The sequence below is a fragment of the Patagioenas fasciata genome, chromosome 16 (assembly GCF_037038585.1).
Source record: "Patagioenas fasciata isolate bPatFas1 chromosome 16, bPatFas1.hap1, whole genome shotgun sequence".
Lineage (NCBI taxonomy): Eukaryota > Metazoa > Chordata > Aves > Columbiformes > Columbidae > Patagioenas > Patagioenas fasciata.
This window is the reverse complement of record NC_092535.1, coordinates 3,697,996-3,770,084: the sequence shown is the minus strand read 5'-3', so window position 1 is coordinate 3,770,084 and position 72,089 is coordinate 3,697,996. Positions and strand designations below refer to the sequence as shown.

The following is a 72,089-nucleotide window of genomic DNA, read 5'->3' as shown; positions in this document are numbered from 1 at the left end:
CTCATTTCAGGTAACAACACGGAAACATATTGAAAGGACAAAAGGAACATTCAAACATAATAAGCACGGCTAGGTAGTAAAGATTCAAGCAGATATTCTCAGCTCTCTATAAGACACTCACAGAATTGTCCCCCCTAAAAGCCAGAGTTTCTCATGGCAGAGCATAAAGTTATTTGGGAAAAACACACAAGTGAAGGATCAGACATTTCTGCTAGCAGGCAGCTAGCTGAACACTCATTTCTCTCCCCAGAGAATGTTTCAATGGAAAATCTGACTGATCTGGCAGAGACTGATCCAAGGCAGTGATACTGAGTCATAAAGCAAAGTCTTAGCTACCATAGAGCCTGGTCCAATGCCCCTGAAGTCAATAGGAAGGCTCTGGAACAGGCCCATACAAATTAAATCAAAGTTTGCAGCATGGCTGTTATTGGCTCAGACCCACTGGAGGAGCTGGCGATGAAGAGCTGCTTCTGTTTCCATGAAGATTCTTCTCCGACTGTTATTGGTGTCATTTCTGTCCAAGGATGTTCTGCAAACTGAGACAGGCATCGAACTGAGGAGTGTTCGTTGGACTTGGTTGTTTTAAGAAAGGGGAAAAAAAACAGTTTCACAGCTGTAGGTTGAGCACGAAAAATGCGGCAGGTGACAGAAAGAGGGTCACCACACTGTGAGAGCGCCCCTGACAGCGTACGGGATAGATTTTCTGTTACGTGGTGTGAATTTAGTGCTGGTAAACAGTGGGAAAAAATGCTAGTGTATTTAAATTCTTGGATGAGAAGGAGCAGCAGCCATCACTTATTAGGAAAAAAATATTCTCCTTCACATGAAGATGGGAACAAAATTCTGTGTAAAGGACAAGCAGCAACAGAAATCGGACATGGAAGCTCAAGTCAGAATATAAGAAAAAAGAAGCCCCAGAAGGGGCACTGAATAAACTTAATTGATCTCCCAACGTAAGGCACATCCCTCAAAGTCAGACATCTCTTTCAAGAGGGGATAGCGACCAAAAAACCTCAAAGTAAACAATCTGCCTGTTCAGGAGGACAGAGAAGAAACATGATTATATGTTATAGGACAAAAAAAAAAGCCAGAAAGGGAGCCCTTGACCTTCGTATCTCAGCTCTGAGTTTATATGCAAGACAGGAACAGCAGAGGCAGTAGCAGCTTCTTGTCTTGTCATGCTCAGCCTGGAAGGACCCCAAGGAGATGAGGAGAGCACCCAACCCTCATCTACAAACAGCAGCACCAGTAAACCCTGCCCTTGATGAATTGCCAGTGGAGACTACAGTCAGGAAGGCACTGAATACAAAGACAGAATGGGAAGAAGAAATTATTTAATTAACTATACACCGATGCCAAATTAGTCATTTATGAGCATTAATTTGACCTAGCTGCTATTGCTGAACCTCGTAGAATGATTTGCATGGCTGAATGTTTAAATCAATGGTTGTAATCTACTTACACAGGGCCCAAGTCTTTGAAGAAAACAAGCGGAAAAGATGGTTTTACCTATAACTAAGTCACCAACAATTTAAAAAAAAAGGAAAAAGCTATCCTGAATGCTTCCTATTTGATGACCGTAATAAAGCAACAAGATGGCAGGTTAGTTGACATCCTCTGCCATCATGCTAGAAAGAAGGGTGACTAATACAAAAACTGGTTGTCTATGAGGTGTAGGATGAAAAGATACTCTATTAACCTCAAGGTGAGAGATGGATGCTAACTCCCCTTAGAATTACTGTAAACCAGGCGGCTGACAAGTCGCCAGGCTGTGGAAAACCTCTCCGGCTTCCTCTTTACAAACAGAGGAAATTATCACCCAGCAAACATCAATAACATAACTACATTTAACTATGAATTGATCACAGTCGTTACAAGCAACAAAATCAAACTATCTAAACCAGTAATCCATGAAAAGTTTTCAGCTCTGTGAAAGTTATGGGCGATTCAGTTGAGGGAAGAAGTCTCACTGACCAAACATGACTGGGAATTGTCTAGGAATGACCTTCTAAAAGCCCCAGATGCCACAAGCAAATAGCCAAGAGATGAGATGATACTGGTCAAACAACTAATCTACGTTAACAAATTGCAGAAACCTAATAAAAACAAAGAAAATTATACAGGCAGTAGGATAAAAAATAAAACAGGCTATATCTGAAGTTTCTAAGGAATCTTAAAATGGAACTTGTGCTTAGAGCTAACACTGAAATGCAAAGTACTACTACCAGAGGAAGACATTTAAGACAATACATCTAAGCAATTCCCATCTAAGAGTTCTCAAACAGGGAAGCAAATATTTTCAACATGCTTGGAAAGAAGGAAGATTCTAGAAAATAAACCTGATGTTCTGCCAGTGTCTGAAGGCACAATGAACAGACATATTAATCTGATACTGAGACTGATGAAAACAAACTAACCAAAGAATAATGTGAACCTCTAAGCCATCAATATGAGTTTATGGAAACAACAGCCAGAATCACTGGTGTTAGGAGGTCTTCCAGAAAGCAAAACAAAAGCTTTTTTGTAATGATACACACACTTCTTTGCTGAAAATAGTGGAGAGCAAGAAGTGGTAATCCTCATCCACTGACCTTCTAGCACGCATGGTGTGCAATGACCTTGACCTTATTTTTAACCTCTTACATACCATGCCCTGATGCCAGCCCTGCAGGGTTATGCCAGTTAAAGCTTCAGTGACTATTTCGAAGTGACAGATGGAGTGTCAAAGCAAACAGCATCTGTCCAAAGGGCCCCAGCAGGTGATTCTTCACAGAGTATCTCCTGAACATCAGCAATAATTAAATGCTTAAGCTGAACAAAATTTAATTTTGCAGGCTGTGTTGAATCAGATCTAGTTCGCTGCACAGGGACCCTCGATCTGCTCTGTGCTCTCAGAAAATAGTGTTGCTTCTCCCTAAGCCTCCTTTGCCCTGAACTTAAAAACTGCGACAGCTTGTTTGTTCAAAACAAATAGGTATTTAGCAGCTAAATACCCAGTTTGTCATCCAATGAAGTTGTTTCCCATGTCTGAAAGGAGATCGCAATCAGAATTTGAAAGCGTGCATCTATTCTCAACTCGTTTATGGAAGGGATAGCTTATTTTACTGGAGTGGAAGGCGTTTTGGTTTTGTCTGCTTTTTGCAGAACTCAGTAATGGTATCTCAATAAGCTTGAGTTCTCTGTGAATCCCAGACAAGCTGAAAAACATCAAGAGGTGTTGTTACTCAAGAGATGCTACCGATGGGAAGCACGAAGAAAGTGGGAAAGGACAGAAACTTACCAAAGTGGGAGACATTTGAGTTTGATAGTCAGCAATCTTAAAAAGCGTCGTGCATGGATTTAATACGCTCCCTTCCCATGGTAGGAAGGCAAAGCTCAGCATGTCCGTACCAAAGACACAACAGAGACCATTTAATTTGCTCACACCAGGGATAGGATCCACCATTCACTCCTTCCTACTGGTGGCATTCCCAGCAGCTTCAAGTGACATTCCCTGTAGTTCACTTGACACTCTCATTTTAAAAGTACACTGAATATCTCATTTGAGAGAAGACTGATGAGGACGTTAGCAACTTGAAGAAGCGTCTGTGACCAGTACAAGCCAAAAAAGCAGCCACAGAGTCAAGCCAAACAGTCAGGAGGCAGACAGGCCTTCAGAGAGAAGATACCACTTCTTAAAACAGATGATTGCTGTCAGGCTGATATATCAAGCCTCACCATAATAGTCACAGACCTTATTGTAGCCACAGTTTCCTGGCTACATTAAAAAACCCACACTGATATGTCCTTTCCAAGGCAGAAAGGGGCAAGGAAACTAAAACCCTTTGTGCTGCATGGTGGGGAAATGTTATTACAGAGGGACAATTTTCTCAGAGTCCCAAATATCTGATAACCCTGATCATTCTGAACAGGGAACAGGTCATAAGATAAATGTTCAGCCTTCGGCACTTATTACTCGGAGTGCAAGGTTCTCATATGGAGGTTACCATATAATATTGGATTATGGTAATATATTACATTGCACTGCTGATAGGGTTTTTTCATAGGTTTTCACGTTCATTGCTTAACTTTCCATAGTTTATATTATTTTCTTCTATCTATCTAGTCTATCCTATCTCCCGGGCACCTGTCACTTTGGGATCCTTTTCCTATATGCAGCAATATATTTCTTACACACTGGACACTTGGTTTCACCAGTTACCTGCCAGCATTGGTTCCTTCCCTCTCATTCTGTTGAGGAACTCAAAAAAGATGCACTGTTGATTTCATCCTTTGCCAAAAGCTGAGGTTGTTGCTCTGAGAACTGCACATATTAGGAAATCCATTTGTGCTCCTCTTCTTACTCAACGGCTTTTCCTTACCCAGACACTGAGCAAAAGTCGGCAGGTCACACCAGGAGAGGATAATTCATTATCTTTTGGTTGACAAAATTGAGAGCAGGTAGGAAAAGAGCTGAAACAACGGAAATGATGATCTCATTCTAAATCATGAATTACATTTAATTATCTACTGGTGTTTGTTCATTGCTCATTAAACCCAAACTGTTCATACATCTAGTGGGGCAAGTCCAGAGCCAAAATAGTCAGCAGGGGCCCTAACTAGAGAACAGGCAGAAAATGAACTAATAGTTGGAATCAAGGCTGGTGAATGCCCAAAGTCACATTCAGATACAAGACCTTCAAAAGTCTCCTTGCAAAAGTGTGATCACATTTCAAAACACCCAGCTAATTTACTTTCCTAGGTCTGAGCTCTGACTTACTGGCACCTGCAATGTCAAGGCCAGCTAAAGTTTGTCCTGTCTCTGAAATTAAAAGGTTGTGATTCTGGACACAGTTTGTGTAAATCTGTATTTTAAAAAAATCAAGGTAGATTTCTCCATGTGACAAACCCTGGACTTGCTATAGAGTGCCCAAGTCTCTGATCAGGGTAAATCCTGTGCCAAGTACCACTTTGGACAGCCAGAAAACCTCAGGAAGGAAGGAAAGAGGCTGTGAGAAGGAAGGGAAAATTACAACACACCTAATATGTGAATGGGGGATGGGAAAAGAGATCAAATAAAGGCCACGTTGAACGACTCTGCTTTCCCCTCTGTTTCATTTGGAAAGAAGATTAGGTTACTACAGTTCAACAGGACTCGGTTTGCTTATTGCTTTGGGCATTAAGAACTTAATGCAAAAGTAATGAAGTTAAACCTGTGGCATAGATAATGGTCATTAGCAGTCTTATTTCCCTGTCATAAACCTGACCCTTGTTAACTCCCGTTTTATCTTTCTGTGCAGATGATTCTGAGTGGGGCAGGAAGTATTCTCTATTCTGTCCCATTTGGGGAAAAAGTCAGCTAGTGAGTGTGCGCTGATATTTCCCAAACTGAAGCCCCTCTCCCCACATTACAGCCCAAGCTGCATCACAAACCAGAGGGAAACCTGGGAAGAAAGAGCAGAACAGGAGCCCTTGACATAAAAAACCATCACTTGTATCAGGAATGAGAGCTCCATGAGTCAGCTGGGGTTGAAATCTCCCAAGACGAGGATGCTGGGGACAAGGTGAGGATTAAAAAGTTTTAGCACGAAACAAAGCCTACTTACTGCTTAACCCCTTTCATTTCTGTCCTCCGCTTCCCAGATAACAGAGTTCTTTCACTATTCATTAATTAAGTTCTTTTAGAGTTTATTGACTGAGGGCAAAATTGCCCCTGCAAACAGATCCTCGAGTGTTGTTGCATTTCTGTGCCACTGCTCTGACAAAGGGAATCCTGATACCCAGCTCTATCAAGGAACATCTCCCCTGGATGAATATTTGATATTTGAATAGATCGCTACAGCCAAATATCCTAATTCTTCAGTAGTTACCCAAAACTCAAATTTTCTTTCAGCAGAGACCCGAAAGGCACAGAAGTCTCACCAAAAGGAACCCATTTTTCATGACTGCGTGAGGAAAACTCTTCCTCATAATCATCAATGTCTGAAAAGATGTTCTAGTTCATCTTCTTTAGAAGCAAGGTGACAATTCCTAACTTTTTAATACGTTTGCCTAATAATAATGGTCAGGCTTTTTTTTTTTTTCCTGGGAATTATGGGGTGGCACGAAGAAACTTAAATTAAGGTTAGAAATGGAGGTGGCCATGCCATTGTGTATCTACAAATGAAATTATATAGCAACATTGACCTTAAATATAATTTAATAATTTCAAGGTTTCATTGCCAAGTGAATCCAAATATACCTAAAAGGCAGCGTTAGAGTCCCCAAACCAATTGCAAAATGGCATTACCTTCAAAGGGAGGATGATCTGGCCCTCAAAGTGAAAAAGGTTCATAATAATTTCAGTCATCACGAGAGTTATTTGAGTAACAGGGAGTGGGTTAGTCATCACCTGATGAGCAAACAAAAAGTTAATTTTTGGATTATAGTCCCAGAGAATTATCTGCTTTCCTGTAAATTCACTAAAAGGGAGGAAAACCACAGACTAAAATCTCAGCTTGGGGTAATTTCATGCTGAAAAGGGGTCTGAACAGGACATTGCTGAATAGACAGATAAACCAGTCGAATTTTAAGGTGTAGAAGCCAATATGACTGCTTGAATCATCTCCCAATCTCCTGTTCAGCTTCTCATCTACTTTATTTACACAGACATATGTGATTTTGTTGCCAGCTGGTGATTTGGCAATAAAATGAAATCTGAGCCTAATGTGCCTAGAAGATTTGTTTGGAAAAAAATAAACCCAAGATAAAAAAAACCAAACTAAGTAGTACTTGTTTATAGAAACATTACGGTACCTTTGATCCTTTCTTCTGTTCTACTTCAATATGCTTGAGTAAAAAGAAAATACGCTGTAAATTTCAGAGAGCAGCATGGGGGCTCCTATGTTTGTGTTGCAAAGACAGACTGAAGCCTTTAATCAAGACAAACTCCTGTAGGGCAAATTTCCCAATCCGGCATTAGCGCGGTGGTGTTGCTAGGTGGATCCCCATCCAACAATTCCACAGTTCTTGTAACTTGTCTGACCCATTTCTGTGGCAGGGGAGCCCTGTAAAATCATTTGGACCTGAGAGAAAGAGGACAGACAAGAAGGTGACACATAAGGAATAAGAATGTAAGCTAATAAGACCATAAATACATGTAAAATGATGTAGGACAATTAAGAATAGCTGAGACCCTGGACTAGAAATACCAAAGCAGAGATATAAGTATTATCAAAAATATAGCATCCATATGACTAGCGTTTCACATACCCATGACCCTGAATGAAAACACTAACAGAGAGTCCCTTGACCTTTTCTATACATACACATGCCAGACAAATACGTACATGCTGCTCTTTAAAATCTGCTATTTATTATACCTCACATCAAAGCCTAACTGCACATGGACAGATTCTCATAGAATTTGAGCCTACAATAAGCACAGGGGAGGAAAACAAAAGGCATTAAAGCTGCCTGTCTTAAAGAAGTCCCAGTCAGGTAATAATACCTAAAAACAGTGGATAGATTTGTATATTAAGTTGTCATAATAATTACACTAAAAGAAAATCAGATCTGCAAATGCACCCTTAAGGTCTATTAGGACACCACCTTCATAATCTAGAATTCTTCACTGAGATTCCGAATTAGCGTCTCCATAGGAAAACTGATGGTTTTTGAAATGCTTGTCCAAAATGCACAAGGTACGTAGCATGACGCTGTGCTACAAACTGAAGTGTGTTGGGAAGTAAAATACAGTATTCAAACAAAAATACATCTTAAAATACACTATTTCCTTTAAAAAAACCTGGTTTCAAGCAATGTAATGTATTCCTTTCAGACTAAAATCTGAGAACACCTGTGAATATACTCAGTTGATTCTGAATTCTCCGTGATCAGATAAATACTTACAGCGATAAACTCTTTAAAAAAAGAACTCCAGAACGGCCAAGGGAAGGCATCATCTTGCCCCTGCACTGATCCTGCGCATGACTGAACAACAGTAAATTAATTTTTAAAATACAAGTTAGAAATCATTACCAGAGCCCTGAGTGGTGGGAAATAAAGAGCTGTACTGTAACCCAGCACCCAGCGTACCCAGGAGCCACGGAAGAACACATGGAGAAATGAATACCGTTTGGGCTACTACACCAAGAAAGGGTTTAATTTAGCTGCCTCCTCACACCCATGTGCTGGAGATGGTGTGGAGGCTCTGGCAGAGCACGTCAGGAAATCCCACAGTGACAACACGATGGTAACTGCGTGGATATTTCCAAAGTCTTCTCCACAGTTCCACCTTCCTGCTAGGTCAAGCCTTTGAACGCCGATGGCGCTCCATGGATAGGTGAACTGATCATGTTCTCCCACTCAAGAGGACACGGCATAGAAATGTCTGATTGCTATCAGATTAGAGGGAGCAGGAATCTGGGCCTTCTCCAGCTTCCTAATGACAAGTGGAAGCCGTATACAATTTCCTTCAGCCATCCAAAGAGAGCAGGAGCTGAAAGGTGACTTCCCCACCCATGCGGAGGGGTTTAAAGGCTGCTGAGAACTTCCCTCTGCCAAATGATCAGGCTCCCTGTGCTGTAGTGATATCTGCAGCCTTCTCCGTCTTTGAAAGATGAGCAAGTTATTGTTGGCATACAAAGAAGCTGGCAAAGTGACATCCCATGATTCAGCACATCGAGAAGCGAGGCAGCATAATGAATCATTGTGCAAAAAAAGGCTGCGCAACATGGACTCAAACAGTCCATATAAAAGCACTGTTGTATTGGAATGGAAATGGCTTTTCCATGGAAGATACTCGTCTGCCAAAAAAAACGTTGTAGAACTAATGTTTTATGGGAGAAGATCCAGAGGCAGAAAGAGGCACTGATGCTAGGACCTTGCCTACTGTGACACAGAAGAGAAGATGCTTTGGTTTGCCAGGACTTGTTTACGATTGTAACATCTGGTACAGAAGGTTTTGAAAAAGTTTCATGGATTTGGAAGAGGAGAAAAGAAGCCCTGCATCTGATTTTAAACTGCTGTGAACTGGAGATAATCCATTGGAGTCAATGGGGATAACCTGGCACAAAACCATCCAAAGTGCAAGGAGAACCAGAGCATCAATGTACTGAGCATTTCTGCATTTCCTTACCCAGCCTACAGGAAAATCTGCAGTACCTCAAGCTAACTTCAGCTATTATTATTAATATTTCCAACATGCAACTGTCTTCTCACCACTACAGCATTGCTCAGGAGCCCCCATCCCCATTAATCCCTCCCCAAGTGACAGGGTCAGACACTGGCAAACCCGGGGATGCCACCCCACACGGGACCATGGCTTCTCTGTGCTCCCACCCCTCCATCTGCCTTGGGACACAGCTCTAGGGTTTGCTAACTGGTGAAGCTGAGCTGGTCTCCAACAGCAGAGCAGCCTCAGCCTTTCTGGCAAAAAGAGAGCATCGTTCCCAGATGAAATCTCCAAAAGACTTATTTTAAAATGTAAATAAACCACCCAGCCTTTAAAAAGACAAATCAATAAGGTGTGTTTTGTTGTGTTTTTTTTTTTTTCTTCAAATAACCTTCTATTTCACAGTTTTTCAGCTTGTTTTAGATTCATGGACTGCTACTAAGAAACCGGGCTAGCGTGACTAAGAAAAGCAAGTTCACATGTCCCATAAGGCTCTTAATTAGGGTGACACTGGTAAAGGGGGGCAGCACTGCCGCCGGAAAAAACTTCAAAGCCACACATCACAAAAAATTGAAAGGCACTGGGATTTCTTGGTAACTGTTACTTGTGAACCGATATTGCACAACCAGCTGCACACCAACATGGACTGGGAACAGCAACTGGTTTTGCTGAAAAGCCACCCAGGTGATGAGGACTGACCCTGGCCAGGCTTGCTGTGATAACCCAAGAGAAAAAGCTCTGCAAATCATTAGCCCTATCCCTCTGCATCCTTCAGGCATCCAGTCCCCATCCTCTACTACTTTTAATTTAGATAATTGGTTTCAATGTCCTGTTCAATGTGTGTTTTCCCTGCCTGTGTTCCCTCTTTGCTTCAGTTTCCTCCCTGCTGGTTCCCAGCTTCCTTGCCCAAAGAGCTTTGTCACCATTTTTCATACTTTATGTCCCTTTTATATCTGTTGACTAGCTCAGATGCTATTAATTCTATTTAATAAAGATGGGGAGAAACAGGTAGCGAGGGAGAGAGGGAGGGCACACTGTTAGAAATAATGTAAATAGATAAAACTTCCACCCTACATACCTCAAATTATGGGAACCTCAACGTAAGGCAGCAGTTAAGGGCCTCAGCCACTTATACTGGCAAACCCGTCTTTCATAAGCATGTAATTTAGATTTAATAATATGCTTAATGAATGGTAATTAAAAACAAATTGCAATTAAAACACTATTTAATGAGGTTTAACAGTGATGTGATAGATGTGTATCTATCACCAAGCTCAATTTCAATAAATATTTTCTTAATAACAAACTGGCATTTAATTAGTATGGGAAAAATGTTGCAGTTAAATCTAAATTAAATTAAAATATACTTAGGGCACTTACCCACTTAATAGTATGTGTTAATGAAAAATATTTAAAAGGCTTTTTCCTATTTTTCTTTTTAAAGGGTAATGGTTACAAGAATTAAATAAAAGGAATTTAATTGATTACAGTATATGAAGCCATAATCCAGCCCTACACATAAACACCTCATTGATCTAAGAGTTTCCTAACACACAATAACTACACTATGACACATGTAAACGAACAAACACCCTGGTTAGAATGCGAAGATTTAACAAACGCAGCAGTTTACAAAGTCATACTCCAAATTCTCACTGCACCTGTCCCACTAACCTTTCCGTGTCATTATATGATCCTGCTGTCATAAATACCTGAGCACCTGCCAAAAGTTTTAAAACAGAAATAAAATGTTTTCTTTCTTCCTGCAGGTACAAAGTTTGAATATTTCATAGCTCTTTATTTGTTTAGTGAGAGAGGGCAGGATAAGACATTTAGCATTTACAACTTAGCATATGTCAACGATTTTGTTTGAAACTGAGGTTTGTGGAAGCTCTATTTCTCTTAAAAGGAATTTCAGTAGCTTAAGCCCTGATCTTATCTGTCTCCTGTGCTCCTGAGACTCCTAATAGTGGTTGATACTTTAATTGTTCCAGCACTCATTATGACTTGGACTAAATTCAAATCAAACATTTTGTAGTGAAAAACAGCTTTTAGGAGAACACATTATTTTGGCAGAAAACACGGATCCTCAAAATGTTTAATATTTTTGGTTACCTGGTTGGAACTAGGAAGGATTCATTTTGATGGAGCCTGTGGAAACACAAAGTAAAACCTGACAAAATATTTTCTAATTCCGTTTTCGCACCATTCTTTACAGAGTATTTTGGGAAAGAAACTGAGAAAAGCCCCACACCAAAATGTTTTCCTCCCAGATATGGCCAGGACTCTTCCTTCTGCATTTCCACAGCACCTACCACAAGGGGTCTGGTTCACAAGAAGGATGCAAAAATAAGACAGATTCACTATATAAATGAAAGATGTTCCTAAGGTGAAAAAATTACTTTTCAGTGTTCCACTCTGCAGAAATTTTGTACATAATGACTTTGCTGTAGAGCAACATATGTCACATACACAGGTATGTTTTCTGTTATCACTGACAGTACGTAACATACCTATTTGCAGACAGAAACAAGCTTATAAGAAATAATGGCACAATGTTAAATGTAATTTAAATAAGAAGGAAAATGCACTGGGACAATGTTTGCCATGAGTTCACTGTGGCTTCATTTCCTTCTTTGCAAATAGAAAAGACTTAGAGGAACTGGATATTAAAGATACAATTTTAGCCGTTAGCTCTGTTCGTCTCGAAGACAACATCAAGAGCAGGAGATGCTAATGATAAACCTGGTCTCTCTGGATAGCTTCCCACTTAATCCCACCAGCAGCTGCTTGGCTCAAACCTCTTATTTCCTCTTACATATCACAAACAGCCTAGAATGAAAACTACTAGTTTTAAATTTCAGTTATTTTCTGTTGGATTTAAAGTGCCAATCTTGGTTTAAAGTGATTGATCCAATGTTGCAGAGTATTATTTTATAAAGCAAAAGAACCAGACGTAGAAAACAGGTAACAGATAAGCAATATGAGAATGAGTTACCAAATACAGCATATAATATTATGCCACAAATAAACCGAGAGAAATAGTGTGTGCATGCAGCCAATTCATGATTGATCCTGAAAGCTCAGATGTCTTAGTTGCAGAATGTGACGGATGTTTTCCTGGCATGTTCCAGTTTCAGTTATGATGCGGATAACACTTAGCATTAAATAATGCTCCTATGATTCCAGTTTTCAAGCGTTTCACAATCTGCTGCTAAATGTGACATCCTGGATAAGACAAATGACTTGATTAAGGACTTACTAACATTGAAACAGAACTGACTTCATGAATGATGACAGGTCCTACTGTACATGTCACACTGCATCAGAGCTGGAAGCAACAATATTGCCCTCACTTCAGAAAAACGCAACTATTTATACAGGGAAATGCCCACTCCAGAGCAGCAGGCACAGAGCAGCCTGGTTCCAGCAGGCAGAGCACAAAGTCACATCCAGTTTTTCAGTCCAATGTCTCCTAGTGCACAGAGGTGGCTGCTGTATGTTTTACCATACTCCTACTTGGATGGAACAAAAACCATTTAACTTGAATAAAATCTCCAGATATGCTAAAAATTATTAGTCGAATTGTTGTCTTCCAAGAGGACAATCTTCTTCCGCTTTCTGCACTTAAACTACTTTCTTAGAAGCCAAAAAGACTCAACAGCGACCTTGGAAAGATGATTTATGATATGGATTATTGGAGAATGGTGGAGATGTCCCAGGTTGCACTGGTTTTGATGCCAAGACCCCAGCTACAGTACAAGCCACAGCTCAGTGTTACCTTGTCCACAGTGCACCCAGTCATCTCATCAAGGATCCCAGTCACAGACTGGGGAGCTGCCCTCTGAAAAGTCCCAGAGAAATGTGCAGGGTTTTGGCTATGTTGGTACCCTCTGCAGTACCTATGATGGTCCAAATGAAACTGGAAGTCAATCACATCTCTCTTCTTAATCATCTGAAGACTTTCAAAAATACCACTTAAGATGACATTAAAAAAAAAAAAAAAAGATATGAGAAGCACAGAATCAGAAACTATGAGAATTAATTTGTTTAGCGTTGTGTAAGGCTGCACCAAGCTTGCCAGTTATTCTCACCCAGAAATACTAATGCCCTTACCAAAGGGGGGAGCAAAGCACCATCGCTGATGCCACCGAAGCTCTAAACAGTCAAGAACTACCCCTCCTCCCTCAAGTATTTTCCACCAAAAATGGTAGAGAGGTGCTGATTAAAGAAAGCCGGTGCTGTAACACCCTGAGCTCGTGGCTGGCAGTCTGGCATCCCTGGTGATGCTCAGCTCAGGCGGAGACAAACAGGAGGCCCATGCCAAGTTGTTCTGCAGTCAGTGGCCTGTTGCCAGCGTGTCATTTTTCAGGGAAAGGACACAATACCAAGCAATCTGGCTGAGAATGAATAAAAACATCATCTGTGTTCGCTCCACTTTGAGAGCTCGTGCAGTATTGTTCTCCTCATGTGCAGTACAACTCCAATTGATCCAACCGACACATCAGAAGATGCTTCTCAAGGACCTGTTGGTCAGTCTGCCAACCTTGACAAGGAAGTCACATCAAACTATTACACTTTATAGCAGTGATTAAAAAGGGTTCATTTCTGTCAAGGAGCTGGGGATGGTTTATTTTTGCCTACTGGAATTTTGTCGCTTCTTTCACCCAGCAAAAAAAACCACAAGAATTAGACAAGGAGGCAGCATGGAAAAGAAATATGTTTAGCAGAAATAGCAAACCATCAGATCTGCACATTGCTGGAGATACAAAAGGAAAGATGATGGAGAAAAGGTTGCAAAGCCAAAAAAACCTGACAAGATTTATCTACCATCTGCAAAAAAAAAGAAGAAAGGAGCAAACAGAAATAAATATATGTGTGAGAAGGCAAGAGGAATGAACAGTGGTTTATAATCATGGGGGACCTTTCACTGGCTGAAGTGTAATGACTTTACTGATGCAAAGCCAAAGCACTGGAAGAAGTCATGCCCCTTTTCTCCCATCCCTCAAGTCAGAAGATACTCTCAATAAACCATCTCTGAACATGATTTAGTAATGCCGGACTTAAAAACCAAATCTCCAGTAGAGGTTCCACCACCTGCCTTAGCCATTAACATCAGAAGCCATGTAAACGGGAGCTGCGGGGAAGATAGCCCAGCCATAATTGTATTCAACGCTACCTTGTCCTGTGAGCTGAAGATTCACCTGGCTCCATCACGTGAGAAGAAGGTCACAGATTCACACAGTCCGGTCTGACACCTCGCTGCAAAATGCAGGCAGGGTACCACACCATTCCACCCGGAGAGAAAGGGCAGGACTGGCAGCACAGCAGCAGAATCGCATCCTAGGTGCGCTGCACAAACCACACACGTGATACATCACGTTAAAAGGGGCTGCAGAAAGAAGTTACCATAAAGTTTCCATCCCAAAGCACTAAAATCTTACATTTACTTATTAAATTTCAGTTGGGGCCCCAGGCAATCGAACAGAACACCGGTCTAGCTAGTGCATTTTGCTTTGCTTACTGCTACTGACACACAGCCATAGCGTCCATAAGGAAATTGCAAAGCCTAAGACTTTAATCTTGGCTAACAATTCCTTCCACCCCTGGCTTTCAGGGTAAAACTGACATCACATCTCAGGTTTGGTATTTTTCTTTTTTTTCCCCTTTTTCTTTTAAAAAGCATTATGGGAAAGTGGAACAAAAGAAGAATAGCGTATCCTCTGTTTAAAAGCCCCTGATTCAAAGACCAGTTGAGACAAAGGCAGGATCCTCATGTGTTTTGCAGCCATTTAACAATAACCCAATGACTCCAAGCCGGTGCTTCCAAGGGCTGGTGCTGCACCAGGGCTCTGCTCCTACCATAAATGCTGCAAAGCGGGCTCCAAGATGACAAAACTCATTGCAATTGTAGTTCCCACTCTTTGGCAATCATTTGAGATGGTACAGACTTTAAAGCCCCCACCCTCTCTTATGTGCTCAGCACAGCAAGGAAGGATGAATTTTCTAAAAAGTCCAATAAAAATCTGATTCCCCACAAGCCAGGCTTTAGGAGCTGAAGGAATTGCCAGCACTAAGTGCTCAAAACCAGTCAGGCCTTAGAAAGGCTTGAAAATCATGAAAAAGTAATAAGAAAAGCAGGGGACTTGTTATTTGCTTTTTGATTTTGGAGCCTAGAAAATAAGAATCACATCGTGTTTCACATTCTCTTCCACCATACCATGGAGACTAGAAACGTGTGGGTTTGCACCTCCATAAACAATAAATGTGGTGGGGTTTATTTTTCCTATATTTAAAAGCCAGAGTTCAAAGAAACAGTAGGGATTACAAGAGAAAGAAGAGAACCCCCAGCATTGCTAGAAAGATTCACAACAACATTGCCAAGCTTGGTACCTTTGTATTCTTCCTACAAGAAGAATAATCTCCACTCACAGCAAAGGATCTGCTTCCCTAGGGCAGCACTAGGGAAAAAAGGGTTCATCAGTGGCAAAGAGAGACCTACAAGCTTGTAAAATACATGGCAAACAAGCAGGCTAACCCCAGCCAGCTGTTGTTGCAGCCCCCCAAAATCATACTGGATAATTAGTGTATTAGCCATTCTTCAGCATTTGCCAATTCCAGAAGTTTATTCCCACCAGTGAAAAGCAGAAATAGCACATAACTCAAACAAACAACAGGAGCGGCACATGCCGGAATCGAGCAGCAACAGAGCAAAGAGCTAAAGCACGTGCCTAACTCTGATGAACAGGAATGCACACATGCTTAAGAAGTTAAGCATGGGATTAAATATTCTGCTGGATTGAGACCAGATGAATTCCACAGTTAGTTTATTGTTATCATTACTACAATCATCATTACTACTGAATAGAGAACAGTCCACACTAAAGCTGGATAATGCTGTTAAAAATAATGTTTTCAGGCAATTTATCCAGAATATAATGGCATTTACACATTTCAAGGTAACGATTCAAAAGAGCAACATCAGCAGCTCCCCAATTTGTTATGACAAAGCTGAGCAGGTCTAGCTACTACTGTACACCCCGGGAATGGTTCTGATAATCTATGGTACCTTGAGAAAATGGTGCTAAACAGTAAATGATGGAGCGGAATGTGCAACAAGTAAACACCGGCAGGAATACTTGGATATGCAGATATGCAGAATGAGGGGAGTTCAGGCACCCCCGTCCTGTTTGTTTTTAAACACAATGCTCTTGCTGTAAAGAGTTGGTTAAGAGTAGATGTTGACACTCAAAACTCTCTTTTAATTTAAAATACTAATTTGGAAAATATTACAAAAGACGAGAGGGTAGTGCTCCTTCAGAGAGATTTATCCCTTATTTTTTTTAAACCGACAGGCATTTCAGATGTTCAGGAACTGTGACTGTAAGACATCTGTATTTTTATTTAATTACCTTTTTCCTAAATGAAATTACAACATGGCATGTGGTGTCTTTCAAACCAAACACCTGCAGTCGGAATTAGAAGCTTCACATCTACCACCGCTCAGGCTCCCAGGGGCCGGGGAGGCGGTGGGGATTGTTCAGCTCAGACTCAGGCAAAGCTGGCAACCTCATCAGCACCGTTATCAAGGCCTCTCCAGATCTCAATAGCTTTCCTGTCTGCACATTTTTATATGTATGTATATATATTTACTTATTCATTTTATTTTAAGGCTAGCTCCAACAGGAAAAAAGTAATAGAACAGTGAGAATTTCCTGTGACAGTATTACCAGGAAAAAAAATAAAAAAGAGCCCATTAAATAAAATAAACCCAGACAAAGCCTCATGTGAAACTGAAATAAGGCGGAGATGCCCCAGGTGCAACACGGGTCAACTGTCCTACGTACAGCTCAGCGCTGGAAACGTGCCCAGCTTTTGTAAAAGGTCCCAAAGCCGCAGTAGAAGGCTCAAGATGTTGAGTGGCCTTGGGCTACACGCTTGGCTGCTGCACAGGCGGCGACCTTTGTTCCCAACACGGGGCTGGATTAGTGCGTTTTTGGTTTTCACCAGAGTTCTTCCTTCTCGCAGGAAAAAGAACTGCTTGGCAGGTGGGGTTTGCAGCCTGACATTTTGGCATCGAGATTTTTTTTCACAGGCATGACCGTATGTAGAAAACGGATTTAAGCCCGTCGTTCACACTGGCTTCGCATAGCTGGCAGCTTCAGGAGGCTGTGGGTCGGACCAGAGCTGCAGACTGTGCGGCAAAGCCCTGTCAGCATCGATTTGATCCTGTCCTGCACAGGTCAGGACCTCAGGGAGGGCACCATGGACCCCTCGTACAATGACAGGCTTCTCCAGTTAACACCCCAACAAGAATAAAGCGTGGAATCGGATGTGGACCCGTGATATTGCTCTGTCTCTTCTCATAAACAGACTCCACCTCATTTTCTGCAAGTCCCACAAACTATCTACCAACTGGCAATGATTCCTGAGCAGAGTGAATACCCCGAAGTGGAATTACACAATACTGGTCCCATCGCTTCCCATCCTGCTTTTTAAGCCTTTCCCCTTTATTTTAAGGGACAATGGAGCAGCAGAAGGGGCCTGTGCAAGAGGCATAGAGCTGGGAGGGGAATCCACTCTTCCACGTTTTTCCAGAAGCAAGTAAAATCCATCAGCTTCCTCCAAGATCAGCGTTGTCTGGTGCCACGGGGTAACAACAGATCAGTGACACGACACATGGTTCTATTAATGCTTGATTTTTAAATCATTGTTATTTTCTATATTTCCACAGCAGCAGCGGACACTAACCCGCAGTGACAGGCACCGTGCAAAGCCAGCACAGGCAGATGGTCCACGAACTAGAGAGTCTTCATGCCAAGCCAAAAGCCGACAGATGATGCTACAGACAAGGGGAGCCCAGGAAACCACCGAAGTTCACATATTTGTCATGGTTCAGCACACCAACAACTTCACTGCTGTGAAGGTTTTATAGCCACCTTAGAAACAGAGTTTTAAAGAAAAACTGGGAAGAGCCTATGGAAGCTGCCTTAACAGCACAGGAGAACACGTGAGGGCAGAGTGTAACTTAGTGGGCCGATCAGAGGCCAAACCTGATATCTGAACCACAAAAGAAATGTACTACATTGAGTGAAGAGAGGCTACAAAAGACCTTGGGAGCAAAGACAGTCAGACTGTGTTCGATTTGATCAGAAGCAGAGAGATGCAGCGAGAGGTGGGCAGGTGAGGCAAATGATCCTTTTTTGCAGCAAAAAGAGCATGCGTGAACACTGTGAGATTGGATTTGCCAAGGTCAGAGTTATCAATGTTGTAACAGCGATCACGGAGCATGATAACGACAGCCTGGGCAAGCACTTGAGACACGCGGGGGGACAATAGTGGCAGCATTTTAGAGAAGCTATACAGAAACAAGTGACAAGAGTTCAACACCACCTGGAGGCACGAACCAAGGGAGGCATCTGCGTCAAGGATAATGTCCACAGGCAGGATTGTAATGCTGTCCACAGTGCTTAAGAAAGAGCAGATCTACGGGGAAGGTGTGTTGAGTATTACCTGCCAGCTGGTCATCTGCAAAGGGACATCATGGGGAGAGTACCACCACCGAAATGGGGGACACGTGGTGTAAGCAGGTGGGCTTGCACCATGGCATCAGCATGGGGACAGAAGCCAAATCTGGGTTTGTGGAGAGAATTCCCAACAGATATAGTGTAGAAAATTAAAGGACAATGACCAAAACTGAGTCCCTTTGAGCCTCAAAGGAATTCTAGGGAATGCTGAGGAATGCCTGTTTCTACCTCTGCTTTCTTTACACACCACTAAATTGCTCCCACCTGGAAGGGCTCATCTCCAGTGCTCATAAAAACACTCCCAATAAAGTAGCTGTGTTCTCTCCAACCTTCATGCCCTCCCTTTTCAGCTGAAATTAAGCAATGGAAAACAGGACAACTTTTCCAGCAAACACGATTTTACAGTAAGAGCCTCACCACTCCTCCCTCCTCCTCTTTTTACAATAAGAGTATTTTCGTTTGTTTAAATGGGGAAAAACAAACAAAGGAATGCATTCCGCAATACATGACACCCTCTCTCACCCACAGAAACACTCCTAAAACATGAGGTTTACAGCTCGTTGCTTGAGAACTCCCTTTCATGTCAAAACCCACATTGAACCCTTGGCAGGGCAAAGCGCCTGAATCAGTGCCCGCTCTCTGCTGCCACCCCAAACTTCCTCCCCTTCCCTCTTCCTAAACACTGCCTCACCCTCCAAAAAATCCCCCACAAAGAAACAAGCCAAAAGTTCAGCTTTGGTTTTACGTAAATTAAAAAGCAGAGCGTTTTAAGTGATCCTTCACCCGCCATCAACCTGCTCCTTCTGCAAGTTGCAGAAGTCTCGCTGACGAACAAGCGGTGATTTCAAGGCTGGTACCACAGGCAGGTATCGCCTGTGCCAAACCAGACGTGTTATCATACGTACAATTACCAACGACCTGCTGCATAACGCTCTTGACTCTCGCAATGCTTTGGCAGCAGTCACTGTGTCCAGCTCCACTTCAAAGCTACTTCTGTGCTTTCAGAACCATAGTAAGTGCCCTGTCTAATTACTACGTGTTTCCAGCATGTTTTTAATCGTCGTCATTAAAGGACTGAACGTAACCCACTGAGATGGAGAAGTGTAAACATAAGCAATAATTATTCCAACCTCTTCACTGGTTTCAGGTAATGATCACGCTATATATTTAAAGCTGCTGCTCGGTTTATGATGGTCTGTTTTAGAATCTTGTTATCCTGAATGTTTCTGGTTAAGGCCAGCTAAAGGTTGAGGTCTGTAGAGGGGGGGAAATATGTTTAAAAATTATTTTAAAGGCTTTTAGCTATTTAAAGTCAATGCCTGTGACCTGTTAAGAATCAGCAAAGATGAAGACATCTGCCTTATGCTATTCCAGAGTAAACAGATCTGCTGCAGAACTATAAGACAACTTGAAGTTGGAATTTTAGTTTAATTTATGCTAGACATGCCACTGGCATTTCTCAGTGTAGAAATGGTCATGTTAGTTTTAATCAAGCTAACGCAGGTGCCAGAAATACTCTAAACATAGCAGCCCAGCACTCACAGATGTGCTAATATTTGCCCTCGCTTTCAAGAAACGAGTGGGAGAGGAAGGGAGAGCTTGTCATTAAGGCATAACTTTGAGAGGGCCTCTAGGACCATCAGTCAATGCCACGCTCACCAAACGTCCCACGTAATACACAGTGTCCTTATTTATGCTCTTCAACACCATCTCCCATAAGCAAAATATACAGGGTATAGTTTTTCACATATAATTTTGTAGTTACTGGCCACTTTTCTGGCCACTCAGCTGACACAGCTACATGCAGATAAATAATATACGCTCAGAGCTCACCTGTGTGTCCGTCTGCAACCACAGCACCATGTGCAGTCACCCCGCACACCCATCATTCCTTGTTCTGGGACTGTCCCGAATTTAAACATTTCAAATCTGACCGTATAACGTGGACCTACAGCCACCCAAATCCTTAAAATAAGCTTGGGGGTTTAAACACGTGAAAAGCTACTCAAGCGCTCGCTGATCTGCGGTAAATGTCTGTATACACCCCCTTACTGCACAACATGAAGGAATTTAAGCCAGTTTAGTTGTTTTTCCTTGAAAGTTAAAGTAACACAAAAGACCTCACATTTGCCATGGATGAAAGCTGCGAATGTTTGGTTTTGTGTGGCTAACCCTGCGCTACAATCCACCCTGAGCAAAATTGTTGGAATTGTTTTCATCAGGAGGGATGTTTTGTTTGGAGTTTTGTTGTTTGACTACTACCTTGTTTGTGTTTTTAAAAACAGATTTCTTCCATGTTTTTAACGTGAAACACCAGACATTGAAAATTATTGTTGACATGGTTTTAAAACCTCGTCATTTTTCTGTTTTTCTTGGTAAAATATAAAGGAACTATCTGACCACTAGAAAGGTTGTAATAAGTATATTCTTTGCAAAACACCTCCCAAAAAACCTTTTTGTGACCTTCCACCAGACCTGTTCCATTTTATCCTTGGCTCTGATATGAAGCTCCTGGGTGACCTTGTGACACAATTTTCTGTGCCACCATTCCCTATCTGTCGAGATAATAGGAATTCTAGTCTCCAAATAAGTGATTTTTCATCAAAAAAAATGACAGCTCATCGGATTGAAGGCTACTGCAGAAATATATCGTCTTTGAATAATTAGAGCTTTTGTGGGAAATATTTCTCCAGTTCAAGATGGAGATTCCCATGAAAAACAAACAAAAACACGCTCGATCATTGCAATCACAACAGTAATAATAAAAACCCCAACACAGGCGATTTCAAACTATACCAAGGCTTTGTTTTTTCACAAGCTGTCTGGCATAATAGGTCAAGCTTTAATCACGGCCGCAAGGTGGATTTTCATTGAAAGCGCACTGCCACCACCCACCATTCATGCCCAAACATCTAATTTGGAAATAGAAAACACGAGGCACGTCCCAAACTGCTTCCGAGAGGTTGGCAAAGGCAGAGAGGGCTCCCGTTGTCCCTGCTGCCCATCGGCCATCTGTGCCCACACGTGGAGATGGGAAGAAAGGAAGAACTCCACCCCGTTCCCAGAGGACGGGTTCAACCTCTACCCCCGAGTGCAGAGAGCTAAGCCAGGCTCACAGTCTTCAATTCATAAGTGTTCATCTATGAAATCGGATTCCCACCCCTCTACACTGAGAATCTGCTATTTCAACGAGGCGCAAGATGTCAGGATTTTTGCCAACATGAGCACAGCTGTCAAAATCTCATCCTTGGAAAGAATCCCAGATAGACACATGTTTTACCCCAGCCAAAATGGTCAAACTTTGCAGAGAAACATTCAGAGAGGGAAAAGGTTCCATATTGTCATTGCAATATCTCGGGATTGCTCACAGCCAGACAACCGGGATACGGTGTTTTAATAGCCGAACCATTAAAAGCAACAGGCATCTTGATATTGACAGCAATAAAAACAGATTCAGCGCCTTTGGCACAAGACTATCAAAAGCAGCATTACGTTAAAGGAAATAAGCTTGTTTGGATTTGGGAGACAACAAATAAAGGGGAAAATACACTTACAATTTTCTATTTCTATAGTATGGTTTTCTAAATATCTTCAGCACTTTTGCCTGGCACTTCCAATGGCCGTCTGGAAAAGCCTCGCATTTACATTGTCCTCGGGTTCACGATCTTCCAAGCCTACCTGGAAATCCAAGCCTAAGGGACTTGGCTGGACTTGCCGCTGATGCAACAGGGAGGATGCAGAAAGTTTCCTCTCCGGATTATCGCAGGGACCAGAGGCAACCACAGCTCTGCACTCCTGGGCACAGCCGCAAGGCAGCTGCATGGAGGGCAGGGAGGGGAGGCACCGCGGCTGTGACCCTGGGGACAGCACACACCTCAACCTGCATTCAGTGGGGACTTTGGGAGGGGGATCCCCAGCCTGGAGAAGTTTTGCAACTTCCCTTTGCAAACGCGTGCTGTCCGGCCTGAACTGAACACAATTATCAACCCTTTGAGCAAACAAGCATCAACCTGTTTTCTTCCTGATTCGAGATGTAAAGATGACAACTGATTTTGCTCAGGTCACGCACAGGGGCAGTGACAAAGCCAGCAGAGTTCCAGCAACAACTCGATCCTTCGTGCAAACGGGACCTTTACTAAGTGTTGCCTTTCTTAGCACGTCCAATTCGCGTGCAAACAGCACTGAGCCGGCAAGAGGTGAACTCCTGCAGCTGAGGGGGTGGGGAGGTGGCATCAGAAACAGCAATCATTATCCTCTTTACTGGAAAACGTGTATCTGAAGGGCCAAATTTACTAGCTGTTCCAGATCTTTATGAGATTCATGAGGCTTAAGAAAAAAAAATTTACTAGGAAGATATTAAACTTCAGTGATTTGAAATGGAAATGTTTGCAAGGGACTCGGGATCAGCTGGTTTCAATTGCAGCCCTGTCTGAAGCAGGGAGGGCTTCCCTTCAGGGCTGAGGACCTCAAACCTCTCCCTGCCCTGACCCTCCAAAGACAGCTAGCGATTAAAGCTGACTGGAGAGCCAACGCTCCATCACTGGGAGGAGCTGTGGTACCCCAGATAAAGGAAAGCACAGATAAGGGAGATGATGAGGAGCACATGGCAGAGATGCTCAAGTGTACTTGTGCAAACTAGCCTAGTCCTGCAGGGCCAGTCCTGAGCTAGAGCTAATAATATCAGGTGAATCTAAACTGCTCCCTAAGCCTGCACCACCCGCCCCAGCACTCCTGGTTCTGTCAGGCTTATTAAATTGCATGGAAAGCTAAACCTGAGCTGGGTCTCTGCATCTGCGCCATGCTGGGAGCAATACAGCCCGATCTGGCACGCAGAGCTCCAGGGAGCAGGGACACCTGCACAACTCTGCATTTTGACCCCGGTGCTTTTGGCACAGGACCGGTTCCTGGCAGAGGCACGTCAACATCTCTGCACCCTGCTCCTTGTTTTTCCTCTGTTCACATGGAAATCTCCTGGTTCTGACAGAGCACATTGCCCCAGACTCAGCCTCTGCTTTCACAGGCGCAATCTCAAACTCTAAACGGAATCTTATCTCTGGGCTGAATTTGACCCAGTGCAAAACAGGAACTAAATTCCCCTCCAAGCATAACAGACAGGACAACAAAACCCTTGGAAAATGTTGGTTTTCCCATATCAGAAGCCCAAAACCACATTACACATATCTCTTAATGAGGATAATAAGCTTTAACTTAACAGTCTCTGAACCAAGCTCATCATCCACTTAGAGTAATATTCCCTTCAGTGCCTTGTAGGGCATGTTGGGATAGGCTGGCCAACATTTAACACCTTTGCATTTGCCAGCATTTGTTCCTGGCTCAGAAACAAACGCAAAACACGCTGAAGATTTCCAAAGGGTATCCAAGTGGGGCGGGGAGCTGATGCAAACGATGCTGACGAGCTCATCGCAGCACTCACACCCCTCCTCACCTTACAGGATGCTTAATTACCAAGGACTCTTGTGGGATTCACACCTACAGCTCACAACTGCTCTGCTGGCATTGAGACTCGGTGAGTGCTGGAAGGTGCGTGGGGTTCCATCCATCTCCCTCCTCCTCCCGAATTACTGGAGAAGGTTTCCCTTCCTTCTTCCTCTTATTTTATCTGATATCCCACAGACCAGGTGTAGAGCTACCTGGCTCACCTGGCTGGCAGATTTGCACTGAAAATATCCAGGCAGCTCATAACCCTTTTCACTGGGATTGCCTTTAATGCTGTGCAACTGAAAATACCAAACGCCTCGTTTTAATATGTTGAAAACTTCTATGTAAAGCCCTAGAGACTACAAGGAGAGCCCTGCTGTCGATGCAGGATTTCAGCACATCAGTTCACCTGCCCAAGCTCCTGCGTTGGCGCGGTCACATCACCAAATGCGCTTGTCAATGTTCAGCATTTCTGCCCGAGGACAAAGAGTTTTACATGATTCTGCTCAGGTACCATTAATGTCTTGAAATGCAATTTTTGGCTCACTTTCCTTAGCTTCCAAATTACTTACAGCACTTGCGTACCGATGTCCAGAAAATTGTCTTGATCTCTTTCAGATATCCAGCTTCACGCCTTGTCCCAATACCACCTTGCAGGAAGGAAGTCCATGAATTCACCTTGCTCTGTATAAAGATATATTCACTTGTTAGAATTAGCATTATCTTTTTAAGTTCTCTTACCAGACAAGCATGATTATGAATCTTTTCTGGGCCTACAGCCTGTTTACTCAGGTAGTTTCACTTAGCAATTAGGTTTTGAAACACAGAAACAACCTTCTCGGCCTATTTATACCAAAAGTTAGGAGCAGACTGACCAACGTTTTGATCAAGATTTCTATAGAACCCACCATACATTTTTTTTTTCCATTTTCTAGTGACAGGAAAACAGGCTTTGATTATTTTTTTGCGCCCATTTGACTATATTAAAATTTCTTAGCTTTACATTAACATATTTCAGCTGGCAGATCACTTGTGAACTCTTCACATCGATTATCGACCTGTGTTGCACAACCGCTCACGTCAGCGACACGGAGCTGATTCTGTTCCTGGCTTGCCAGAGCGATCACTTCTATTTGAAAGGAGAGTTTCCGTGGTGCACAGGCAACCATTTTCATTAGTATTGCTGATTAATTTATCTCCTTTTCCATTAATTCCTATAAAAAGAAAATAAACGGTGATATGAACAAACTGGATAAGGAAAGAAAGTGACAATCGAAGATTTTGTCCTTAACATCATTAGTATTTCCCAGTGAAAACACTCGCGCTATTCTGACTGGCATTGCTCACAGGGTAAAATGCTATCCAGGCTAATGAAAGAGAGCTCAATGTGAATTTCCATTTTTTTATTCAAATATGGTTTTATTTATATTGTTTCCACATTTAAAAGTTAGAGAGCTATTCCCTGATAAAGAGTTGATGCATATTTGTATTTACCTGACCGGAAACTACCGATAACTTCTTTATCTGTCAAATGCTGCATTCATGAACAGCGATGTATGCAGATATGAAAGACCTTAGAGTTTAGATTTTAAAAAGTTAAATGCACTCTTATAATCAAATTTAGCCTTTACTTGTTCTGTATTTACCTATGAATTTTTCAGATCATTAACTAAGTTCCCATGCATTGACCAATTAGTTAATGAGCGATGTTAGTAGAAGGAAACGCAATTTTCCAGAAAACTGAGAGTCTATGAATACTGAAATAACAAACCAAAATAAATCAACTAACTTCAAACCTCTCTCTTAGTATTTGTTAACACACAGGATTGTAAACATTTTCTCCAGGATTATTCTTTCTCCCTTTAACTCCTACTCAAATGGATTTGTAGCTCAGGTCACTGTAATATACCGCACTCTAACATGTTTCACCTGAAATTTCCGGTAAGTCATAGAGCTTTTTTGGCTTTCTACAAGCATCAACTACTAAGTCTTTCGAGCCTCTCTTTAAATCTCAGCCTTTAATATTGCTGGGTATCACAGCTCATACATAGATTTAGTGCTACAGCTCTCTCTAACCAACCAAAAATAAAGCATGGCAATATGGCATTGCCACTCTGGGGAACAGGCTGCTACAAAGATGTACTTGCCCTTGAAATCAATTGTTGATATATTCCCAGTTTTTCCAGATCAGTAGAATATACACAGAGAGGAGAGAAATAGGACAGGAAGAAAAAGAGGGACTGTTTGTAAATGGAGACAGATCCTTCTTCAGACGTCATTCAGGGGATATCTGGTTTCACTGGTCAAGTACAGTTTGTCTAATCTGACTTCAAAATCATTGTTTGCCCCTTAAAATACCTTGGTTGTATGAGACAAGATATGAGTCTCTAGGAGGCTGGCAGGGTGAAGAGAGGAAGAAAAGGAGGGAGACAGAAAGTCAACAGATCAATAAAAGCACTTTAGGATAATGGGTCTACCTCCAGCAGACCAGGTCTGGCTTCCAGGCCAGGCCCAGCACTGCCAGGAAACGTGCATTTGCATGAGTGAAATGTCAAATCCACAGCGTCACGGCAGAAGGTGAGGTCCTGGTTCTGTCCCCATCCTGATTTGGGGGTGTATTTCCCTTCCTGCTCATCCTTGAGAAGACCTGGTGTCCTGACCATAGACAGCAGGACCAGAGTCAGGGAGCCTGGCCAAATCGAAGACATGGGCTTGCAGCTTTTTGGAAAGGACAGGAAAGGAAAGCATTGGGAGAGAATGGAAGGCACAGAAGTGTATGCACATTGGCTCCCCCCACCCTTTTTCTTCCTCCATGCTAGGCAGTTAGATGGAAATAACAAAGTGCCTGAGTCAAGTCAGAGCTGATCTTCCAGGAGTCAGCACCAATTCACTGCATCTGGGCACCACCTCCAAAAGGTTTCTCAACTCAATAGAATTTTATTATAGTAAGGGCCCCATCTACTGCCAAAAAATTGCAGCAAACCACATAGTTAAATAGCTTTTGTTTCATTAAAACACATCCCTTAAACAACTCCCAACTATTCCATTCTACTTTCCATTTCTCACCCTCATCCCCACACATAAGAGAGCACCTATGAGCAAGCGTCAGCTTCACCAAGCACAAGCACGATGTGTGAGTCAGTAAAGGTCTCTCTGCTTTTTATATTGCTACAGAGGCTCCACCCATCGCGGTGACCCAAAAAAAAGGACTTTTCCCCTCTCATAGACCCCACACATACTGGATAAAAACTAGAAAGCAGCAATGAGAAATGGATTTCCCGATCCATGCCGCATGGCCAACCAGTCACGCAAATCTCCCCGTGGAGTAGGAAACATAAAAAAGTCATGCAAATACATTTACTTTCTTAGTGTACACATACAACTTGCAATTGAAAGGGTTAGAGCCTACTTCTATATATCCCAAAGCCTTGGGTTGTCCAGGAGTTTATAAGAACACATTTGAAATCTATAATCTTGACTATAGCACACAATCAAGTATTGGAAGCAGAAGAACTGGGACCTGAGTAGACAAAAAAGTTAACCCAAAGGAACAGAATATTTATACTAAAATAAGGTGGTTAACTACGGGGCCTGGGTCTCTTTCAAGGTTTACCTTATCCAGTTGAAGTTACTCTTGGACTAGGGAGTTATTTTAGAAGCTACAAATATTTTTCAAAGGAACGTTTTCCCTTGTTAACACAAAAAGTCACGCAAGAGGATGGCCCTATAGCTTGATACCTAGGAGCTCTGCTAGGGGCCAGCACTTCTGTACAAAGGACTTTAATTCACCGTAAGGTGCAAGAGCTCAGCAGGAGGCGAGTGACAAATTCCTGCTCCAGAACTGCCCATGCAGCCACCCACACACCACCCTCCCAAAAAGAAAGCAGCAGCTCTGATTCCCCATGCAGAGTGAGGGGAGCGCAATAAAACAAGGAGAAACTGTAATAACACAAGCATCAAATATTGTTTCTCTTTAATTACCCTCTCTCGGTATCTTTGCTCATCAGCTGGAACTCCCTGTTGCTTTTTTAAAGTAAACAAAATAGTGAGGTTTTAATACTGACCCGCCTCACTTCTTCGCTCTGACTAATTGCTGAAACTGGCCATAAATTGCCCATTTTGTGACATTCTAAATAGCCTCATTTACTCCGGACAGCACACATCTGTTTTTGTGCGCGCACACGCACGTGCACGCTTACACAAACACGTCCCTCGGTGCCTGCCGCAGGGACAGTCGGGGCCGGGGCGGCCTGGGTACAATTTCAGCCCCATATTGAGTTTTGGCTGGTGTTGAGGTCCCCGAGGCTGAAGAGAAATAAAGCTCTCAGAGGGGAAACGGCATGTAAACATGGCTTTTATGTTCTCCTGCATGGAAAATGTTCCCTTCAGAGGTGGCTGGCGAAGGAATCACGTGAAGAAGGGCCTGCTGGAGTGCATGGTGGGAGCAAGCTCGCTTGCAACCAGGCAGAGGGAAAGATTGCAAAATGCATCTGTACTTTCTCCTTTCTGAGCAAACAGAGCCAGTTTCCTACAGGTCTGCACAACCAGCGAGAGCAGAGCGCAGCCAGGGCAACGCACACGGCTCAACCACGCAACGCCATTTCAGACGTGAAAATAACCTCCCTTTGCATGTATCATGTGAACCTGACATAAGATTAAACTAAGGGAAGATCTGACCAGCCAATCTAGCTTCATTTCTTCCTCTCATAAAAATGAATAACATGTAAGTAATACTATCATCATGGTTACTGCAACTGCTTTAGACATAACATTCAATAAGTAGGCTATTTAATTTTAATCAGTGATTTATGTCATAGGTACAGGTCCCAACTTGTTGCTCACTTAACACCTATGCTATTTTTTTAAAAACTAGCTCCACTATTTTTCATCAACACGTCGATGACAGACATGGAAGAAGGGGAGAAATGCCTCTCTGTGTAACACACACACACACATTTCCAATGAACGCCGCGCTCTTGTCCGAGGCGATGCCCTTGGCTCTCTGGCTCGGTGATGGTGTAACCAGCACAAGCCCCTTCTTTGGTCAGTGGTGTCAGCCCGGGGCAATTTGGAACCTCATCTCCACCTCCACCCACTCCTGCCCTCCTGCAGAAAGTGGCACAAACCCACAGGAAAACAAGAAGGGCTCTCTGGGCAAGTGCAAAAATCCACCCTGCTCCTCGGGGAAGATGTTCAGATGCGCAATTCACACACGGCCATCCATCAAGACGAGAAGAATTTCTCAAGAACTCTGATAGCGGAAAATATTTGAGGGTTCTTGAGGGGTTTTGTCTTTGGTTTTCAGAGAGGATTTTTTTTCTTCATTTCTGGTGGGAAAGCTTATGCCTTTAATTCTATAACTATAAACTAAATAATACACCAGGGTTGTTTTTTTCTGTCAGGCATGGCAATGGTACTGAACGTATGCAAAGTTTCCACTAAAGGTTTTTGTAACTTAATTTTCCTCTAGAGACTAGAGGAAGCCAGATATTCTGTTTCTTGCTGGAACTTGGCTGGTAGCCACACTGCGCTCCCTTTCCCTGTCATCCACCCCCGGCCCCCAGCACTGTTAATCAGATGGCTGTATCTTCCCTATATTTCTCCTGTCAAGCTATTAAGGGGATACTGAAGAGAGAAAGAAGAGAATCAGCTGAGATATAAACCAGCCCAGCTCCCCAAGCGCTTCTCCCCCTTTTTAAGGTTGCGCTCGCCGCGTTACCGCACACACTCCTGTCGAAGCAAAGGAGCAGCGTATGCTTTCCCGTGCCGAGCGTAAACGGCCGAATTTTGTTTCCCAAAAGAATAGGGGCAAGCAGAAATTCTTCTGCATGGAGCCATCGCAGCACAGAGAGGGAGAAAGAACCACTGAGCCCCGGCTATATGCTTGGAATATTTCACGCTCCTGCCCGCAAGCGCGGTGCTGACCGGAGCTTTGTGCCGCTCCATAGCAGGAGGCTATCGTAGCTCTGCGAGTTTTGGCAGCTCCCTTTGGTGGGAAATTCCTGGCACGTGGTCATCAGCAATTGGAGGTGGCTGTTTGGAGAAAAAGCTTTATGAGGTTCACAAAGAACCCCCAGATCCAAGTTAGACTTAGGGCTGAAAACACTGATTTTTCATCTCATCCCTCACTCATCCTTTGTCTTTGGGGCGCAACAGAAATGCTCAGTCCAGCTCACTCAACTTCTATGGAAATCTTTGCCTCTCATGGAAATGTTCCTAGGGGACCCCTTCTTCACTAGCAGAGAAAATAAACTCCCACCTTGAGATATCTTAGGATTCATGAATAGTTGGTACCAACATTTGCATCTGGGTCTACCTCCTATTCTTGTACACATCAATAAATGAGGCGGGGAGAGGAAGCTATCATGGCTCCAACACATCAGAAACAAGTACTGCTGCATGACTTCGGCTTAAGCTTTGTCTTTGTAACCAACCAGGTAGCAAAATAAGGAAGAACACCATAAAAACACTTCATTTTTCTAGTAATCTGAGAGTTTCTGACTGCATCACAGACCAGGCCCTGAACTCCAGCAACAAACTGCACAAAGATTGATTTTATTTTAGGGAGATCTACTTTGCTGTCCAGCGCTCCAATTTTAAAATGTACTTAGAGAGGTTTTTAAGAGACACTCTGTGAGCTGCTGAGTACCTCAGCTGTTTTGGAAAATTGAATTTAACTATTAAAAAAAACCCCAACTTTCTTGGGTAATCCCTCAGTTCCTTTGAAAACAAATTGTTTACGTACTAGATAAACATCAGTGGATAAAGATGAGGGCACAACGGGTCACTAGACAGATTTTTTCCAAATCTATGTTGAACAGAGAGAGGGGAAAATCAAATTAGTTTACCAATACCCAAGTTCCTTATTCAGGCAGAACATTTACTCACTTCAAAAAGTCTCAGACTAAGGAATGAACTGACAATGCCTGAAAGCACCTTAATGAAGTGTTTGCTCTAGCCATCCCCTCTCTGGGAAAGTCTGAGCTGATTTCTTGGTTTTTAGACATGTTAATCAAATATCACTCCCTTCTCTTTGGGATTTTTATTTGCTTTTGTACTTAGAAAAGGAAAACAAAATAAATTTAGGTAAGTACTACTGCTAGAGAATATTCAACAGCTTGTGTTTTTAGATAAATGTTTGACTGCAGAAAGTCCACGTAACAGGAGGTGAGAAAGAACACAGGAACACTTATGGACACCCAAACAGCGACACACGTCCATGCAAGGTGCGTGAGTAGGGAAAGTGCAACCAAGTTCCATCACAGCCCTCAATATCCCACCGGGACACAGCTCTGCCATGTTCACAGAATCACAGAATGGTTGGGGTTGGAAGGGACCTCTGCAGATGCCCAAGTCCAACCCACCTGCTAGTGCAGGGTCACCAGAGCAGATCACACAGGAGGGTGCCCAGGTGGGTTTGAATGTCTGCAGAGAAGGAGACTCCACAACCTCCCTGGGCAGCCTGGTCCAGGCTCTAGCATCTCAAAGTAAAGAAGTTTCTCCTCGTGTTCAGAAGGAACCTCCTAGGCTTCAGTCTGTGCCCACTGCCCCTCATCCTGTCATTGGGCACCACTGAAAAGAGTCTGGTCCATCCTCTTGACACCCACCCTGGAGATATTTATCAGTATAAATAAGATCCCATCTCAGCTCCTCCAGGCTGAACAGCCCCAGATCTCTCAGCCTTTTCTCGTAAGAAAAAAGCTCCAGACCCCTCATCATTTTTCTGTCCCTCCACTGGACCCATTCCAGTAATTCCTTGTCCTTCTTAAACTGCGGAGCCCAGAAGTGGACCCAGTAATTCCAGATGTGCCTTCACCAGAGCAGAATAGAGGGGGAGGACAACCTGCTGGTCACACTTGTCCTAATGCACCAAAGCACACCCACCTGAGCATCCTCTCCAGCTGTGCTGCCCTTGCTGCAACCTTTTCCCTTTCACTCGCCCTCTCTTCCTTTATCTCTGTTCTATAACCATTATCTCCATCAGCATAACTCTTTAAGATACACCTAGACATCATTTCGCCAATGAATGCATTTCACACAACATTAGTCATATTGTACTGTGGATAATTTTTATGATATTGCCGTGCCTCTCCTTCATACATTGTTACAGTTTAATTTGTACATATTCTGCTGCTGATGTAGTGTCACTCAGCTGTAACCAGAGAGAGCATGATGGTTCTGTATTATCGCAACACATCTTTTCTTAAAGAGAAAAAAAAAGGCAAGCAAAAAAGCAGAAAGAGACTTTTTCTTAGGAGCTTTGCTTTCTAGGATTAGTTAACTGTAGATAGGTCTGCCTGCAGGGTCAGCAAAGAGCCAGATCCCAACTCTGCTAGGTGGAAAAGGATTTAGATTCGGGGTTACATCTCAGGCCCGTTACATAAGTATATGCTGCAAATTTGTGGTTTGAACCAACTTCTCACAAAGTTCAGGGTAAGGGTTTCATATCTGCAGGAGCTCCTCAGACCCTTTTGAGCTGCTTGTCTTCACCAGATGAGCTAATATCAGCTGCTTCCCTTCCAAAAGGTGATACCCATTTTGTGGTTAGATTTAATGCTACAGATCAGTTTTCGAGCCCAGGCATCAGTTTTATAACACATTTAGACACACGGAGCAGCACTGCTAAAGCCTGTCAACTCTTCTAGGTATTCAACAGCCAATATCAGCACCTACACAATAGCCATGCTATTTTCAGTGCTTCTGCTGAGCGATTGAGTCTTCCATATGGAAATGTTTTGCAAAAATAAGGGATTACTTGGAAAGACACTGGGCTAACCCTGCTGAGTATCTGCTTTTCTTCTTTTAATTTCTACAGCATGGAATGTTACTGCTGGTATTTTGGACACTGACCATAAGGTCATAAGACTGAGTGACTGAGACTCCCTCAGCTCTTTGTTTACCTCTTGAAGACAAAACAATTGATAATTTCATCTAATAAACAAGAGCTTTGTTTAATTCTTTAAAAATACTAATTTACTTTTAAAGGAGCTAAGTTTGTCCCACATATTTGAACGCTGCCTAACAGAATATATTCCCCTGACTAATGACATCTAATGGCATTTTTTTCCAGCCAATCATAGTGGTAAACTATTTTTTTTTTCTCCTCAATTGATCTTAATCTAAGACTTATAAAAATATTGCTTGCCCTACAGATTTATTCTTCCAAGTTGACTATGTTAAGCAGAAATGACTGGCTTGTTATGCTGTACCATAAATAAAGATATTCGGCTCTAAAGATAAAACAATGAGTTGCTAAAGAAGAGCTAATCTCTTGGTCTGAGACCTCTGAAAGCATTTTGGTGCCTGGAAGGTCTTGGGTGTTCAACTCCCTGAGTTGTTACGAAATAGCCACGTTATTGTGGGCTGAGAGAACGCCAGTGCAAGGAGTGCCCTCTGCTCTATTCCCAGTTCCTATTCTGAAGAAGTAATTCAGCATCTTAAGTCTCCACCATTTCTTTTAAGGGTTTTTATCATCTTCTCTGAGGACTAATCATGGTAAAAGACCATGGCATACCTAATGTGCTTTGCCCTAATCCTGTAATACGGGAAGATGGGAGGAGAAACTACGATGGAACAATCTTCTGCTTTTATTCCTCCTCAGATCCTCTAAAACATTCATTCACAAAAACAGCCCTGAGATGAGGAGAAACACGGTCTTCTTCTAAGTCTTCCCCAAATCTCTCACATCAATTGCTCTATCAAACAGGTGTTTAGAAAGGGATTTAAAGGGAACAAAGAGATTAGCTCCATATCTGAAACACCTCTAACACCGGCCTGCACAGGGCTCACTACATCCCTATGTCATGCACAGTGTGATCTGTTTGGATTGGAGCTATATTCACCTCAAATTTATCTAGATCTATCTATGCATTTATTCAGACGTGGACTCTGCAAAATACTCTACACCTGTTTATGCTATTTCATTAATTGGCAGTCCTATTCAATTAATTGTAATATCAGTTAAGACCGGAAAAGTTTTGGCATGAGAGAGCAGGTAAGCTCGAGCTATGAGGCTGACGTACGGACTAACAGCATCATCTCATAGGGTTAAAAGGTGTACACGGTGATTCTGCAGACTCCATGGGTGTCAGGCCTGAACGTGAAATACTACAGAATGAGTAATTCTGAAACACAACAGCTTGATGCTGTGAAGAAAATTACCTGACATTATTCCACTCTACATCATACCAAGGAAAAACAAAACATACTGTAAGGTTAATAAGTCTCAAATTCTATCTATGAGGAGATGACTTGAAAGAAAAACAGCTTGTGAAGATGTAACTATAAATACTTAATCCTCTTTAGACTAGCAAGTTGATTCATAATCATAATATTATTCATCCTACACTTACAGGAACCTGTTATGTTAGTACTTTCACACAACTAGAGCACATACCCCTTGACATGTTGACATTCAAGTGGCTTCTCTAGACAATGGTGCCATCTAGGAGACCAAGCCAGGTATCCTCCTGCTGTCTACCGAGTCCTAGGTATGTCTCCTGCCTTATTTTAAATGGACCCCAAGAAATGAGATCAGATATTAGAAAAATACAACTTTCTCTCCAACGCATATGACATTCTTCCACACAGGAGCAAACCCAAGCCACGTCAAAATGAAGGTGTTAAAATGTCCATAAGCACTTGGCCCATGTAGAAGTTCTTATCATGCTTTGTTCCTGTGAATCAATCCTTTCAATTAAGGTAGCTGGGGGATATAATGATGTTTTTATTTGCAATTAAAGCTTTAAATTAAGATCAATAGAGGCAGCTACAGCCCTACCATACCAACAGCCCAGAGGTGTTCATAGGTTTTTAGAGAACACACTTCTGAAACAAACCCATCCATTTTCTATTAAAGATATAATAAAATATCAGAGGAAAAAAAAAGACTGAGACCTTAATACAGGAAAAAGACTCAAGAAATCTTACTATATATATATGTCGTCTTTATTTTTAGGCATCAAGCCAGCAAGGCCTTCTTCCCTATGGTTGCCTTCCCTATGGACTTTTCATGGTCACATCTGGAATAAAGTGGATAGGAACCAGGTCAGGTCAAAGCTGACTCCATCAGAAGAGAAAAGGAAAATAAACATCTATTTAGTTACCATCCTGTATTTCTGATTTCTTGTTCGCTGTAAAATTTTGCTGAACTTGAACCTTGTGCCACAGACAACTTTTATTTGTTTGTTCTTATTGACTAGTCCAAGACAGAATGCTGCATACCTACCTATGCAATGCTTTCAGCTTGCATAAATTGCGATTACAAAAAATAAGACAGTCGTTAATAAACGGGAATTTTATTCCAGTTTTCTAGGGAATTCAGGCTGTTTACTCTGTTTTTAAGCAACCCCACAAAAAACCAGGCATGAGCTTGATCTTTTCCGAGAATTAAATTGCAACAAAAGAACCTATTTCATGAGTTTCACATTTCATAGCATATTTCACAGTTGTTGTACAAGTTGTGGTAATATCTGCTGTGATTTATAGAGGAACAGTGCTGTAAGAAACCTCCCTTCTAATTATAACTGGTTATGAGGTACATCACTCATATCAGCCTGAAATTTACTTCCATCTCAAACATGATCTCCTTTTTTGCCTGTTTATTATCATAAATTGGCCACAGAAATGCTGATAAAGAGATTACCGAAAATGTTATTATTAACTTAATCCCTTCCCAGTTGGAGCTCCTTATTTTAATCCAGACTTATTTTGAGTCTTTGTTTACACATTGCGATGTGTCAGGCAGTAAACACTATAGGAGTTGTGCAATGAAAGCCTTTCCTCTTCCACGTGCTACATTAGGCAGAAAGGCTGACTTCGACATGACGTGCAAAAGAGCCTATAAACCCAACGATTCCCTCCACAGGCAGTGTATGTATATGTTCACACGCATAGTAGATGCCTCCTTTGAATGCAAAACATGCTAAAATTTGTCCTGAAAAGCACTCGCACTTTGAAAATATACCGTAATTCTAAGAAGGAAAATGCCTGACATCTATTTTGGCTGATTTTGAATTCATATATATTTTAAATCATCTATATACACTAAGCTGTGCATTTTTATACAGCAGAATGATAACCATTACCATTCCACTCCATCTAATCCACTGATGGTCTTGACTTATTGGCTACTCATGGATAGTGCACTGCTCCTCCTGAAATTCATGCAGTAACTCTAATTTTTGTTGTTGCTGCTGCTGTTATCTGGATGCAGCTCTTGCCAAGAAGACACCACGGTCTTACCCTGTAAACATAATTGATGCTATTGAAGATAATGATTTAGGGTATCATCCATCTCCACTACAGTTTGCCATTACATGACTTGTTCCTGCAGGTATCTGATTTGTATCATAGACGAGTTGGCTTGATTGCTGTTTTGCCATAGAGTAATAGTTTCCCGGTTTCCGCTGACAGACCGAGTCCCCCTTGATCACTCAGGTGATCAGTCAACACACAAGTTAATTATTGGTGAAGGGGTGTCTGAAGACCAAAGATCAAAAGATACGCACGAGGTCTTCTCCAAGTCATTATTCACCTTCTTAAGCATCAAGCAGTCAGTTTAGATCCTCGTCTCCTGCACTGTCCCTAAATGAAGCGATATAACAGTAGGAAACATGAAGTAGAGCAGCTAAAAGACACGAAATGAAACTTCTGATTTCTCCAAAAGAGAAAAAAGAAATCCATGTGGGCCTGATTATCTGCATGGGGGAAATCGAGAGTACTCTCACTCAATTATTGTTTACAACAAAAGAAAAAATAATCAAGGGTAGCTGTTTAGATGTGGACTATCTGACAGATTCCCACAAGGCTCTCATTTGCTTCCCTGGTAAAGTTTCTTAGGTTTTAACTGGCATTGCAAGGAAATGCTTTCAAATATTGCTGTTATCTTTATTTCCATGCACAAAGAACAGAATTTATTGACAGAAATTAGGAGCTACTGGACAAAAACATTAGAAGCCTTTCCAAAACACAAAGGAAAAGCACTTCTCCCCAGATCTTTTTTTTTTTTCATATTTCAACCACTCTCAAAGCTCAAATACATGCATTAACATTACCAGTAGCTAATTACAATTGCTGCCCTGAATTACCCACACGAGACTCTGATCCCGCACTCCTCTGGGGAATGGGCATCACAGTATCGCAGTACTGCAGTCTCCCTCCTGCTCCAAGCCCCCATGAGCTAAACACAACTTGTTGGACAAGTCTCCTGAATAGATGGGACAGTACAAAGGTTGTGGTGACACGCCGCAGCCACAGGGTTATGGTTTTTATGGGCAGAACGAAAAACAATCTCTCCGTGGGTAACGCGTTGTGCTCACTGGAGGTTTGGGTATCAGCTCAATACCCGCACCACTGAGCTACACCTGTATTCACACATGAAAACTGCTTGATCCATCTCTGGGGGTTTTCACGTTACTAGATAGAAGGAGATCAAACTGGGCAATATGCCTCAAAGGTTTACTTTCTAAAATAACATCATCATTACCCTACCCAAAGTCACCCTGCCTTTATTTTTAAGGCCAAAGGAACTGAATCACCGAGTTGCAGATTTGAAGAGATGCTACGTAAGGTCAAACATTCAAAGGGCTTTGCTGCAAGCATAACTCAGTGCACACAATTCCACATATGCTTGCTTCCATATGAAAATAAATGCTACAGATGCACAACCCACTTGCACGTATCTGCACATGCCAAAGGGATTTACACATGTTAATACTTGGAAAGCAAAGTGAGAATGTATATAAAATGGCATGCACAAAGTACATTCATCCATGTGCATATCCCTCTGGAGGCATCACTACTTGGATGTGTTTCTAAGTGGAAAAGCAGTTTAAAAATTTATGTGTCACCCTCTCTCCAAAACCTAATGATTACAGCCTGTTAATTACACTGCATCTGTTGGAACCTTTAGCAAATAAATTGTGAACCTGATCTATTATTTATAATACCAACAGAAATAACAATTAATGTCTTAGAGTCACACTTATGCAAAGTGGCAGCAGAAGTAAGGCATGCCATGGTGTCCCTGTCTTGCAACTTCCACATGCAAGTACTACATACTGTGACAAAGCAGCTATAGTAACCTTTTCTAAATTTTACTTTCTTCAGATGGAGAGAAAGCAGCGAGAGAATATAAAGACTCCCATAGAGGAAGGAAAAGAACATTAAAAAAACATTTGAAATGTCACTTACAATTAGTCCCAAAGTAGCTGTGAAATACTGTAGGCCACATATTACCGCTGCTTTTAGCCAAGTTTCCCACAGCCTCATATTTACTGGTAGCTTTTGAATGCCCAACTAATAGGTGTGTGGCAGGGATGGGAGGGAGAAAGGAGCCTCAGCACAGCTTTGTCTTGAATTTAGGCTCTAATTGTGGCATTTCCTGGATGGATTTGCCCAATCTCCATGCTTTTAAGGCACTTCTACGCTAGTACAAATTGACAGAGCTGCTGATGTGTCCGTGTGTCGGGAAGCAGCTCTCCATCCTGCCCTGCACAGAGCTCTGAAGCACAGCCCCGCTTTTTCCCCACCTCCTGTACCCTACACTACCCAGATTATTCTTGCTTTGGTTCCTCTAATATAACAATTCAGCTTTCTAGCAAAAAATAGCTTTCCGCCCCCCCCAACAGCTGGCTCGGCAAACAACGTAAGATGTTTAAAGTGAAGCTGGATCTCTTCCTTGCCTTTCTAAAACCAGTGACAACAGTTCCCCAAAGCAAATGGCAATTGTCTGGTGTAAACTGAAATGGAATTGCCACTCTCCTCTGTGTAACAAGAGCCTTTGCATCTCGTTATCTCGCCATGGGACCTGAGCATTAGTGAGCTGTTCTTTTTATACTGCCATAGCCAGCCCTCTCATTCACCAGAAAGCAAATAATCACTCAGGCTGAAGTTTATGAAACTTCTGGGATTCACAAACGTGTTTCATGAATTTCTGGCAGTTGTCTGAATGTTCACAAATAATGTGATGCCAGTAATCAGAACAAGTCAAACTTGACACTTCTACTCATAAATCAGGAGATGTTTTATTTTTACTGCTCGAATGGTTTTGTTCCCAAGCACGACTGGATTTGAACCACCAACCTGGAGGTGAAGGGACCGTTATTTAATGTATTTGTTTAGGTTTATATGAAATATATTAAAAAAGTGTCTATCCAGGACTCCAGCCACCTTCACCATATGTTAATAAAACAGGCCAACTCAGACAAAATAATCTCAGCAACTTCCAAAAGTCAAAGGTGGCACAAAAAAGCTTCTTGGCCAAAGACCTCAAAATCTTTCTGTATAAACTGAAAACTTTTGCCCACACTATTTCTTTCTTCTCCAGAGCCTGGGACACGAGGAGATGTGTCCCTCAGGTCCGCAGAGCTGGACTCTCCCAGGCTGGAGTGGAAAGAGAGCATTCAGCCATGCTCCTGCCAATGAGATCTATGCAGTTTTCTCTCCTTTAAACCGAGGGGACTTCTGCCAAAATGCCTCTGTGGCTTGCAGCTGCAGCGGTATCACTGGGGAGACAGAGCAATCTATTAAAGCAAAGAGGATCTAAGATCCAGGACCTTATGCCAAGAATCTATTTTAGCCTCCCCCGCAAGCCCGCAGACACCGCATAGGTCCCGGAGCACCAGTGTTCAGTGCCTATGGTGAAAACTCCCACTCATCACTCACACACACAGGGACAGCACTGTGTGGACCAGCGTCCCACCGCTGCCCCACGTCCCCTCCACACGCTGCACATGTGCCCCAGGCCCAGGGAGCTCTCCCACTCACACATTACAGACCAGTTGCATTCAACCTGGTCCTCCCACAGTCAGAAAAATTGTAGATTTATGACTTCAAAACTAAGAAAGGGAAGAGAAAATTCAATCCATTGACTTCAAGGTATAAAAGAAAAAACCTTATTAGGACTTTCTGTCTCAAGGTAGAAGGGCCCTGCAGACCAAGTTCTGCACATCTGCTGGCACTGTCCCTTGTGGTGCCAGCCGAGAGCACCGTTCACTGTCCCACTCAGCCATCCTCTGCCCTTTCCATCTCCTTTTCGAGTGGCCACAGGGAGACAGACAAGGCAAGGACACAGAAGGAGGCATTTGTTTATAACATGGGCTTTTCTTCTCATAGTCAGAATACACAAGACTTGTGATTACAGCTTGGTCACTTATTGACAATCCCCGTTCTTCTATAGAAAGATCGCTTCCAAAGTAAACACAAAAGTATCAGCGGATCAGCTCTTTGCTCTTTTGAATGCTGCAAAAAAGAAGCGCCCATAAAAAAGGTTACAAGAGCCTGTTCTCTGACATGCTGGAGGGTATATTTTCCAAACCCTCTATGCAAACAAAACAACACATTCTTTTTTTTTTTTTCCCCACCAGAGGCTGAAAATATTAGGAAAAGTTTCCATTTAAAACATTAAGCTGAGGTTTCTCTCGGGCAAGAAGAGCTGGTAGGATACAGGCTGAGCAAAGACCAGCGGTCCCTGTCGCATCCATCCGCCCAGCAAGGTGAGCATCCCACCAGCAATACCTGTGGTTGGGGGACGCTGCATGCAGGAAAATCAACTCTGAGGTTCTGTTCCAGCCAGAGTGGATCTGGACCAGGAGTGGGATCCACTGCAACCGGGTACACAGAGCACAGTCAGGTTTCCTCCCCTTCAGGTGTCTAAAAAACAACCCAAATGGATTTTCTCCTGGACAGTCAAGCATTTAAACGGGATTATTAATCAAAAGCACCTCCCGATTTAAATCGCGTCCTGCTCTCCTTCTGACACTTACCACTTCAATTGCATAATTTATAGCTCCACTGTTGCTATATGAAGCCCTAAGGAGAACTGGCTCCTACAACATGTTGCCATTACATTTTAGCCAAGGCTGAATGTAGCTGCAAATCTCTCTGCAAAATACAGCAGAGAACTATCAAATGCACAACTTCCCTGGCACCAAAATGTTATTCTTTTAGCAGGTCTGCTTCTTCCCTAGGATTCTGATGAATTGTACTCGGCTGTGTTACGAAATACACCATGCTTGGTGTGATACACAGAAAACGTCTTTGTTTAACGCAGCTTATCTTTTATCATGTCACTTTTCTATTGGATTTCTTTTCTGTGCACTGGAAGTGTATTATTGTGACAGATACACTGCTTTACCAGGGGGCTTTGCTATGTGACCTGCAGTGTCAGAGTGAGGATCAGATCCTCCCTGAAACACACGCTGGATAGTATGATACAACGCAAAGGAATATGGAGCAAATAAAGTAGCAAGAAAAGCGATCCAGCAACGCTCCCATCTAAGTGGCCTGCAGAGGCATTTTCCAGCCTGAAACACTCACATTCTACAAACAATTGAAAATGTTACTGTTGTATGATGTTCATTCTTCCATTTATACACACTTACTAGGGTTAACAGGAGAGCTCAAGAAAGTCAGGTAATACCACCAGCACATTCATTTTTCTAGGAAGGGGAAATGTGGTAACAAAGCACACACCAAGCTGGAGTAGGTCCCCTCTCATCATCATCACTCTTGACATTTCTCCCAGAAACCATAAACCAGAACATGCGGTTAATAAAACAGCATGGCAAGGAAGGTGCTAGCACAGTACCCCAGGTGTGAGGATTCGATTTTCTGCTTCATCACAAACCTCTGCAGACACCTGACAGGATGAAGCCCCATGAGATTCTCGCTCTGGTAGCTCACCACTGCTGCAGTCAGCACGGGGAGCTGGTTCGGCACAGGGCTAACAAGAGCTAGGTGGTAAAGACAGACTTCCCAGCTTTGTTTCCAGCAGTAGCTCTGCCTACGCAGCTCGGTATTTGTGCATCTCACCACCTCAGCTGAACACCAAGCCTTGCCTGGACTTACTAAAACAGGCTTTCACCTACCTAAAGCCCTTGCAGGACCCACAGGTGAGTGCCAAGCACCCCTAGGTGGGCTGCGCTCCCCCCAGAGCAGGCTGCCCGGGCCTCCTCTCAGGCCAAACCGTGTCATGCAGATGCCACTGCTGCACTCCTGCAGAAGCTTCACTTCTCAACAGGAGGGCTTCACATAAACACCTCATTTCCAAGAAGGAGGTTGTAATCCCCTGGCTTACCAGCTTTTTCTTGGAGGTTCTCTCCACTCCTCAAAACCTTGGTATTTCATTGAAAGTATTAAAGTTGCATTGAGTGAACGGGCAGAGGAAACTTGTGATTTTATCTTTCATCTCATGACCACGATGCTCAGGGATTTCGGCTACAGCCCTGTGAGCTGTTTTCTGTAAATAATATAATGTGAAAGACGGAAGGCATTCCTAACAAGGATGATGTCACAACTTACGTACCTTTCTGCTGGAGCAAAGGCAGATTACCTTGAATTTCTTTGGCAACACTGCAAACCTCCAAAAAAGAGATGGACAAAAGCTCCTTTTAGGACAACCTGGAAAAGTCAGAACATTTTTTCCTGGAAAAGACAAGACCTGGCCTCGAAGTCTCTTGTACTCAAATCAGACATCCTAGGTAGCTGATTGAGGTCCCAAACCCAGGATGAAGTTAGGGGTTGCAGTGACAAAGTCATTTCTCACCCATGACACATTTAGTATCTGTTCATGTTTTCTGAGCTTAGTGGCTTGAACCGGTCATGTCTTTTCCCCATAAGGACACACAGGTGGAAACCAGCATCTGACAAGCACATTGACCCAGTCCAGAGACACAACTATCACTTAGACAGTAAGGAGAAGTAAGTAGATCGTATTCAAGTGCAAAGCAAAACCCCAAATTCCCTCAACAGTGGAGAAATCTGTGAGTTCCCCTCTACGCCCCACTCCCTCCTCTGCGAAGTACAGAGTAGCACTTAATTCAATAATTACTTTATGGAAAAGTTATACTGAAGGTTTTTTCAGGTTCCTCTATAGAGAAGATCATGCAAGGACCCAAGACTGGTACATTTTAAGGCCCAGCAGCTCTGCTTTGCCGCACCCCTTGGCAGAGGGGACCGGCCATGCCTGCTTCTGGTCTTCAGATTCCTTATATCCAGGCAGGAGAAGATGGCTCATGTGCACATGGTGCTTATCCTGCCGATCAATTAGCTTCCTTCCTTCCTGATAACCAAACCACTTACATTATTAACAGTGTTATTTAAGATCTGTGGAAATAGTGTCTGTTCCAAGCAAACCAGAAATATCTCGACCTAGATACTGAGAACAAAAATATGTTGAGTAAACTTCAGGATTGCCAGTTCATCCATCACTGCACTTGACATTGTATTGAAGGATCAGAGCAAAACTATTTTACCCAAAAGGTTCTTACACCAGCATATTTATTCAGCAGATGAGAGAGAAAAGTCTGACACTTTTTTCTATTTGGACTGAAAAGGAGTGCATGTTATAATTCATTAAAAAGGTACATGAGTGGCCTATGGACCCCATTTGATGACTGTAGGTAGCAAATACAATTATATCAGAAAGCACAAATGAATATGAGACTCATTTATACTTCCTCCTGAAGAAAAGAGAAACATGATGAAGAGCAAAAGGACACAAAGAGTTATTTCCACCATGTTACAAATGGGCAAGCTCGAGACAGGAACTTGCACAGTATAAGGTGGTCACTGATGCAGAACGGTTCAGTGAACATTTTCAGAAGCATCATCAGGCTGTTGCTACTTTTGGCTTTATGGAACACTGGGTGCATGCAGAACCTTCAAGCAGCAAGGTCTTATTTCCTTCAAGGTCTATTTCAAAATTCCAAACAGTCTCTAAGGCAAAGGCATACCTGCACAACTTGTCTAACACATCCAGTCACAAAGCTAAAAGAAAATCTGAGTGCCCAACCTTCTGTCTGGAAACTGAAGCCCCACTGAGTCTCACAGCCTAATTTAGGAGATTTCTGCTTATTCCTCTTATACATGTAAATTATGGTGCTTACCTGTACACTTTTCAGTAGGTGGACTATTTTAACTATTTACCTACCTGGGAGACGTACCACTTAACAAAAGGTACAAAAGAAGGACTTTAAAAAAAGATCAAATACATCATAAGCTTGGCAGACACTGTAGCCCTGAAACAGCAGTTTGAAACTTGCACCATAACAAATCTTCTCCTATACATTATCTCACAGGAAACAACACATGATAAATTCTTAGCACAATGCGATTCCCCTCCTTCCTCCTTCTCCCCACTTCAGAAAGATTTAACATCTAATTCAGCTTTTGACGAGCTGCTTCATCACGGCAGGAACACTGTTGATCTCTGTCGGAACCCTGCGGCCTTGGACAGAACAAACTGAAAGGGAAAAAAAAATTTTGGCTGTCTGTAATGATAAATAAATACATTACAAGATACAACTCTGGGGAATGGAGGCTGACACTGACTGAGCACCGTGACCTCCACACAACTGCCAAGTCTCAGCCATTCAACAAAAGTCAACTTTTGTTTGCCTTCTTCCCCCCACAAAGACAATTTCTTAAAGTGCAAATGCAGGGTGAAAAAGAAAAAAAGCAAACAAGATAGAACTCCCTAACTCTCTTCATCTGCCCAAGGCACTTGAGTTTTGACAGAACAGTATTTTATTTCTTTGGTCTCCTGGAAATTAGGGCAAACAAATCCACACTGTTAAATGAGGAGAGGTGGCAGCAGGATAGGGAATCTGTGCCACGGGGAACACTCAAATCCCCTTTTTTCCCAATTTCGCATGAGGACATGCCTGCCTTCAGGCTGGTTCTCGGTACCTATTTGACTTTGTCCACTGAAGTCCCACTCACAAAATAAAATCAGTGTGGCAGATGTTGGGTCTTTCCACCAATGGTAACAACAACAATTAGGGAGGGAACAGTTGGTTATTCCATCAGCTAATCCATCCCTGGAAGCCTCACACACTTGGGTCAACCTATCTCCTAAAATCTCCTTTCCAATAGTCGATTCCCATTTCTCTTGTATCATATCAGAAAGGTGATACCTACTGTCACCTCTCCTCATTTAACAGATACACAAAGCGATAAATAAAGTGTCATGACAAACTCCATCAAGTTGAAAGCCAGGTATGAACTGCAAGTGTCAACTCTCATGCCTGCACTGTGCTTACCATAACGTATTATTCTATTAACTCCATGTGCTTTATAGGAACTGCAGAGGGTTCAGCTTGATCAAATAAGTTCACGGTCAAACCCTCAGGGCTCATCAGCACCTTAAAGCAAAGTGCATCACAGAAAGCCCTGCACTAGCACTGAAGAAACTCCAGTGCAGAAAGAGAAGATCCTCACCAGCATGGTGCTAATCAGTCCCATTAGCTTGTTGAGCTGCTAATCTCAGGCACAAAGTCAATGCAGCTACACCACTCCTGAAGCCCACATCGCTACTTCTTTATGCCCAACACTTCACTGCACAGCAGGGATGCTCCAGCTCGCTCAGAGCTGTCTCAGGGACACATGGCACAGCTTGTTCCGAGGGATTTTTCTTCTCCTTTCGCTCCCCTGAGAAACTTCTCCTGCCCGCGCACCACCAGCCTCGCAGCCAACACCAGGCTGCATCTTCACAGCTCCCGCCTTGCAGGTCATTTAACTCAGCCATTCACCACGGCACCTATTTAATCCACTCTGCTCACAGTCACTATTATTGAAACACTTCGTATTTTCAAATGTCCTGCGACTACTTTTGTTTCATAATATTCTTATTTCTCCTCTTGCCTGCCCTTTGTATACACAGGAAAAGTGGATAAGAGAGCAATGATTCAACTCATCCAAACAGTGGGAGATTCATGTTTCAAACCCTTAATCTTTTCTCTCTGGTTTACATCTTTAATTTCTCAATCTATCTTGTTTCATTTTGTTTAGATTTGGAGAGTTTGAGCGATTCCCCTTCAGTTAAAGTCAGGATCTTTCTAACATTTCTTACACTTGAATACTCTCCTGAAGATTTTCCATTGCTTCAAACTTGCTCTCTGAGAGTAACTGCAGAAAAAATTCTTCTTCAGCTTGGTCAATTCCTTAATTCTTTTTTGCCAGGGAATACTTATTCCACATTAATTTTATTTTTGATTGACCTGTAGTTGTTTCCTGCAAGACCAAGTTGTGTGCATTCCTCTGTTAGCACGTGGCTGTTTGATGCACCACAGGGGCTAGAGTTACTTATAGATTTCCATAGATCAGTCAGGATCTCTAAGTGGTGCACAAGCACCCCCCAAAACACCAGTGAGCTCACACCTTGACCTCCCCATGAAATCCATTTTCAAAGCTATAATTCGCAAAATGTCGCCTTCACCAAATACAACACAAACCAAGACACACAGGAAACCAAACACCAAACCAGATGAAGCAGCTCTATCTCTGAACCAGCTACAGCAGTAACATGGGACCCTCCACTTCACTCAGAATTTTGGCATGTGAATTGCTCCCATCAGAAACTCATGAAGCCTTTGCCACCTCTGCAGCTAATCCATTGACAACAAGAGCAGAGGGTTATCTACTGTGATCTACGCCCCTAGCTGAGAGCAAATGCAAAGTTTCTATAGAAAGTCAAAGGAGAAAAAACCTCCGGGTAGACATTATCTGGCAGTGCAGTCCACGGCTGCCGTGCCTCTTCTCCTGCTATAGCAGATATCCTACGTGTGCACGCTCTGTGTGTTTAAACAAAAAAGCTGATAAGGAGTACTCGTCTGTCAGCAGTATCTGAAGCCCACGGCTCTTTGAGACCATTTGGGTTTACTTGGCGGGTCATGCTGACTCCTTGTGAACCATTTATCATCGCAAAAAACTCCAGAGGTTGGCACTATGCCAGTGTCTTGTCTTCTCTTCCCTCCCCCAACGTCTTTTCTCCCCTCCTGGGTATTGATGCTACATCAAAACAAACCTCCAGTTCACATAGCAACAGAACATTTTTATATAACCTCTGCATGGGAACGCTGCACAAAGCACTGGACAATCACTTGGAGCACAGTAGGTAATTCCAGGATATTTTGCTGGTTTCTGTCAAAAACACCCCTGATTAAATGAACTATAATAAGGGAAGAGGATCTTTTGCACATGAGCCAGGCTTCAAACACATCTTGGCACCGAGGACATCAGGGGATTAGTGCACCTCTCGGTTCCACGTTGTAAATTTTGCCATTTTCTGTCTCACTTAGAATCAAACTGGGGAGTCCAAAGCATTTAAGCCAGTTTGTGCATAATGTACTTGAAAGGAAAATGATGCTGAAGGATCTGCTGAGAGAGAACTTCAGTAAGACAAAGACTGAAATTTAGATTTTGGTGGACACTGAAAACTCCCATTGCTATCTAAAATAGAGATATCTGTACAGCCTGTGTGCTTACATAGTCATAAACCAGCTAGGTCATCTTAACTTCATTTTCCCTTATCCTGTCCCAAAAAGTTAATACTTTAAATAAGGACATAATAAATATGTTACTTCAAGTCTTTCACAGTACGCCCACCCCATCTTGATGTTGGGTTAATCCCATGTTTCAGGGCTTCCCCCAGTTTGCTGCAGGGATCACAAAGGCCTTATATATCAAAAGGGGGAAAAAAATGACTCCGAGGATTTTTACTGCTTTCCCCTGTTTCAAGAAGATAGTCATAACTAGAAACAGGACAAGAGGGCCACAGCAGTGACAGAGTCATTGGTTATTGTCTGTTACATCTTACTTGTATACGCAGAATTCAACCCATCACAGGATATTGCATTAAGAAGGAAAGAGCTTTTTTCCAAGCAATATTAACAATGATCACTGAAGATTTTTTGACTGCACCATCAGCATCCTAGGATTACCTGGGAATTTCAGCAAGTTACCTTTGGTTCCCGGACCTTAGAACACTGTTGATGACTTTGATTTCTCCTGTTCTCTTCCTCTAGTGCATTATAGCCCTTTGGTCTTTCTCATTAAGCCTTAAATAAATCATTGAACAATGTTTTGTGGCAAGTGGGTGGTATGAGAAATATATTCTCTGGACCTTTCCAGACTAAACATGCATAGTGTGATTGCTTGCACTTGTGGTGTAATGCACCGGTCCAGTGCTCCTGCACCATTTGGGAAAGATAATAGTTAAGGTGTATCTATCCTATCTGGATTATTATACAGTGCATATCAGTAACGGATAATTTATGCAGCAGCTAGAATACAGTTAATATGTGACAAAAATTATGGCCTAATTTTGTAGCTCTAGAGAAACTCTTCTGTACACCACTTTTATGATTGCAATGATAGAAGTGGTAGAATGTCTTAATTAAGACATTCTTTCCCCATTTTCCTCTTACCTCCTTCGGTTCCTTCCTTTCCTTATGTTGACCCTCTAATTTCATGCAACTCAGCAGTATGGACTAAAACCAAATCCTTTTTACAGGGTTATTTTCAACTCAAACACTCACCTCATCCGTAGCAGAGTCACCAAAATTCAAAGGGTCAACACATGGCAGCAAACACCTGCAAACAAACAGTAGGTTGGGGGAACATAGTAATTCCCAGTATAACCACTAAAGCCTTCCTCTTGCAGCACCACAGCCCCTGCTGTAGAGCTGTGAGTATGCCTGCAAGTAGGAATCAGTATAGGGATATTGCTTGTGTTTATTTCTAAGCGAACAGCATATTAGTTAAAAAATATATTTAAGAAAGTATCTCTAAAATATGACTTTTTAACAGAATTATTACTACAAGACAGGAACAGACCCAAGAGCTCACAGCACCCGGAACAAAGAGAGCCTGCTGGAGTGGGAGAGAGGTCTGCGCACCACCCTACTCAGCCCAAAAAATCTGACACCCCACTGCTATTAGAAGGGCAGGAATTTTACTGTTGTCCCCCCCCGTTTTCCCCACTCCCAGCTGCACAACTCCAGCCCTGCCCTTGCACCAACTTCACAGCTATAGGACCTTTCACTCCGCTATTCGAGCTCAATAACTCAGGAGCTAGCAGTTAACTACCCCAAAACCACCTATTCTGGAGCAACAGCAAACGTATCAGAGCCGCCCTTCTGCAGTAACTGTACCCTGTTCCATGACCCTGAACTGGGGTCTAAAGGAAATTCAGTGGAAGACAAATCAGGTTCAAATTCATTGTATGATCAAGAGCTACAAGGACAGGCTGGACTCCACTTTCTCCAAGAAAGCTAAAAGTTAATACAAAAACACTTATTAAGTGATAATTCACTGTATCCCTTCTTCTGTCTGCACCAAGGGAGATGGACAGGACACTGATGTCGCAGCCCAGAGGATCTGCCCTTATGTAAACTCCCATATATAATGTGTTGGACATTCATACAGAAAATCGTTTAGACCTAAGTCCCCTGTCTCAAGCTAGCTCAAAAAAATCATCTGAAAGCCTCTACTTTTCCTGTCCTAGGGACACTCGTGACTTCATATGGGCTTCAGCTTTTCAGTCCTTATTCTAATGCCTTTCAGGTTCAGTGAAGCTGAGCCGTACAGGATTTTTATGAAGTGTTAATGGGCTGCAGTGACTCTATATAATCCAGTGCTGGCTGGTGAGTTATCACACCCGATTGTCACTTCATTAGTTGGCAGCCTGGGAGAACACTGGTACCTTCTCTGTGCCCACACCGGTGGAGAGCCCAGAAAACACCCGCCGGCAGCTGCCCATCCTCGGGATGGATACTGAGAGTCCTCAATGTGCTCTGCAATCTTTGGATGTCAACAGAGAATGTGTATGATTTTCCCCACAGGGTTGTCCAGTAGTACACCCATCAACTACTTCGCCAAATCTGCCTCCACACGTTTCTCATCTCAGGCTTCCAACAAACTCATTCTTTTGCTTCTGGGAACAAACCTAGGAAGCCTTTAGGGAACGCTTAATTCCTTGCTTTGTAGAGATAAAGAAGAACAGAACTTGTGTATCTGAAAGGTTAAACACATCATCTATTTTAGGCGCATAACACAAGAGCAATGCAGAGAGAGACACATCCCGGAGAAAATTCAAAGCCAAAAGAATCAGCATGAATACATCTCTAAAATGTAAAAGTAAGAACCCAAATGCATGCAGCCAACTTGGTGAAGCTCTATTGGCAACCAATTATACTTCATGTCTTATTTTCCAAAGTGAGTGCATGCAATGGTGTGTGCAAAAATGAACAATCAATAGTATCTTTCATTTATATGACTTACCACGATTGCATCTCGCAGCCATGGTAACTGCGCACCCACCTGAGGAGCCGCCTGAGCAGATATGCAGATGTGTATCTGCTGGGCAGGTTCCCATCCTGGATGCTGAGAATACCTGGTTTCAAGTAACTCTGAATGATGAAGTCATGTTCTACAGAGCAGCCTTCACAGCAGAAAACTGCTTTGGGTACATTGCCTATGTATAAATACACACACACTTTCATAGGCAACTAAAAAAAAAAAAGACAACCTATTATAACCTATTACATTAGTGATGACAGTAAAGCAGCAGCATCAAGAAAATATATTGAACATGCTGCTACTGCATACAGGGTCAGCAAGGACACTGTTCTTCAACCATTCATCACATGCATGTATATAAGCAGATATAAACTGGGGTGAAGTGGTGACAAACTCCAGATATGCTCCAGCAATGCAGATTTTGAATTCACTGATGAACTCAGTTGCATTAATGCCCATGCAAAACCAGTATTAACAAGAGCAAGGCCAAACAAGCTCGTACACAACTTTTCTAAAAGCATGAGAATCCATTAGCGCTAAGGTCTAATTAGATGAGTCGGAAGGAGACTTCTGCAGAGTGAAGAAACCTCTTACTCCATCTTGTGTTAAAACAATGATAAAAGCCATGCAGAAAACAGAGATTTGCCTCCTTGCCTGTTCTTTAGAAAAGCTCCTGTTTGCATTTCCAATACGGAGGAAAGGGTGGCCAGTCCCAGCCAGCACAGTTTGTGGAATCCCAGTTCTCTGTCAAGAGAAGTCCAAAGGTTTGATGGGGAGGTGAAACTGCAAAGTGATGCAGTTAAATGGGGACGTCCAGGTACAGCTGGGGTGACTTTTTTATCTGTAACTGGAGCAAGCCAGGAAAAAAAGGAAGAAGGAACAAGAGAGATATAAATGTTCACTTTCTATATATAATTGAAGCAATTCAGTGCAAATACAGCTCAGAGAGGAATAAGTCCTGCAGAGCTGTAACATGCCACAGCATCGCTGGCCTGATGTTGGCTGTTTTGAGGAGAAAGCTGCTCACCGGAGGAGCAAACTGGGGGAGGTCAAAGCGAGAAGCAGAGCCCTGGGTGAGCATCAACAGCATCAGGTGGTGAAACTGGGTACAAAATCGCTGCTGTGTCCCTCACAGCACAGATCTTGGCAGCCTGCTCTGCAGCACACACGGTTTCTGCCCTGTGCTTTGCAAACACATGCACTTGGCCTTGATGCTCTTCAGGTCAGGTCAGCTCCTCAAGAGTTTTGTTTACTGCCCGTTATTTTTAAGAACAGTGCGTGGCATCCCCTGTTAAAGTCCTAACCCACAAAAACAAGGTGTGGTGTTTTTTTTTTTAATCCGGTTTAACCACTGGATAAAACCTAAACACATCAAACAAAGCATTCTACAGCCTCTACGTTCATTACCAATTAATTACTGAAAGGGTATCTATTGAGTTTTAACACGCACAAAAGTAAAGGCAATTCCAGTTGCCATGCAACTGGCTGATAATCATGTAAACATAAAGGCAGTAGGTTCATTTTCATGAATAACCTTATGTATCTGGAGAGAAGGGTTCAGCAGAACAACCATACATCAGGGCAGAGCAGCAGCACTAAAGGGGCAGGGGAATTAACCAGTTGGTAGTTGGAAGCCTACATTTTGGGTATTAATTTGATTATCAGTTTAGCAAAAAAGATCAAGGACCTTGCAGCTGTGGACTAAGGTAGAGCTGTTTGGACCTTGGAATCGCATCCTAGAGATTGATGCGAAATATTTATATAATATGCAATCAAGAGAGATCTTATTGACAATCAGACGTAGCTCAGCGTGCAGCCCGATAAGATTTGTAATTATATGGATGAAAAAAAATAGACAAAAGATGTATGCGATCATTCCAGCTGATCTCTACTGTTTCTTACAGACAGCATTAATCTCTGTTTAGTTTTGCTTAAAGTACAGAGGGTTCCACTAAGAGGAGATTCCAGTACATATCCAGAAAAAGATCGCATACTTTATCCCCCAAGAAATCTGTTAAAAAGATGGCAAAACACAAGTATTTGTGAATTCAGACAAAATATGGGAGTTGTTGTTGTCAATAATAAGATTATTTAAAAGTTCAAAATATATAATTAAACAAAACATTTTATCTCAGGGAAACAGCATTTTGAGTTACAACATTCTTTCCATTTTCCCTTGGAATAGACTCATAGACTTTACCTTTTGGTCTGGTTACAAGAAAAAAATATTTGCCAAGCACACAGACTGAACAACATAAAACCAGCAGAAATACCTCCCACATTTAGAAACAGCAAGTAAACACATAGTTTCAATTCTATTCCACCTCTTTCTCAGAAAAACTTTCTCTCGTAGTCTAAACAATCTGATTTAAATGTTAGTAAGCCCAAGTCCTGACTTAATATCTAATTTACAAACTCCTGAGCTTGTTTATTTTCCCACTTGGCAGAGGCTGCCGTGTGGTTTATTCCCACTGAATCTCTGTGTCCTCCAGATGATGCAACTGTCATTCGCTTTACCTGTTCCAGACTCCCTTATGTTGTAATTTGAAACACAGGAGTGAGAACTTGAACCGCATTTGTGTAAGTGATTGATGGATTTAGCTGGAATACATTTTTTTTTCTCTTTGAGTTTTGTTGTTGCTGCTTTTTTACACCTGCGTGCAATTTATAAGAGTAGGCAGTATGGTCTTAAACACAGCTAATATTATTCCTTAATCCACTCAAAAGAAATGTTTGGCACTTAACTTTATAATAAAAGGTATCAATTAGGAACTGTCAATGTTTTCAGTAGTGATATCTAATTACTGTAACTTGCTATAGGCTATCTTGTTAAATTCTAGTTGAATGACTAAGTATTCCTGACAAGTTTAATGCATTATTAAAGGTGTAATTACTTGGTTATTGCTCGTGTAATTCTGACTTAATTACATGACATCTAAATTCATCATTTTTATGTTTATTGAACTTTGGTAAATTCACTTTTAGCTATTGCTTGATATTTACGCCATGACTGCCTCTTCCACTCATTTTGAACTTAAAGGAGAATGGTGCATTTTCTCAGCACAACAAGAAAAACCAGGAAGGGGGAAGGGACTATAACTCTGACAAGTCTGATTCTCCTATCAGTGTTCCATCTTCCTGTGCTTTCCTTATCTGCTACCATAATTCAGTAGATTTAGTCAGTTTTCAATAGAAAAAAATTAGGCTACAAGTTTTTGAAAGACCTGGAATGGAACCGTGACCCTATTGAAACCAACGGCAAAGGTGTCATTGTCTTGAGTAGAAACAGGATTTTACCTTTGGTAAACCTTGTTCTGGGAACAGAGAGCAAATAACCCCAAGAGGCTCTGGGATACAGGATTTTATCAATCTCAGCATCAGTAGTAAGATACCTGAGGGATGTGTTCACGCAATTTCTACTTGCAGAACTCAGAACAAATCTACAAGTGAACAAGGCATTTGAAATTCCCTTCTACTGCTTTGCTCATGCCTACAATGCCTTTTTTCTACCCTTGATTTGTAAACACGGCCTCTTGTGCTCCACCTAGTTCATACCATGGTCCTTGGCTCCCCAGGGCCCTCGCTGTGTCACCCACAGCAGGTGGAAGAAGTAAATCCACAGCTACCGAATGAAAACCTTGACAAGCTCAAGTGCCACCATTATAGAGCCAGTGAATCTGAGGTTATAAATCTTGCTTCATTCCCATTTGGAAGAAGGATCTTCAATTAAGCAAAAATTGATTTTCTAATGATTTTTTTTTTTGTGCTCATGATTGGGTAGATTGTTTGAAGCTGTTCCAGCCCAACAATGTACAGGCATAACAATTAAACATGCATCGCACTTGACAGCAGGACTGATATTAAGTCAGTGAATGCAATTTAGCCCTTTGATTTTTGGCAAGAGGTGCATTTTGCAACCATTACAAAGGAAGAAAATCTTTTTTCTAGCTAAACATTGCAACAACCAAGCCAACCAGAAAGCAAGGATGAAATGCAACGGGGCATTAGGAAGTTGTTTCTGATCTTACAGAATCCCTCACTACTCTGCATTGTATGTAACACTGAAGTTAATACACATTCCAATTAAGTAATGACTTGAGTAGTTAGTAGCAGCTGGGACATTAGTAGAGGTTATTTGGAAGACCAGATACTATGTTGTCACTGTTGATAATTAAATTCTTAGGAAATTAGGGACCCACAATCAAAGTTGTCGAAGTGTTGATGCAAATGACTCAAAACTGATTGATTCAAACCCCACTAAGGTGAGCTGGAGTTTTCCATTATTTTTGAAGTCCTCCAGACCAAACTTTAGGGTATGGACTTCTTTCAAATTATACTTTTTGATGTGCACAGAAAACAATCAAAACAGGATTAAAATCCCATTAGATGCAAACTAAACTAATAATTTAAACCCTAGTCTATAATGATGCATCAACAGGCACTGGTGTACCTTCTAAAATGTGGGTGTAGTTCTGATCCTACTAATTTTGTTAATAAGGTGTAATTAAAATTGAGATCCTTGCACATACAAGGACAATACTGAATGCATTCATCTGTGCTGTGCTGATGTTTAGCGGTGTTCGGCTCTCAGACCAGAACACAACTGACAGGTATGATACAAGCACAGCAAAACAAGACAAACTATTCCCTGAAAAGTTACAATATCACTGCCAGAGCAAGAGACCAAAGTAGACTCAGAAAAATACAGAATGCAAAGAAACTCAGGGACAATATTATTTGTGAAGGAAGACAAGGGACAGTAGAACACCACCCATTTAATCCTTGGTGTAACTTTGTGGGCATCAAATCCCCAAACGAAACCACTGGAGCAGAACTGCTTCTCAGGCAGCCCCTACTGCAGGTCACAGCGTTTGTCACAGCTGGACCATGGTATGTCTCCGGTCTAATCCAGTTTTGCCTTTTTCATCTGCAGATGAGGTTGGCCAACGCAGTCTAAGTCTTGCTAGAATGAGGCAGCTGAAGTAGGTGCAATGTTTTTCTTGAAGCAATCAAAGTAAATCGCATTTTCTCTCAGTCTAATAAGGCAAGTTTGGAGATTTTCAGCTTGCATTTCCTAATATGTTAATTTTATCATTGCTCACATATTATTCTGCTTGATCTGACCTGAATCTGACTTATTGCATTTCCCAAACTACTTTTCACTCAGCGGTTAATTAAAAGATTTGGTCCCTGACACACTGCTTACAGCCCTTATTGGCACCCATTAGCCCAGCTAGACTAATTTTCCCGAAAAGCAAACCTCCTTATATTCCCAGGGTCAAAAGTTCACAGCCAATTCCCTAAATCTTTAACATTCACTATTGGTTCATTATTTGAACCTACTCCGCTGTAAGAGGCTGTATTCAACTGTTAGGCATTAAAAAGTCATTCAACAAAGACAGTTTCTCACACAAATTCATGGCTTTCCAGTTCGCTCCATCACCAACTGTACGACACCGGGATTGTACAGCCCAAGAAATATGGATTTATTTTTTCAAATTTCATTTGAGTACCTTCTTGTTTATTACGCAACCATCAAAGAAAGAAAACACACTTTCTAATTTACACTAAGCAATTAACATACGCATCATGCCTTAAAATTACCTCAGCAGTTTATTTCCCTGTGCGCACATCCAGAGCACAGCATCGCCTTCCAGGCACATATAGGACTAAAATCCATACATAGACATCAATATCACACTGAAAGAAACAGCACCGGCATTCTGATAGTCCCATTTAAATAAATAGAGTCAAAAAGACCAGACCACAGCTGAGAACGTAAACACATACACACACTTGTTCACACACACCACCACATACACACACATGCTTACAGGAACATTGAAATTCATCCCATCTTAAGAGATAAAAGGTAAACCACAAAATTTAGATTTGGATCTAGGTGGTAGAGCCCCCAAAGCCCTGAGAAAACTGGCTCCTGGGCTTTGGTTAAGCCCTTCTTTACTGTTCTGAAACAAATGTAGAAATAAATCCATTTGTATAGGTGCGTGGGAAGAGAAAAAAAGGCAAAGTTTAATTATTAAAACTATGTGGCCATGCAAGCATCCTATTTAAGTTAAGAGGAGTTGTCATTAAACTCAACCTTTCCCCCTTGAACCTGGTGTCTGGAATAGCTCAGACACCGATGACGACCCTATGTATTTCTTTTAATTATTCTGAAGTAACCTCCCCCAGCTCACTACAAGCCCTCAGCTACTTCAAGCAAAGACATTCTAATGATTTCGATTAAATCTTGGCCTCTCCCCAACAGAGCACAAATTAAAAGCATTACTAGGAGGATACAAGCTTCAGCGCTTGGAAGTGTTATATAAAGAATGGGGAAAGCTGCCAAGAGCTTGTTGTCATTTCATATGCAGTGGGGGATGATTAACCCGTTGGTGGCTTTTCATACCCTGGGAAGATCACGCATCAGGCTCCCGGGGGATTCCTCCTCACCACTGTCCCCACTGTTACACTTTAAACTCTTTATTTAACTTGATATTTGGAGAAAATTATTCTTCCACTGTCATATTTAGGGTCCCAAATCAGCTGTGTTATACTGACATAATTTGGAGAACAGGAGTCTACTGAACCCTACAAAAAAACAACTCTGAATCGAATCTAACCCATCCTATACATGGCTGCACTCTTACACATAATTGTCATTTTCACATAGGCGCTACCTCAGGAAGAATATGTGAATGCACAGAGTTTGAGCACAGCTTTGCTGACACCCATCACTTCAGCTGAAGGACCAACTCCATCAGCTGGGGGCAGCAGCAAATTGTTACCTTCTGGTGGCCCAGCCACTAAACACGAGTAACACCACACACCTTGCTAATGTAACGCCCATTCTTTTGAAATGCAGCTCTATACGTTTCTTTTTTTAAATGAAACATTCAGTTGATACTGATTTCAAAACACCACAAACTGGGGTAACCATGAAGGATGCCTGAGAAAAACACACACACAAAAATCTCACATAAAACCATTGTCTCAACTATGCAAGAGTGGGAACCAGGTAAACTTGGTTTACATCCTGGTGTCATTATAAGCAGCACAGACTTGCATGTTTAGTCTCTCTCCACTTTATTTTCCATATTGTTGAAATGTAAAAAATGAATCTAAACAGTTATAAAGTACTTTGAAATATTTAGATTAAAAAATAAGAAGCTAGATACAGGACCAAGCTCCCCCTAAAAAGGAGTAATTTTCAAATCAGTCATCAAAACCTGCTTTTACCCAGGTTCCGATATGCAAAACCAACATAAGCCTACAAATTTTGAGCCTCATCCTTTGCATGTGGCCATTTGTACTCAGATAAATGGGAAAAAAAACTATGAAATCAGCACTGTCTGTCTGCTCATATACACTTTGCACAGTGGTAACTTAATATCTGGGAGCTGGGGAGGATCCATTCCATCCTCCCAGTGCTAGAACACCCCAAAACAGACATTCCCCATGGGGTGTCATGGGTGATGCGAATCAGAGGGTCAAAGTTCATTAGCTTTCAACAGAAAAGTAAAATCAGTGAGGGAAAAACTGCTATATTAAAGCTTTTTGTCCAGTACTGAAAAACTAGCGAGGAAAAGCATCTCAGCAAAAATCTTACAGAATCAATTTAGAAAACATATTTCGACACGTGGTTGAGATGAGACACTGTTCCTTCGAGGCGGCGTGGGGGAGCTGACGCAGCCTTGCAATGCCTCATTCTCCAGATTTATACCAACAAAATCAAGAAAGCACTAAACCAGCAGGGGATTATTATCTCCAGAGATATCTACAGACAGTTTCATTTTAAAAACAATCAGCATCATCACTATGTTTTCCATTTCTTCAAACACAGGAACGTGATAGAATAACCAGCTCCTTCCAGAAGTCAGAACAACTTTCTCCCTTAAGCAAAATCTCTGTAAAAATAACCAATTCATTTCATCAAATTTCTGAACATGCCATTGCTCTGAGCCCGTCCTTCCCCTCTGCCTGCATCTCACCAGCCCTGATGCTAAATGATGTTACTATTTCTGGACAATAATAGAGTACAATGGCTGCATCTTGACTTCAAGGTTAAGGGCATCATTTCCCAAGTGTTTCTTCTGATGGCAACACCAGCTCAAATGCTGCCAAAATGCAAGTGGCTGGGAAAGAAGGGAGCACTGATAAGAATTGCTTTAGCCAAGCTGGTTGTCACCCAGCTGGTCTCAGCACCAGCCCGGCACAGCAGGAGGGGTGACACTGGGGTGACACTGGTGCATGTGAAATCCCACCACAGCAGCACGCCCCATCCCCTCAACCAAACGCTTTCCAGTCTGATTGGCAGTGACTCTCTTCCTCCTGCCCCCTATCATTTGCCATCCCAATTCCCTTCTTCTCCCTTTGCCATTGAGAAGACAGGGAGAAATCCAAAATTCAAAAGATGGCTTTAGTTTTGTAGTGAAGATATGCAGAGTGCCAACTTTTTACAAGAACAAACTTCATATCTTTCAAGTGGCACTATTGGAAAATTCTTTAAAAAATAAGCCACTTTCTTTAAAAAAAAGCTCTGAAGCCACTTCAAGAAACAGAAGCACAGGGTTGGAGTTAATAAGAGGAAAGGGGAAAATATTATTGATCATGTATAATAATAACAGCACAGAAAAGTACACTTAATAGTTCTCCTTTTTCAATTCATCCTGACATCTCTATTTTTGTATCCCCTGTTGCAATGCACCAATGCTGCTTTCCTGAGCATTTCAGGGTGAAAATTTCTTAATATAATAAGAAATCCCCAATCAATTTGGATGTCAAATCAGGAAATAATTCCCTACACTACATAAAAGAGACTCACTCCTATCTTTTGGCAGTCATCGGCTTGAAATAAAGAGGTAGTTACACACAAAGAAAGCTGTCACGTCAAACAATACATCCTTCACTCGTTCAAGATATAAACACATCAGAACGTGGCAGGAGAAAGGGACTCAATCGAATCTGTTTAATGGAATCAGCTAATTGGATAAATTACACTTTGATAATAACGATAATCATTGTGGAGACATCCTGTCCTGTGGTTCTGCTGTTCAGAGCTCCTGCTTGCTACGTTCCCTTCTCCCTTGACTCCTCGTGCTCTAAAGTGTCGCGTAAAACACTGAAAGGACCAAGCTTTGCTTGACTGAAGGTTTCATCCATAACCCTGTACATTACCCACCTTCTGGAGTTAAGAGTAATATACTCAGTAAAGAGGGATTAACAGGCACCGAAAGCAAACACAGCTCTTTGAACCAGGTTCCAACAGATGACGGGGAAACTGAAAAATCACTTGCTATGAATACACATCGCTATTCACGCACACGGAATTCTTTCTACAAATTCATATTGCTAGAAAACATGTTGGCTGGAATAAATAATATTAACCAGCTTGCCATTAGCATATGGCAGGCACACATTTGAGAAAACTTTAGCACTAAGCAAACATTTAATAATTAGTGTAACCACCCATTTATGGCAATGATATTTTTGGCTCTAAAATTATAACATTTAAAGAATTAAGGGAGTTTTACCAAACAACCTCTCTTCTTGATACAAGCTAAGTAAAAATTTAACAGAAATATGATAACAAATACCTATCTGTTTCATCATTGTGTTAATTCACGTTCATTAACACTGTACAGAAATCAGTGCAGTATGAATGATGTTAACTACTAACTCAGACATTTTAAGCCTAAAAGTATGAAGAGCAAGGGTACGTGGAGGCAGGAAAGCCTCAGTTTCACACTCCATTCCCCATGGGTGCAGCTGAACGTGCAGCACCCACCTCCCTCTGCCCACCAGCACCAGCCTGCACTATCGACCAGACACAGACCCAGTCCGAGCTTAAAATAACAAATATCTAATGATTTATTTGTTTTACAACCAAAGTCCGAGCAGCAGAGCCATGAAAGGAAGCTCAAAATGAAACTGCAGCCCAGGGTCCGGATGCTGAGCTCATCAGAAACGAAGAAGTACCACCGCCTTTCTGCTTGTATTCTGCGTGCCCTGACCATCCTAAATGGTTCTCAATCACAGCTCCATTCGGAACGGGACATTTCCAAATTGTACACAGGGTAAGACATAAAAAGGAACAAAGTGATTTCTGTTACGGGTCATTTGGCTTTTTGGTTTTGCGATTATTAAGATAAACTCAGAGAGACAAAAGCTTAACAGTCTGCAGAAAGAGAAAAGGCCCTGTGGTGATTGATTTCAGATGAAAATTGATCAAGTAGTTTTTATAAGGCATAAAAAGAAATGGAAGTTTCAAAAAGTAATAAAAACTACAAATATTCATTTCTTATATCCCCTTAAGATGCACGAGGAGTAGCCAGCCAAGATCTCCCTATCAGATGGTTGGCACCATCCAACAGTAGCAGTCTTCATTTGCAATTTGATTTGTACAACACGGGGTTGAAATGAAGGGCAGTGAATTTCTAAACTGCTACATTACACATATCCAGTCTGCAATTTCATCTATCAGAATTGTTTTTTGGTGTATGGTATCTTTTAGTCACACTTGATATTTGACTAAAAAGTAAATGGTCTTAATGATGTTTACTGCTATTACTGAAGATGTAGGAAAGGGGAAGCGGGTTCAGTGGTTAATTTAGTCAATTTTCGGTTTTTTTCATGTCATTTTGGAAACATGTAGAAACTCACGCCTGCCAAGGTTCATGGTCTGGCAGTTCTGCAAGATGCAATCTTCTAACATCAGGACTCCGGAGCACAGAAGTTACTGCTTGGAGGGAGCTATGATATTTGGCTTCTGGGGATTCCTCAAGATGCAAAGAGCAGCTTGTCTTCCCTCTTCCAGCATCGGAAGCATCTTGTACCATGTTGGAAGAACAGACAACCAAGGTTAACAACTTACACAAAAAGCTATGGTGTAAGGAGAAAATTATCTGTGAAAAACTGGATATTTACAGTCAAATAAATGAAGCCTGTATTGAAAATATTATGGTTTCCTAAAGTATAAAGTGATTCATCTTCATTTTCCTTCTTATTCAGAGGCTACGTGCTACGGCACTGTCCAAGCAATACCACTTGGAATAAACCACAAAATCACAAGCGGGGTTTGCGATGTCTTTCTTTGCCTGGGAAAGAGGCGGGAAGAGGATCAAAAGCTCTGTCTGACCTAGGTTTAATTCCACAGTTCTACTTCATGTTGTTATTTGCCTTGTTTTCAAGCAATGAAGTTGTATTATCTTAATAAGACTTGATACTGTTTATTTGACAGCTGAAAACTGAGTAGAACGGATGCTGAGTCATTGTACCATTTAACAATAGAAGGACCTTTTAGAATGGAATAACCAACATTTGTCAGAAATGGTCATGCCCTAAGAAGTCCTTGTCTTTCAATAAACGGTTTAAATATCACTTAGACCCTTAGACACAGATTCACAGGAATCAGCTATGTCTCTGTACAAGAACAGAAGAATCATCTCTTGTTTCTTCCTTCCTTCCTCTGGCCTGAAGAGACTTTATTCATCTTCTAGCCACACATCAACTGCAGGTTAAAGTTCAAACTAATCCTTACGTCTTGACTGTTCCCCAAATCAGTATCTTTTAAGATACTTTCAGGTGTTGTGTATTTGTTCCATCTTCAAATAAGTAAAACAAAGTTATCGATTAAGCAAAAACAACCTTGGGAATACCTGAGGCTGGAAGGAGGAAATGGACACAGGAGGAATGGGAAAAACGAGAAGGATTCAATTCCACAAAAGAACCATTTTAAGCGCTCAGTGATTTCGCTTCCACTGGATGGGCTGTGCACACCAAGGAGAGATGTTCCTGATCTTCCCAGGACCTTCTTAGAGCATCCCAATGGACATGTAAGATTTCACAGAAAGACAGACGGCACTACTGGTGTCCTCAGGCTCCCCCCATCCCCTGTTGACAGGAGGTGTTTGCAGGGCGCTTTTGAGAACACCAACACTAATGAAAAAACAACAGTTTGGAAGTGGGAGTGGAAAATTCCCGAACTCTTAACTGTGCAACACGCAGCGTTTCAACAGCTTTTGCGAAAGTTTTCGAAAAACATCAACAAGCCATGCAGCTCCCAGCACTTTGCTAAATAAATGTACCCAAATATTAAGGCCGCGGAGGTGACTTTGTCAACCAGCAGCAAACACGACAACAGCAACGCAGGGAATGCGGGGGAAGTTGTTTGGAATTTTTATTATTGTCAACTACGGAGATAAAAACGCAGAGAAAACTCAGCATCTACTCCCACAGGAAAACTGCATTTGGCCTGGAAGCCTACTTTAAAAGAAAAACAACAAATAACAGAAAATGAGCAGGAAAAAATAAAGGCTTTTGAGCCAATTTCTCCATTCCCTATTTGGCGCAAGACTGCAAGAAGGAAAGGAAGAGCTACGTTTAAGGCATCTTTTCACCTTCTGCGCTCTCACCACCAGATTAGCTGGGACTCTGAATAGAGGCTTGAGCTATTATTGCAAGTGTGTGGTTTAACCTTGACACTGAAAAGGGAGGCCCCACGTCCCCCCCAGCTTGCGTGGTACCCCGTAAACCCCTTCAAGGAGCAGTTTAGGGAGCAAAACCAACACAAAAATAAGCCTTAAGGTACTTTCCTGCCTGAATTAGCTCAGCTCAGGACTAGAGAGGAGGATGTGGGATGGACAAGCGAGGGGCAGGAGAGGAGTTGGAGGAAGGATGTTCCTTTCGGTGCCAACAAGCCGCCAGGTCACCTGGGCTGCAATGTCAGCGGTACCCTGTTCTCTGCTACAATGACACTTCCCTTGGATGCCAGAGGTCAGCATATTCCTCCTCTGCCTCTCTCACAACTTATCCCTGGAGACATTCATCATAAAGGAATACACATACTGTGCTCAAACGCCAGCCTAGTTACGAAGGTTAACCACCAATTTGAGTCTCCAAAGCACTGTAAAGAGTACAAGTGTCAAAAAGTACTGGGGGTATTATTTGAGGGTTGGTTTTGGTACTGGCACCACCCCTGCCCACACTCTTACCTTCCACCCACACCTGTTAACGTGAGTCATACAGATGCCCATTTTTAAGGCATCAGTATGAAATGCCATATATAAACAAACTTTGTAAAACAAAAAAAAAGGAAATTGAAGTGAAGATATTAGTCCTGATCTAACTCAAGGATCAGATCCACCAACACCTATGTCAGCCCAGCCCGGGTGAGCAACGAGAGACATCAGCATGGCACTGAGAGCAGGGCCCGGGGGGCACAACCTTCTTAAACCATCTTTTCTGCCAGCACCAGAACAGCTACACTGGAACGACCTTGGAGCCCGTTGAGATGGGGTTTTCACACCTCCCAAAAACTTCAGAGTCCACACCATGAACTTCAAGAGGACTTGTAAGCCAACCCTCTCCTGAACTGCATTTTTCCCAGTGCTTAAATGGCCGGTTGGCACAGGGTCAGAAACAAGTGGAAACTGTTTGTATTCATATTGTTTTAAAGGGGGTGGGCAAAAACCTGAAAGGAATTTCAATTCTTTGGGGCCAATAATGTTCAAAGAACAGAACAGCTTTTGGGATCAGGTCTCCATCTGGGCTGTACCCAGGATTCCCATCTCCAAGCCATTGAATCTTGTAATGTTTAATCTTATAGCCCTCAAAGGCAGTAGCACGTTGAGTATGATCCATTTTTTAAACATACAAAGCAAACGAACATTTTTTCCATATGTTTGTCATATGTTTAGTTCAAGCAACATCGCCAGCTCTTAGCACAGCTGATACACAGTGTGTTCATATGGTTTGACCTCAGAAGAGTTTAGTCTCAACCGTGCATTTCTACCCGTTTCATTTGTGTGTGTCCACTACAAATGTTTGTACACACTGAGCAATTATGCCTGAAAATGTCTGTTTCTCAAATATTTACCTGATACGACATTATAAAAGATATGTTGTACAACACAGCTTCAAAGTTTTGTTCAACCCTTTTTATTATTTAAACAAAACCATACGTACGCTGTGTAAGGGCTACAGAAATAAGGCCAAAAGCCAAATGGTGAAACTAATGATGTTACAAATACACACACTACTTGCACACGCAGTAACATGGATTTTAACACTACAGTGTTTGAACTTTTGCCAATTAAACAGTTCCTTCTCCAAGTACGAAAGAAATAAATCTATTCGTTTACATGGATTTATATAGTGTAATAAACAGAAAACTTCGTGTTTCCAGTTCTAGATTGAGTTTTGTTAAATTGTGTTTTGACTGCAAGTTCCTTTCTAGAACTAAAGCTTAGGTGGTTTTTATACCTAAATTATTTAGCTGACGAACGACAGCATATTCCAACAAAAAAGCAGCCCACTGTTCAATGGAAAAACTTTCAGATTTCCCTAGAAAAACTCAACATAATGCTTTTGCTTTATTCAATGTGAGAAAAAGTGAAGTTCATCTTTCATAGAGAGGAAAGCTGGGACACTTTCCAGACAGTTTTAATAATTACCTTCCCAATAGGCCATAAGAAGCAGTCTCGGTATGTGTGCCATTCCTAAGGTGTCTTATTGAACAAGCAAAACAAAACAATGCGCAAACCACCAGGAACCCATGCGCAAAATTCTTTACCCTCAATCTATAATAACAGAGCAGAACTAGTAGAGAAATTCCACCGCACTCTTGTAAAGAATGCAGTTGGTTAATCCACTGCAGTCTCTGCTGCACCAGACTCCAGAACCCAGTTCTGGTTCTGCCACCAACACTGCATGGTCTTGAGTAAGTCACATCACCTGCCACATCCCCAAACCTTTTCCAGTTTGGGTTTGATTTTCCATTCGGATTGGAGGTTTTTCCAGTCAGGAACTGGATGTCATTACTCAAATGCCCAGAGTTCTCCACTAATGAGGGTCAGCTCTCCACTATGGCCCTAATACTTGGGATGATGGTCAGGATGAGACAACACCAGCAGCCCACACAGCTACTCTCAGAGTATCTGGTTATAGAGAGGCCAGACCCACTCCTACCTTCCATCATTTCAAATAATTACCTTTAACGAGCCATGAGTGGGCACAGCCCAAGTCACTTAATCCCAAAGAGCTAAAAGGCTCACAGAGACCCAAGAGGGTGAAACCATCTGGAGTAGCCAAAAGAGGCAAGTCACTGATCTTCCTGCCTCCACGGGTGATGGGGAGCAGGAATAATATTCTGACCATACACATTCACAGGTCTTCAGAATCCAACACATTTCAGTTTGGGATACTTTGGGGAAAAATAACCTTTCTACAGCCCAGAATTAACTCAGGGGGTAACACGTTTAGCTCAAGCCTGCTGAGCTGGTTACTGAATTTTGCCTTGGCCGCCAGGGTTCGAAGGCAGTCAGGCAGCAAACTACTGTCTGAAGCAGGCGTTTTCAAGCCAGTGTCCCATCAAAAGAGCCAAGAACAAATGTTCTCCCACAATTCTCTCAAGAGTCCTTCCACTAACATCATCCTTCCTGTTACTTACTCTGGGCTCCCAGATTGGATGCTATTTCCCTATTTAATGGGACTATTTGCAGTTCTTACTCTCACTAAAATTCTCTTAGTGACAATAATGGATTTGCTTCTGCCCTGATCAAACCGGAATACTCCAAGAACTAGGGAGAGATGAGTCATTTCAGGCCCTGCTCCAAAGGGTTAAGATCTTTAAAAACCCTACAGGCAACTGCTGCTAAACCACATCCTGCCTCTACTATTGCACTTTGTCCAACTTAGCTGGAATACAACAGAGTGTTCTCCTGGTTAATCAGGTATTTTCTCTTTTATTTGCATATGCTTGAAGCAGCTATAGATGCTGATTTCAGTACTACGACTGCACAGACAATCTTCCGCTACACCTTTGTACACCAATTTTTGCAACAAAACATCATTACCCAGCACGAAGGTGGACACTGTACCATGTACTACAAGCTCCCTGTGCAAGTTATTAATGATTAAAAGCAATTTCCTACCTCTATGTTCACGCCTCCATTGCCCATGCACTTTGAAAAACCGTATCTAATACAAATGACATGGATTTCGAAAGTTTCTGCTTTACCCCGGGCAAAAACAATAAATACCTTGATGGAGCTTTTATCAATCAATTTTCATTTAGTTTCTTTCTATTAAAAAGTCTTAAGATGCTATACTTACTACCAGGAACAGCAGCAATGTACTTTCAGGTAAAACAACAGTATTACTCAAAAGAATGTGAATGGTATGTTCTGCAATTCACGGAGGTAGATCACATTGATCAACTTTATTGCAAATCACAGTGTACTACGGGATTAATTTGCTTTTTCAAATATAAACCAGAGGACATCACTCTGACTGGAAAGGGTTTTTTTTAATTATTATTAAATTGGTAAAGCAGCAAATACTATTTCATACACATTTACCAGATAAGAATAGCTGTATGTATTGGGCAGCACACAATCACAAAACTATGTTTTAATTTCCCTAGGGAGTAGCTATGAAGGTGTAGATACCCCATTCCTAATAAAATTCTAATTATTATCCTAATTGTCAATGTGAAATAAGATTTTGATCCTGGATTAACAGTTTGGCCCAGTCTGAGCAAGTGGTGTAAATCCAGAGAAGTTCCTATGAAGTTCCTCTGGTTTTACATAAGTCCGTTTGAAATCAGCAACTTGGCCCAAAATGCTCAAAAGCATGGAACAGCTGCCTATTGATGTCTGCACAGATTTAAAAGCTTGATGCAACAGTGTTAGCATATTGATTTTTTTTTTTTCCCCTGGGAATTTGCAAGAAAAGAAATAGAAATTCAGTGTTTGATCCCTAATCTGAACAAACTCCAGGGCTTGCTTGCAGTTTGGTACAGAAAAACAAAGCGAGGGAGAGAAGAACGTACAGATTGCAGTTTGTACCAGCCAGTTACAAACGGTCTGCACTGACCACAAAGACAAGAGGTTTTTTAAAGTTAAAAGAAGAAAAGAAACATGGTTTGGAAATCATTGTCTTAGAGTGAAACATCTTGCAATGAAATGACTGGATACTGAGAATATCCAATAACCATTGCTGCGGTGAAAGAAGCCTTTACAAATGGGCTGTTCAAATGCAAAAGCAATCTTATTAAAGATTTCTTGATCAACCTGAGGTCTCACTGGAATTGCAAATTGCTTAGGTACCAATGTGACTGGCATCTGAAACGGTTCTAATCCAGCTTCTGCTCAAGTAAGCTGGAAAAGTCTCACCAATCTCAAAAGGCATTGGATCAGGCCTGAGATAACCAAACCTGGTACAAAGGAGGTCTGGATTTACAATTAATGCAGTTGCTGGTGTTAGAAGTCGACTGATTGTAACTGAGGGCGAACGCGGAACTGGAGCAATTCCAGGGGAAACCAGCCTGCGTGTTTCCCTCTACTGAAGCAGAAGCAGGTTCTTTCATATCCAAACTCCATGTATTTTGAAAACAAATCAGCATATTTTAAAGCTCACCTTGTCACTCAAAATCTTGACCATACTTTGGACTAATCACCTATATCCAAGGGAGTTGAATTTCCCGATCCCAGAACTGGTAGGGGAAATTTAAGACTTTGCCCTGGAAGATAATCTGGCATGCAAGAATTGCTTGGGATCCCAAAATTTCTCCTTCATAGCACTTCAAGAAACAGAATTTTCTGGTATGTTGTTACTGGGATAAATAGGTAACTGCCTCAACCTGCTTGTTATTCTTGCTCCGTTCTTCCATCTCATGGTCATTCATTACAACACACTATCCTGTAGAAGCCCCATGAGCAAGGTACCACAAAATGAATAGAGCAAACAGAAAAACTGCATCAACCTTCATAGTTCACTTTCGCATCTAAACGAAGGCTAAATTGCCCAGACAAGATTTTTATTTTTTTGCTTCAACCATTTACTTCTCCATCTTTCTTATAACCCAGTAAAATTCTGATAATTGTTTATTTAAATAGAAATATAAATATATACAAAATATTTAACGTCATGTCCTTAGAAACAAACCAGTCTGCACTGTACCAGAATAAGCACAAGACTGGTACATAATGACACAATTTGAAAGCTTTCTCTCACAACATAGCCTGACTCTGTGTTGGGAAGAGCATTTAAAACTCAATGAATGCCCACGGGACGCAGACCAGGAGCTATTTGCTAACACGAACACGGAATGGTCAAAATATTTTCCTGCTCAGTGTATAAATCTTGGCTACTATTTTACTTAAGTCTACCCAACGCTATGCAGAGTGCCAGCTGTGAGCATGACCCGCAGTTTCCAGGCAAAGCTGGGCAGAGTTCCCCAAGGACCACAACTCAAACGGCTCACTCTAGGAGTCCTTCACACACAGACACAGGCTGCAGCGAAGCATTCTGAGGGGTTCAAGAGCAGGTTAAGCCTCGTATGTAGACAGAGCAGAGCAAAATCCTCATCTTCAATTGGGAAGTTAAGCATTTCGACAACAAACGTAACAAATAACAGCGACAGCAATCGTGCGGCAACACGTTTTGGTAGTGACGCAGGTGTGAAATTGTGGGTGCATCTGAATTATCTGTGAAGTCATTACCATTCCCATTGGATTATTCATATTTAGAATTTAAAAAAATAATAATAATTAAAAAAAAAATAAAAATCAGACAACTCTTCTAGCACAACTGCACTTTCCAGAACTGCTTCCAAAGCTGGAAGCGTGGGTCAACGCTGGAAATATTTCACATGGCACCTAACCAGTGTGGAAACAAATGCCAAGCATGATCTAGTGTCATCCAGATTAGCTCCTGCTGGTGCTTGCATTCAAATTAATGGGTTACCCTCCCAGCAAATGTCACAGGAAAATCTTGCCAGGAGACATTTCATCTTGAATGAGGGATTCCATTTGGATTCCATTTCAGTCAGAAGGTTCCTTCCCATAGCTTGGGAAATACTTTTGGGAAATGAGATCAAGCAGACATAAACAAACGCTGACTTACGCACAGGCAAGAACCAACAAGGCAACGGAGCATCCAAGAGTATCAAGACAATCCCTGCCTCCTGAGCCTGTTGTCTCACTTTAGCATTTCTTATTCTACTCAGAATGCTTAAAGGTATTATACACTTCTCAGAAACGAGAAAGTTAACACCAAGCAGTTTCAAAAGGCTCTACCTTCATTCCTTTTCCGGAGGAGGTTTAAACTCTTACAAACAGTGGTGTAGGATGGGAAGATGCTTCACATAGTACCTAAAATTACTGGGACAAGTTCCTGGAAATAATACTGACTAGAGAAAAAGCGCTGTTAATTTTTTTACCACTGTATCTTAACTACAAGTCTTTCATCTTTGAAGAGACAGAATTCCCATTTTAATTAGCTTTGTATACTTTAAGCTAGATAGGTCTCCTCTTTTGGATCCAAGGGGCTGAACTGATAGACAGTTAGCCTTTTAACAGTGGTCTTAGTTTAATTAATTTATCTCATAAATGCCCATGACCACCCAAACTGAGGCAGGACGGTGCCGCTGCAGGTAGGAAGGATGGTAAGACTGACTCGTTTGATGGGAGCTGGGGGATACAACATCACACTCGTAAGTGGCATCCTGAGCTAACCCACCTGGTTCTCTCCCAGCCCAGAGCAACCAGCTCATTTTTAAGTAGTTCTGAAGCAGTGAAAACCCTTGCAGAGCTTTCCAAAGGTACTAGAGGAGCAGTAGTTGTGTGGTATAACTTCATGCACGATGCAGTTCTTTTCCCCTCTGCAAAATACATTTCTTTTTTTGGGAAGTCTACGTGCTGACATGTTCTGGGTTTCTGCTATACTCAGGAAAACTAGAAATTCCGTTTCTTTTTTGAGTGAGATTTCTTGCAAAATGATACTACATCAAAACGAAAATCATTAAATAATGTAGTACTCAATTAAACAGTATGAATTGGTGTCAATGAGCCTTGACTACACACGTTTGGATTACTTTCACAGAGCTATGGTTTTAAATCAACTGTACACTTAAAATCAATCATAAGAGCCATTTTTTGAAGACTTTTTGATGAAATTCAGAACCTTTCTAACTAGCCTGAGATACTATTTCTCTGAACCAGCAGAGTGAATTCAAGCAAGCGGATGTTGTAATCCTCCTAGCGGACTCTCCTCAGCGAAACCAGGAAAGAAACAAGTTCTGGTCAATGTTATTTCCCTCACTGGAGTGAAATTGTGGGCTCAGCTCAGTGTTACGAGGCAATACCTGTGAACTGCTGCTGTCAGACGAGGCAGTGCTAACCGATGGATATTCTCCACTAAAGCCATCGTAGCTTCTCCTGGTGACACCGAGTCACGCGCAGAGCTGCCCACGCTAGTGCTGGGTACGTATCACTATCCAGCAGCATCAACATCGGCTGAGAGACTCAACAGCAGCCTTGGGCAGGGGCATGATCACCCCTTTTCGAACCACAGCTAGAGCTGGAAGAAAACATGTACAGCCTTGTGAACAAAGAAAATGGGAGACTGCCTTCCTGTAAGCGGGAAACACTATGTTTACTATTTCACTTAATATCAGATTTAATCTAAACTTAATCTGTATTAGGAATTAGACATCCTTTGCTCTTATGTTATTAATATGGGGAAAAAATGGTTAAAAACCAGCTTACTAACTATCTTTTCTACTGTTTGTTTACTCCTGTATGCCAGATGGCTTGGAACTTGAAAACAGATCCACGAGATGACACATAATCCTGCAAATATTCAGTGCCTGGACCTCCAGTGGAGCTCGCTACAAGTCCTGTGCACATGGTTCCTGAATGACCGATTTCATTTCTGTTTATAATCAGCTTCACTTTCTTATTCTCTCAATTTAACTAAGTAGTGCCACATTCAGGCTGCAAAGAACGTGAGTCCCACACATAGGTGTTCTATAATTCATTTTCATAAACAGCATCAGAAAACACCAATTACCTCTTCCTGAAGATGGCTCTTTGCCTATCAAGCCTCTTGATGTTTGCCTTTTAAAGTTCAGTACTTACCAAATTGTTTCTAAAGGCGACTTCCACATCCTGGTTCATCTGATGATCTTCTACCATAATACATGATTTTGAATCTTCGGCATCGCACCGATTTCTGTAGCACCACGCTGCAAAGTTACAAACAGGTAAGATCAGAACCACACACCCCGAAACCAGCCAGTTACCCCCTTGCACCTCACCCTTCTCGTCTCAGAGCAGGACCAGGGCACAAACCTCTTGTGCACACCCCTGCCAGGGCTCTGAGGACACCACCTGCGGCAACAGACCCACCCGCAGAAGCGGCAGCTGAGCTGGAATAGCATCTCTGATCAAGCACAAATATGTACACGTGCCGTATAAGAAACAGAAAGGTTGCGGCAGCCTCGTGCATGCGTTCACCAGCTTCCTCTCCAGATGGGGCGAGACCTCCCAGACAACCATCTGCAGCCCTTCTCTACATTCCTGCTCGTCTGGATCCACCCAACAGTCTTTGAGATTCTTAAGCAACTCCATGAACAATACGCACAGTTTGTAAACAAATGCATTAACTCCTTTAAAACACTAAAGGAAAGTGTGATTTGCAAGAGGATAAAGTAGAATTCAGCACCCAGAGCTCAGTGGTCTTTAGTTTTCTCTCTATAGCAAATTAACAAATACCCAAGTCTTCCTTGAAGCTGCCTCCCAGGCAGCTATAGGCAAATCCTTCTCCTTGCCTGCCCACCTGTCAATATTCAACTAATATCAAAAATGCCAAGCAGCAGCAGGTCTGCTGTATGGTAGGTGTTGTACAGGGATCGCTGCTTTGCCCAGAACTGTGGGAACACTGCCTCACTTATTTCTGAAAAAGCATTGAATTATCAGTTGAGGATGTTGGGTGACACCAAAAAAATCCCAGTGCAGGTGTATCTACCACGGTGCAAGGATATGCTCAGATTTCCTTGCAAACACTGAATGTCTACAACTATCAAAACCAAGACAAAGTAACAGGATAAAGGAAATCAAATT

At 42.1% G+C, this 72,089-nt stretch overlaps 1 long non-coding RNA gene across 1 annotated transcript; it reads right to left on the bottom strand.

The window, feature by feature from the left end:
* Nucleotides 1–24,688: 24,688 nt before the first annotated feature.
* Nucleotides 24,689–70,406, bottom strand: LOC139829211 (uncharacterized). Its single transcript, XR_011741596.1, has 3 exons — nt 70,331–70,406; nt 25,158–25,313; nt 24,689–24,783 (listed from the first exon to the last, which is right to left on the bottom strand). It is a non-coding gene; the product is annotated as an uncharacterized lncRNA (long non-coding RNA).
* Between the last annotated feature and the right edge of the window lie 1,683 nt (nt 70,407–72,089).